General features: G+C 32.8%; 1 protein-coding gene across 1 annotated transcript; it reads left to right on the plus strand.

Moving 5' to 3' along the window:
- The first annotated feature begins 40,057 nt into the window (after positions 1 to 40,057).
- LOC112794435 (gibberellin 20-oxidase-like protein) lies at positions 40,058 to 42,101 on the plus strand. Its single transcript, XM_025836455.3, has 2 exons — positions 40,058 to 40,534; positions 41,314 to 42,101. Exons 1-2 carry the CDS (start codon positions 40,188 to 40,190, stop codon positions 41,993 to 41,995), a joined length of 1,029 nt encoding a protein of 342 aa, XP_025692240.1. The 5' UTR covers positions 40,058 to 40,187; the 3' UTR covers positions 41,996 to 42,101.
- Positions 42,102 to 72,089: the final 29,988 nt, after the last annotated feature.

Consider the following 72,089-nt stretch of genomic DNA (forward strand, 5'->3'; position numbering starts at 1 on the left):
AATCTCTAATATATTTTTTGACAAATACATATTTAATATTAGATAATCTTGCAAAAAAAAAACTAACATTAAATATGTATTTCTCAAAAAATATATTAGAGATTGAATTTTGATGTAATTTTTTGCAAGCACAATTAGCAAAATAAGATATTATTATTCTTAAAATTTGGTAATTTTTTGTTAAGTATATATTATTTTGTGATTTTTTAAAAGTATTATTGGTTATTAACAAAAACAATTATAAAAAAATTATATATTTAACAAAAAATTACCAATTTTTATGTATAATAATATATTATTTTTATAATCATGCTTGCAAAAAATTGCATCAAAATTCAATCTCTAAGGTATTTTTTGAAAATATATATTTACTGTTGGGTATTGTTGTTGTGTTTTTAAATTATTTGAAGGCATTTTTGTCGATAGTAAAATTCGAGTGTATTTTTGTCAGCGTTTGAATAATTCGGGGGCATTTTTGGTGGTTAACCCTCATTCTTAATATAAATTTTGAGTAAGTGTTTAACGTTCCGTATCTATGTTCTTGATATCTCGCTCATAATCATCTTATAGTGTAATGGTCTTTTCAGCTCAATCGAGTAGTGTATTACTTCGCAACGCATTGTTTCTAAAGATGTTATGGAGAGAGAAGCCGGTGAGAAACAAAATTTTTTCAATAGTTTATCTATATGTTGTCATCATATCCATTTTCAGTCACTCTGAATTTTAAAATAAAAACAGTGATGGTACAATATTGTTCAATTGTTGTTTTCAAAGTTTTAGTTAGTCAAAGTGATGTGACCTTTAGATGCTTCTCATTTACTTAAGTTAAGATACATGTGACTCATGACTGAATATCTATAACATTAAAACACATAGAATACAAACACACGAACTTTGACTTGATTTCTCTCCCTACAAAAAAAAAGTGTAAAATGGCATTAATATTCATTAATTAGGGAAGTTTATGTGATGGACTTAATCTATCTCTTTTTCAATGGCGGTTGCCCGTGATTCTGGTGGTTTCAAACTGTCCTATAATCATACTATTAAAAAGAGAAACGAAGTTCTAACTTCTCAGATATAAATTTCCATCCAAAGACGTGAAGTTTCATCGAGTTTGCTGTCGTAGAAATGCCATTTTTGCTCCTTCAAGCTTCTCCTCCTTCGTCAAGATTTTCTCCAGATCTGCGAGCTTATCCTCCTTCCTCGAGCTTCTGCTCTGCTAGCTTCTCTTTATCCATTAACGTGCCTTCTTTTCCTCGATCTGTTTTTCAGTTTGCATTTTAACTTCTCACTTCTAGATCTGTAACTAAATTCACATCCTCTTGTTTTAATTACTTCAATGATTCTTATATGCTAATTGTTTTAATTACATCCTCTCTCGATAATGTTTTCATTTTTGACTTTGTATTCACTCTTAATTATTGTTTCTAGCATTTCGTCTTTCATGAGGTTTTAATAATTGACTCGATGCTCTTTATTGCTTATTTCTTCCTAGTAATTTCATGGAAGTTCTATTTCAGTTCATTTCTTATTTAAGTGCTTTTATGCTTTCTCTCCCTCAATAACTGTCCACTTTGATATGTTAATCCACCAAAGTGGAATATGAATATCCCTATTTGGTTTCTAGTTATAGTTGTTACTATCTAGTATTTCTCACTTATATTTGTTTATTAGGAGATAGACTAACTAGATATATTGAGCCTGTGTTTATGTCTTAGCTTTTAAAGCACTGTGAATATTGATGCAAATTTAGTTGTATGCTTGGATAATTTTCTTTTTTTTATTCCCATAGCATTTAAGGTGTCTCAATTATTTTATTTTATTTTAGAAAAAAAAATAAATTCTATAAGTAGTACCTAATTTCATTTTTTTCTTGCAAAAATTCATCAGTGTGTTGCTCGACTTCCATGGATATACTTATCCCCTCCTGTTCCCCTTATATGAGTCTGTATTTTCTGATAAGAAATGTTGGAAAATCTCGTGAATTTTGGACTTCATTATACCTCGTGGTAGCAGAAAGCCTGACCTGGAGGCTGATGTGAGTGCTTCTATGTGCTTCTTTTTCCTTGCCTTTTTGTAACTTCAGTGAGAACCTGTTATTTAGCTTTGATTTATTAATTTATCAGCATAGGACATTAAACTTGCACTATATTTTTTGCTTTATCTGTGAATATAATTATCTGCTTTAATTGTTGGGTGGATACTATATTGACTTCTGCAGAAAAATCATGACGAGCAGTCTCCACCAAATGCAGAGGTCATGGACCAAGAATCCAGTGAATTCCGTCGGTTTGAGACATTGAGAAATGAGCTAATAGAACTTGAGAAATGCGCCAAAATAGTATTTATAAGTCCACAATGCTTAATTGCTCTGATAATTGTGGTTGCTAGATTAATTTCTATATTTTGAAATATGAACTGGTTTCTATTGTTTATCATAATAATGTAGGCTGAAAAATCTGACTTGAAAGAGAAACTTAAGGGTCTCCAACATGAGGTTCATGCTGCTGAGCTAGACTGGGAAAGGTTAAGCTTTAAATGTGATATTTCATATTTATGTTTTACTTGGACTTGAGAAACTTTTCTCCCTTATAATTTGTTATTGATCCCAGGTTAAAGAAGGAAGAGACTAAGTTAACGAACAGCATAAATTTCCAGCTAACTGTTATGATATTATTATTATTATTATTATTATTATTATTATTATTATTATTAATTGACTTAATTATTAGGATCTAACTATTTCATCACTTCTTTAATTTGGTTTTCGTTACCATGTTAACATGCTAATACATACTTTTTTTTCTTTAAACAGTAGAAATAGTCTCAAATTTCAATTATTAATAATACTTGTATAATTGTGTGTGTATATAATAATAATACAAGACAGTGGATATTGACTCATTTTTCTTATTTAGTTTTATTTTTCTTTCTTTTAGCTAAATTGACTTTCGGTTTATCTTGCTATTATAAGTTCATAAGCTCTAAAAGTTGATGCAGGGAACATGGACCAAAGTCTAGAAAATGCGTGGAAGGTGAAGCTTGATAACTTAATAAAGCTAATCACAAAATATTAATCTTATTATGATCATGTGATAATTTCTTAATAAAAGCATGGATAATACATAAGCCTACTTTATTTTATGCCAAACCACTAGTTAATTATAAGCATTACTCAGTGACCAACTTCTTTGACATAAAAGTCTCAAATATGATGATAAAAACTTTAAGATAATCATACGTCAGCTTTGATCTTTTTCTCTTTTAATTATCTTCTAATGCCTATGGTATTGATGCCAGGTTCTTTAAGAGTTTTTGAAACAAACCAAAGATTCTGATGCTCCGAGATGTAAGGTTTCAGATCTATAGCTTGTAGATCTAGGAGAATGGTTGGAGGATTTGAAGAGTAACAGTGAGAGAATTCAACCATGTTAGAGGAAATTTAAATTTATTCAAAACATAGTCCTATGAAGACTCTGTTAAAAAATCATGTTATGATATTTATAGTTAAAAAATATGTTATGTATGATATTTTGTATAGGAGTTATTACTTTTGATTTTCAATACTAAAAAATTATATATTATGTTTAATATTTTATTTATGAGTTATATAATATTTTGTTTATGGATTATAATTTCTTGTTATTGTGAAATTTAATAAAAAATTATTTGTTTAACGCGATAAAAACGATGATAAAAATTATCTTTTTAAACGATAAAAAATATAAATTTTACTCTGTAAAAAGGGCAACTTGTAACTATCATTTTAAACAACATGAAATTTCATTTTAACCTGGTAAAAATAGCAGTCAGGATAAAAATGGCAGTTCAAAAATACCGTTTTAACTAATCAAAATACCACTATTAGAATAAAAATAGTGATTCAAAAGTGCCGTTTTAACCAATCAAAATGTTATTTTAACCAACTAAAATATCTCTCTGTCTGGGTAAAAATGGCAGTTTATAAACACTGTTTTAACCCTAGAAATAATGGCAGTTTGAACCGCCATTTTAACTAACCAAAAAATACCATTTTATTTGAAAATAATTGAGCTTTGAACCACCATTTTAACCTATCTAAAAACCATCGTTTTAACCTAGATAATTGTGGCGGTTTCTTAAAAACTGTCGTAATAATTAGAATGGCACTCAGAATAACGGTGTTTCTTGGAGATGCTATTTTTGGTAATAATGGTGGTTCTAACCGCTGTAATTTTTAAAAAAACCACCATTTAAATCTATTTTTCTTCGTAGTGTCTTGATATTCTAATAACTTCTCTTTACATGAAAAGAAAATGATCCCTTATTGATAAACTCTTATGCAATGTATGAAATTGACCTTAATTTTTTTTAAGTATTTTTTTAATAGTACTTTGACTTTATACCGAAAGTTCTTATCCCAAAAGCTTGTCGATCACCTTCTCTTATCGAATGACCACTTTAATTATCTTGTCTTCAGGATCACATTCTCTTACCAAAGGATTATTTTCTCAAATTTTTAATGCACGGATATTAAAATGCTTAATGCGTATCTAACAAAGAGACATTATATCATAATATGCAATACTAACATCTATATTAAAAAATATTTAAGATATGACACATAAAAAATAGTATAAAACCTTTACCTCTAGTAAAATTTATAGAAATTTTATATATATTCCAATGTAAATAGACACAATTCATTAATAAAGAGAGATTTGTTTTATGGTTAGATTTTATATGTGTTTTGATGTAGGTATAAATCTTTAGTTAACAAATAAATTTCATATTTCTAAATACATGCATGAAATTAAGATTCGGAGAATTTTGTTAGAACTAATAGAGCATAAACTATTAATAAAAATAATATGAAGAATAAATAAATGATGAGTTATGATGGTCAAACCATCTTTTTCGATGAACTCAATATAAATACTGAGATTATTGCGAAAAAAACATAAATTTTATGCAAAATTTCTGAGTTCGTAATGGCTTCATTGTAGAAAGAAATTTTTCATATTCTTGGTTTTCGTAATTAGTATAGTTCAGATAGGATACCTTCTCAAACAATATACGAATGGAATTTGTGAATAGTTTAACATAGAGTTTAGAATTAGAATATGAAAATGAGAAAAATTAAAGGTTTCTTCTATAATAAAGTGAAAAAAAAAGTATATAAATGACAATAATAAAAAATTAAAAAAATAAGTCACCTAATATTTTTGTATAAAAAAAGAAAATAAAATAAAAAAAAGATTCAGATCATTTTTAGATATGTGTAAATTGTATTAAGAGAATTTAACTCTTCAATATTATCGAAATTTAGCAATTAGAGTGATAAGATCCTTAAGAAACTATTTAACAAAGTAAAAAGCAAGTGGTATCATAATAAAATATGAAAATTTCTATATCAAAAGTTTTGATCAAGTTTCTTAATATATATATATATATATATATATATATATATTTGATTCATATACTTTTATTTTGGAACGAATATATTTTAAAAATATGTACAAACAATTATTTGAGACCCGAAAAAGTACGAAACTTGATCAATCTATTATTCATTAATTTTTCAATCATATGACATTTCTTCAACACTATTATATTATATTATATATATATATATATATATATATATATATATATATATATATATATATATATATATATATATATATAGAAGATCAAATACACCCAGATACACTCCATCCATAGCAATAAGGTTTTCCCCCAAAATTTGAAATCATACATGGGCCAGATTTCTTTACATACCATTTACAAAACCCTAGACACCTTTCTTCATCTCTACCTTCTTTATATATATCAAACCAGTGACATGCGTTGTTCCATCGAAAACTGCAAAAAAATAATGTGTCCCCAAAAATCTAATTTTGAAGCTAAGTATATAGGTTTGATTAGGAAGGAGAACGACCGATCATCATCATGAGATTTGCGTAAACTGTGAGATCCAAATTCCCATCTAAAGAATTTGCAATTGTCACATATGTTCTTCCTTTAATGCATAGTGGTAGAAGCAACACAACTAGAGATAATAAGAGAATATTTCTACTAAGAACGTGTGACATTGAAACTTTGAGTAATTCTGTAATTTTTTTACATATTTTTTTCTTTCATTTTACATAACTATTTATAAAGGTGGAAAGACAAGTGGTCCAAAAATATGGAAGAAATTTATATGTTTCATGTTAATTATTTAGAATGTTTGTCATTGAAGTAAGAAATTAATTTATCCTATTTAGAATAAGAGTATGAAAGTGAAAAAAGATAAGGATTTTTTTTATAATAATAAAGTGGAGAAAGTATATGAATGACAATATTAAAAGATTAAAGAAATAGTTCACTTAATATTTTTGTATAAAAAAAAAAATAAAATAAAAAAAACTCAAATAATTGTTAAAAATATGCAAATTGTGTTAGAAGATATTTATTATTAAAATTTAGCAATTGGAGTGATCCATAAAAAACTATTTATTAACAAAGTAAGTTAGTGGTTTCATAATAAAATATGAAAATTTCTATATCAAAAGTTTGATCAAAGTTCCTTAAAAAAATTTATTTGATTCAGATACTTCTACTTATCTGTCTAGGGGTATATGCGAATCGGATCGGATATAGCCGAAAATTCGATTCGATCTGCACCATTTTTATCGGATCGAATCGGATATGATATCCCTATTTTTTAGTGTCGGATCCGATCCAATCCGCAAATGTGCAGATCGGATATCGGATATCGGATATATTCGCATAATTGAACCTTCTCTTTTTAATCATATTTCTATGTAAAAAATTTAATAAAAATATTTTTTACACTTTTAAACTTATTTATTCCTAAAATATTTGTAATCAAAGTTTTCCTAAATAACAAAAATAAAATAATACAATATATGAATAATAATTACTAACTAAAACATACAAACAAGTAAATATAATACCAAACATATATATATATATATTAATTATTATTATACGAATATGCAGATGTAGAGCAGATATCCGCAATCCGATCCGTAAAGGATGTGGATTGGATCTATCCGATCCGATCGATCATTCTGCGGATCGGATCGTATCCGCAATTTTCGGATCGAATGCGGATATTTACCGCAGATCTGCAAATACGATCCGATCCATGAACACCCTTATATAAGCTCAAATTTTTATTTTGGAAATAATATATTTTTAAAATATGTACAAACAATTTTTTAAGACCCGAAAAAGTATGAAACTTGATCAATCTATTATTCATTAATTTTTCAATCATATGATCATGTCTTCAACACTATTATAACACCCATATACACTCAGCTCCATCCATAGCAACGAGGGTTTCCCCCAAAATTTGAAATCATACATGGGCCAGATTGCTTTACATACCATTTGCAAAACCCTAGACACTTTTCTTCATCTCTACCTTGTTTATATATATCAAACCGGTGAAATGCATTGTTCCATCGAAAACTGCAAAAAAATAATGTGCCCCCAAAAAATCTAATTTTGAAGCTAAATATGTAGGTTTGATTAGGAACGAGAACGACCGCTCCAAGATCATCATCATGAGATTTGCAGTGAACAGTGAGATCTAAATTCCCATCTAAAGAATTTGCAATCGTCACATATGTTCTTCCTTTGATGCATTGTGGTAGCAGTAACACAACTAAAGATAATAAAAGAATATTTTTACTAAAAACGTGCGACATTGAAACTTTGAGTAATTCTGTAATTCTTTTACATATTTTTTTCTTTCATTTTTCATAACTATTTATAAAGGTGGAAAGTCAAGTGGTCAAAAAATATGGAAAAAATTTATATATTTTTTGTTAATTATTTAGTATTTTGTCATTATTGAAGTAAGAAATTAATTTTATCCTATTTTTTGATAGGACATTAATTTTTTCTATAATATTTTCTTAACTACTAATTTTTCACGGTTATCCAATTAAATTTAGATGTTTAAATAATTTATTTTATGTAACGAATTTAAAAATTATTTATTTTTGCCAAAATAATAAAATACATAATTAATTTTTTATATAATTTTTTTTAACTAACAATGCATGAAAATTAGATTTATAATTAGATATACATAAAAAAGCTTTGAAATATTTTTTTGTTGAGTTGCTTTTCTTCTTCCCATCAACTCAATTTTAGATAAAAATACTAAGTATATATTAAAATTAATTACCAAAATTAATTATTATATATTTATATAAATATATATATATTAATTTATTTTTATATATATTTTTATTCAATAATATTAAAAAATAAAAAAATTAAAATTTATTTTATTTAATAGTTATTAATTATTATAATAATTAATACTAAATAAAATAAATTATAACTATTTTTAACTAATTTATTTTAACTATCAAATATTTTCATACCAATACTTAGTAGTGACATAAGGATAAAAATATACTCCTAAAGCCTTTAATGCATTAATAATTTACCTTTGTTTAACAATTAATGCATAACGACAAAAGTATGCTCCAACGATAAATGAAGCAAGAGAATATAATAAAATAGCAATTCTACTAAAAATTTAAGTTTTTTGACAACTAACGAGATGAGCACAGGTAGCGAGTATCTGATTACTCATTCGAATCTAAACTAAACAAATTAAATTAGTTTTAGAATCAACGAATAATTAGGTTCAACCCGAACTAAATTAATGGATCTCTCTAGTAATTAATTCAAGTAACGGTTTTGGGTAGAGGTGTTCGCAGTACGGTTTGGATCGGTTTTGAGTAAAAAATTCATCCAATTCAAACACTAATTTTACTTACAGTGCGATTTGGATTGGATGACTTTAAAAGAAAAATCTGATCCGATCCTATCCAATTTCAAGCGGTTTAGATTGGATTGTGATGAGTTTGGAAAACTCTAAATTAATATTTGTATTTGTGATGACTAAAACATTATTAAAATAATTAAATACAAAATTATTGATTTGATTTTCATCAAATATATTTTGATTAATAATTTTGTGTTGCAGGTTTTAATATGGGCCGAAAATAAAAGGAAAATTGCAAGCCCAAGTGTTTCATGAATACATTCAGCATTGATGAAAAAATGTTTTGTTTGTTATGGCTGAATTATTGTTCTTATTATTGGGCCAGAATTCAAACTATCATAAGCCCAGTTCATCTTGCATGCTTGGTCCGAAATCCTAAGGCAATGGGGCACAACATTGTTTTATTAACAAAAGAAACCCATTCCCTTTGATCATGGTTGCATGCTCCAACGGATATCACTTTTATTCCTTGATGGAATTCAAATTTTATTAAATGGAGTTATTGCAGACCTTGGAACAATGAGAGAGAAATTGATTTGATGGGAATCATTATGATTAATCCTGCACGTTAAACAACCCAGGGAAGTAAAAGCAAGCTATTTCCATTTAATTTGTTTAATCACTTTGAATTGCTTCTCTCTCATCACTTTCTTCTTCTTTCTTCGGTCATTAACCAGGAAGCCATGGAAGCTACTTGGAGCTACCGAAAGGAAAGAAAAGCAAGCCTAAAGACCATCGAGTTGATGGCACGAAAAAGAAAAAGAAAAGTATGTAGTGGCTGAGATAATCACCAAATGTGGTAAGATTTGGTGAGGTAATCTCGGATCCTTCATACTCAAAAAGGAAGATGAAGATTCGGCCAGCAAGGGAGATTCTTGGAGGCATGGCTTGTCTTTGATTCTGCTCAACCACCACAGGAAGTAGCTAGAGTGGCGAAGTGATGGTTGAGGCAAAGATTGAAGCAGATGAAGTCATCATCATCATGAAGCATCAAGGGCCAGAAATCCATCTTGGAGAGGAAGCCAAGGATGGAGCGCTCGGATTGATGAAGAGTGATGACCAAGGAAGGACTAGAGGTATTTGCATGTTGGTTTTTGCATGAGTTACCTCTTCTCTCTTTGTGGCCGAACCGGTTTGTTTTGAAGGAAAATAAGCTAAGCTCGGGTGTTTGTGTTTCAACTGTGAAGGCTTCACTTCTCTATAAAAGGGGTGAACAATCATGGTTTGAAGCAAGGAGTAATATTTGAGAGTGCAAGGCACAGAAGTCTCAGAGCTACCTAAGCTAGCAGTTTTTCTTCTCCTTCAATGTATTCTGTTTAGTATTTTTCTGTTTAATTTTGTCATGTCTTGAGTCTCATGGAAAAAGACAAACAGTGAGGTTTGTAAAGAAAAAGCCATAGAGCGGAAAAAGGCAGAGAGTGCAAAATTAAAAGAAAAAGCCATAGATGTCTTAGAGTTCCTTTGTACATCTGTGTTGTGTTTCATGATTCTGTGGGAATCCCCTTGTAAGTTGGGTTAGCACTTTACAATTTGTAATCTGGATGATTATAGTGAAATTCCATCATTGTTGTGATGGAGACTGGATGTAAGCTGCACTGCACTTAGCAGCTGAACCAGGATATATCTGGGTGTAATCTTCTCTCTCTTCCTACTTCAATTCTATTTTTTTTACTGTTCAGATGAAAAATAAAAAATGTCTCGTGTCAAGTGACGAGACAAAATAAAAATGTCTCGTGGCTAGGGACGAGCTAAAAACAGAAAAGTTTCCTCTTAGTCCAGCAAGTGTTAACAAGCAGAAAAAGGGGCTAAGATTCAACCCCCCTTCTCTTAGCCACTGAAACCATCAATTGGTATCAGAGCTTGGTCTCAAAGAGATCAAGCTTTGCAGCTTGGAGTAAAGATCCTCATGGCGGAAAATAGTGGCACAAATGTGGTGTCTTACAATCTGACTGAAGGTCAATCAAGCAACAGACCTCCCCTTTTCAATGGGAAAAACTATACCTATTGGAAGGAGAGGATGAAGATCTTTGTACAGGTAGTAGATTACAGAATTTGGAAGATTATCCTTGAAGGGCCTCAATTTCCAACTACCACAAGTGCTGAAGGGGTAGTCTCTCTCAAACCCGAAGCAAGATGGGCCGAGGAAGATAGAAAGAAGGTAGAGTTAAATGCCAAGGCAGTAAACCTGCTTAACTGTGCTATCAGCTTTGAGGAGTACCGACGAGTATCACGATGCACAATGGCAAAGGATATCTGGGACAAGCTACAAATCCCTCATGAAGGAACCACTATTGTAAAGAAGACTCGAACAGATATGTTGAACAGAGAATATGAAATGTTTACAATGAAGGAAGGAGAGTCCATTGATGAACTGTTCGAACGGTTCAACACTATCATTATTGGCTTAGATGCTCTGGGAATTACACATTCTGATTCTGTGCTTATGAGAAGAGTGCTGAGATGTCTCACTAAAGAGTGGGAAACAAAAGCCTTAATTATTTCTGAAAGCAGTAATCTTGATTCCATGACACTTGATGATTTGAGAGGAAATCTTCTTGCTTTTGAAAACACTTATTTGAAAAAAGACTCAAAAAAGAAAGGAATTGCTTTTTCTTCTGTGACTAATCCTCTGGATGATGAATCCAGTGATAACTCTTCTGAAAATGAGTTTGTGTTGTTTGCAAAAAAAATTCAGGAAAATGATGAAACTCAAAGGCAAAGGCAGCAGTTCAAGGAGGATGAAGAAAGATCTTAGCAAAGTAATCTGTTACAATTGCAAGGAAATGGGACATTTTAAATCTGATTGTCCCAAGTTAAAGAAGGAAGAAAAGCCGAAAAAAGGAAAGAAGAAGGGACTGATGGCTTCATGGGAAGATTTGGAAAATGACTCAGATGATGATGAAGAAGAATCTGAAACTAAGTCACAACCTTGTCTCATGGCAAATGAGGTAGATCAGGTATCCTTTCAAAACCCTGATACTGAAGACCTTCATCTTATGATAGATCACCTTTCTGAAAAAATAAGATGTTTTCTAACTGAGAATCAAGATCTTGAACAACAAAATTTCATTCTTAAAGCTGAAAATGATTTCCTCAAAGAAAAACTAAGAGAGGCCGAAACTGCTTGTGATCTTGTGGAAGAGAATAAGCAGTTAAAAGCCCAAGTTAGAAGCTGTGAAAGTGACCATTCTGTCCTTGCATATGTGAATTGTTTTAAGCAAAATGAAGAGTTGCTCAAAAAGGTTAAAAGACTTAAGGAAGACTTAGCTAAGTTCACCCAAAGTTCTGAAAATTTGAACCAAATCTTGGCTAGTCAAAAACCTCTTTATGATAAAGCTGGGTTGGAATTTTATAAATTTGAAAAATCACATTTTGAAAACATTGCTTCATCTTCAAATGATGTAAAGTATCAAGACCCAACTTACTTTAACAAAACAGCAACTCCAAGATTTTGTAGACTATGTAACCGAAGTGGTCATTTTCCAGTTCAATGTTTCTTTGGTGAAAGAATGATTGGTGACAAAGTTTACAAAGTTATTTTTGATTACAATGATTTGGGACATAAGAGATGGTTTAACGTGAAAGGATCCAAGAAAATTTAGATACCTAAGGTCACTTGAGCTTATTTTGTAGGTATGCCTAGCATCCAAGAAGAAAGAAAATATGTGGTACATGGATACCGGATGCTCTAGGCATATGACCGGAAAGACAACCTTCTTCATAAAGCTTGATGAATATGATGGAGGATTTGTCACATTCGGTGATGATGCAAAAGGAAAAATAGTGGCTGTTGGGAAAGTGGGTAAAAATCTCTCATCTTGTATAAATGATGTCCTTCTTGTACATGGCTTGAAACATAACTTGCTTAGTGTTAGTCAATTGTGTGATTTGGGTTTTGAAGTTATTTTTAAGAAGCTTGTTTGCTCAGTAGTTTGTGAAAAAACTGGGGATGTTCTATTTGAAGCTAAAAGATGCAATAATGTGTATGGATTAACTCTTGAGGATTTAAAGGAACAAAATGTAACATGCTTCGCCTCTCTTGAATCTGAAAAATGGCTTTGGCATAGAAAGTTGGGTCATGCTAGCATGTACCAAATTTCTAAGCTAGTCAAAAGGAATTTGGTTAGAGGAATTCCAAACATCAAGTTTGATAAGGATCTTACTTGTGATGCTTGCCAATTGGGCAAACAAGTAAAATCCTCTTTTAAATTAAAAGATGGAATTTCAACCAAAAGGCCATTGGAGATGTTATATATTGATCTTTTTGGTCCTACTAGAACTCAAAGTTTAGGAGGTAAACACTATGGTCTTGTAGTGGTTGATGATTACTCTAGATTTGGTTGGGTACTTTTCCTTGCTCATAAAAATGATGCATTTTATGCCTTCTCTACCCTTTGTAAGAAAATTCAAAATGAAAAGGATTTGAAAATTGCCCATTTGAGAAGTGATCACGGAAGAGAATTTGAAAATCAAGACTTTGAAAAATTCTGTGATGACTTAGGGATTTCTCATAATTTTTCATGCCCTAGAACCCCCCAACAAAATGGGGTGGTTGAAAGAAGGAACCGAAGCCTTCAAAAAATGACTAGGGCCATGCTATGTGAGAACGAAATTCCCAAATTTTTATGGGCTGAAGCTGTGAATACAGCATGTTACATTTTGAATAGAACAATCATTAGAAAAGGGTTAAAGAAAACTCCTTATGAGCTATGGAAAGGAACCCCTCCAAATCTTAAGTACTTCCATATTTTTGGATGCAAATGCTTTGTTCTTAACAATAAGGAAAATCTTGGAAAATTTGATCCAAAATCTTATGAAGGAATATTTGTTGGATATTCCAACACAAGCAAGGCCTATAGAGTTTATCTCAAAGAATATAGAACCATAGCGGAATCCATACATGTTACTTTTTGTGATTCTAACTTAATTCCCAGTACTGTAAAGGATAATGATTCAGATTGTGAAGAAGATGGAACAAATAAAGAAAATCCCAAATCTGTGCAAAATGAAGAATCTGTCAGCCCAGTTTTGTCTCGTTAGATCGAAAGAGAAACTTCCATTTTATCTCCTGAGCAGACACGAGAAACTGAAACAGTGAGACCACCAGAAGATCATCAAAGCTCAACATCTGTCCGAAAGCCTAGAGAATGGAAGTCCATGAGGGGTTATCCTCATGACTTCATCATTGGTGATCCCTCTCAAGGTGTAACCACAAGATCCTCCACCAAAAGGCAAACCGAACCTAGCAACTTTGCTCTCTTGTCACAAATGGAGCCCAACAATGTCAAACAAGCTCTTGAAGATCCATCATGGGTCAAGGCCATGCAAGAGGAACTTGCTCAATTTGACAAGAATAAGGTTTGGACTTTAGTACCTCATCCGGATGGTAAGAAGGTAACGGGTACTAAGTGGGTATTCAAAAATAAACTTGGTGAGGATGGACAAGTTGTTCGTAACAAGGCTAGATTAGTGGCCCAAGGTTACGATCAAGAAGAGGGAATTGATTTTGATGAGTCTTTTACTCCGGTAGCTAGAATGGAAGCAATTAGGTTGCTTCTTGCCTATGCTGCCCATAAGGGTTTCAAAATGTTTCAAATGGATGTTAAATGTGCTTTCCTTAATGGCTTTATTGATAGAGAAGTATATGTGGCTCAACCCCCCGGTTTTGAGCATAAAGATTTTTCTAATCATGTTTTTAAACTTTCAAAGGCTCTTTATGGCCTTAGGCAAGCTCCAAGAGCTTGGTATGAAAGGCTTAGTGCCTTCCTATTAGAAAATCATTTTCAAAGGGGAACCACCGACACTACTTTGTTCATTAAAGCTTCTAATGATGACATCCTTCTTGTTCAAGTTTATGTGGATGATATTGTGTTTGGATCAGCCAATGAGTCCTTGTGTGAAGAGTTTGGAAAACTCATGACTAGCGAGTTTGAAATGAGTTTAATGGGAGAGCTAACCTTCTTTCTTAGCCTCCAAATTAAACAAACTCCTAGTGGTACCTTTATTCACCAAGGCAAGTATGCAAAAGAATTGATAAAGAAATTTGGCTTAGAAAATTCCAAACTAATGGGAACACCAATACACCCTAACACTAAACTTGAAAAGGATGATGATGGCCTAGATGTGGATGAGACACGGTATAGAGGAATGATTGGTTCATTAATGTATCTCACATCCTCTAGACCGGATATTGTTCAAAGTGTGGGTGTATGTTCAAGATTTCAATCTCACCCAAAAGAATCCCATTTATCGGCCGTTAAACGCATCATTAGATATATTAAGGGAACATGTGATTATGGCTTGTGGTATCCAAAATCTGATGATTTTTGTGCAGTAGGGTTTTGTGATGCAGATTATGCGGGAGATCGAGTGGATAGAAGGAGCACCTCGGGCATGTGTTGCTTCCTTGGAAGCTCACTCAACATGTGGTCAAGCAAGAAACAAGCCACAATGGCTCTATCCACAACTGAAGCTGAATATATATCTGCATCTACTTGTTGTTCACCATTAATTTGGTTAAAAACTCAATTGGAAGATTACAAATTAAAAATCAATAGCATACCCTTATTTTGTGATAACATGAGTGCAATAAATATTTTCAAAAATCCTGTTCTGCACTCAAGAACAAAGCACATTGAAATCAAATATCATTTTATTAGAGAATATGTGCAAAAGGGTACTATTGATATTCAATTTGTAAAATCTGAAGAACAACTTGCTGATATTTTTACAAAACCCCACTGTTAAGATAGATTCTGTTTGTTAAGGAAAAGCTTGGGAATGATTGATTTAAATCATGTTGAAAATTTGTGAATTTTTTATTCTGTTCAATTTTATCTCGCAGGAATAGACGAGATAAAAATAAAATGAAGGAAGAGCTATGCTTAAGGGGGAGACTGCGCAGAAACAAATTCCAATGGGCCCCACAAAATCCCTTTGACCCATCTCTGACTGTTTTGTTAATTATTCATTTTTTGAAAACCAAATCTCAGAGTTGTCCTATCATATCTAGTTGAAAGAGGGATAATGTCAAATCAAATCCTTCTTTTTCAACTAATCCCTTGATTCAAGGAACCTTCTTTTCAAATCCTTGGGAAACCGCTCTGGTTAATAACCGCGCATGATGACTATTAACCACCCCCATCATCTCTCTCCAATCAACATTTATTGCTTCCTTAACCTCCCTCCACTCTCCACCTTCGGCACCCTTCTTCTTCCACCCTCATTATCTCTCTCCCCATAATGAAAAAGAAAACTGCATCAAGAAAGAGTGGAAGAATCAATCTCTCTCAAAAACCGTTCTCTCCACAAACACACACACATATTCACATTCACTCTACATCTTCTTCCTCTCCTTCTCAATCTACCAAACAAACACCCACCATGAGAAAGAAGAGTGCTCACAAGAGTTCTGGCCGTGGCAAAAACAAGGAGCCCAGTGTTGAAGAAGAATCGTCTCAAACCTCACCCGTTCATTCTCCACCGCCGCGATCACCAAAGAAGGCTACACCACACACATCAGGAAGAAGTTCTCAGAAGCCCAAAGGTTTCGTGTTGCATGAAACTAGGGAACTGGCAAATCTTGAGTCACTGGAATTCAAAAACAAATTTCATAAGCCACACTCTCACTATGATCCATCCAAATTCTTGACTTGTGCATTCTATGAATTTCATCAAGAAGTTTTGGAAAAGAGGCATATCTGTCCCTCATACTTGGTGAATCTTGATCAACTGTCAGCCAAAGGAATTATTTTGCAACCTCTGTTTGACAACATCAAATGGTCTCCACTGCTCCACACTCATAAAATGGTATATCCAAAATTGGTTAGGCAATTTTATGCGAATCTCAGACTGATTGATGGTAGTCTTCATTCTTATGTGAAACGTGTGCATATCGCTCTGAATACTGAAACCATCAGTGCTGCTCTTGGTTACACGGACGAGGGACCGAGGGTATACATAAGTGACAAATGGGGTGATCATATTGGGCTTACTTACAAACAAGTTCTCTCTCATATCTGTGCAAACATGTCTGGATTAGATGGCACTGTTCCTACTCACAAAGCTCTTGGACCAACCAACTCATTGCTGCATCGCATCACTACCCACATTTTAACTCCACAAAGTGGCTCTCACAATAGGGTAACTGTATCTGATTCTTTAATAATTTTTGCCCTTGTTACTTCTTCTCCTATTTCATTTGCTTATCTGATGATTAGACATATGTGGGACTCTGTAAGAAGTACCAAAAAGGCTAATTTACCTTATGGAATGTTTTTCACGTGTATTTTTGAGTACTATAAGGCAAATTTAACAAATGAGACTGTGGAGAACAAATTTTCTATGATCAAAGGCGGTGGTGCTGTAAAAGGAACAAAGAGTAAGAAATCAATGCCAATGGACAGTGACCTTGAAAGCCAGTTTGAATCCTCCAAAGCAGCCGAGTCAACAAGGGAAATCCTCACCGAATTCTCTAATATGTCTACACTCATGATTTAATTCCATAGGGCTGCTCGAAAGCTAGCCTATGAAAATGAACGTGCTTGGGGAGATGTAAAGAGAGAGTGGGTATGATGCTGGAAAACTTGGAAAAGGATCTGGGAGCTGGCAGTGAAGAAGATGTTGCGGACTCTGATTTCAATTTGTCTGATGATTAATGACTGTTTTCTTTTATTTGATATTGGCTCTATTAGGCTCAATCTGTTTTTTGTATGAGCATAACTTGAAACTCCCTGCTCTGTGATACTTTGATACACTCTTGTTATTTTTTTTTTGTTATGGATATTTTGTTGTGTTTCTCATATTTTGTGCAGGTGCCCCCATGATGACAAAAGGGGGAGGAAAATCAGTTTCCAAAATTGAAATTGGAAACAAAGAAAAACAGGGGATGAGAACAGGTTGTTTCCAAAATTGAAATTGGAAACAAAGAAAAACAGAGGATGAGAACAAATTGGAAACAAAGAAAAACAGAGGATGAGAACAGGTTGGAAACAAAGAAAAACAGGGGATGAGAACAAGGACGAAATTTTCAAATTGAAAATTCATGATCACCTTTGTTCGAAAAATGCATGTTGGTTGCTGCTAAAATTGCATTGCTTAAACTGCATTTAGTTTATCATGATTAGTTAATTCTCATTTGGCATCTGGTTTATAATAATGCTTGATTTATTTTGATGCCTGGCTGTTGATTCATCATTGATAAACTTGTTGGATTGAAAATGTATTTTTGGCAGTTCCTTTAAATTGTATAAAATATCAAAAACTGCCTTATTTTGCTCTACAAATATTTTCCTTCATGTTGTTTTGCTCTGATATATTAAACAGAAAAATGTTTGGATATTTTTTATGTTTGTAAACATTGAGCAGAAAATCAAACTTGTGATAGCAAATGAGTTTTGTATATCATTCTAATCTGCTCATAAATCAAGCATTCAACATTTCAAAATTAATATGTTGAATAACATTGTTACTTGTAGCTTGATTTGAATGTCACAGGTTTAGTGCTTCCTTTGGTGAAATAGCATACATCAAGGGGGAGCCATGTGATAATCTGAAAGGGGGAGAAATTCAATCTTCAAAGGGAGTACTCGTACTCAAATCTTTCAAATTTCTTTCCATTTCAATTTTAATAATGTTTGTCATCAAGGGGGAGATTGATGAGTTTGGAAAACTCTAAATTAATATTTGTATTTGTGATGACAAAAACATTATTAAAATAATTAAATACAAAATTATTGATTTGATTTTCATCAAATATATTTTGATTAATAATCTTGTGTTGCAGGTTTTAATATGGGCCGAAAATAAAAGGAAAATTGCAAGCCCAAGTGTTTCATGAATACATTCAGCATTGATGAAAAAATGTTTTGTTTCTTATGGCTGAATTATTGTTCTTATTATTGGGCCAGAATTCAAACTATCATAAGCACAATTCATCTTGCATGCTTGGTCCGAAATCCTAAGGCAATGGGGCACAACATTGTTTTATTAACAAAAGAAACCCATTCCCTTTGATCATGGTTGCATGCTCCAACGGATATCACTTTTATTCCTTGATGGAATTCAAATTTTATTAAATGAAGTTATTGCAGACCTTGGAACAATGAGAGAGAAATTGATTTGATGGGAATCATTATGATTAATGCTGCACGTTAAACAACCCAGGGAAGTAAAAGCAAGCTATTTCCATTTAATTTGTTTAATCTCTTTGAATTGCTTCTCTCTCATCTCTTTCTTCTTCTTTCTTCGGTCATTAACCAGGAAGCCATGGAAGCTACTTGGAGCTACCGAAAGGAAAGAAAAGCAAGCATAAAGACCATCGAGTTGATGGCACGAAAAAGAAAAAGAAAAGTATGTAGTGGCTGAGATAATCACCAAATGTGGTAAGATTTGGTGAGGTAATCTCGGATCCTTTATACTCAAAAAGGAAGATGAAGATTCGGCCAGCAAGGGAGATTCTTGGAGGCATGGCTTGTCTTTGATTCTTCTCAACCACCACAGGAAGTAGCTAGAGTGGCGAAGTGATGGTTGAGGCAGAGATTGAAGCAGATGAAGTCATCATCATCATGAAGCATCAAGGGCCAGAAATCTATCTTGGAGAGGAAGCCAAGGATGGAGTGCTCGGATTGATGAAGAGTGATGACCAAGGAAGGACTAGAGGTATTTGCATGTTGGTTTTTGCATGAGTTAACTCTTCTCTCTTTGTGGCCGAACCGGTTTGTTTTGAAGGAAAAGAAGCTAAGCTCGGGTGTTTGTGTTTCAACTGTGAAGGCTTCACTTCTCTATAAAAGGGGTGAACAGTCATGGTTTGAAGCAAGGAGTAAGATTTGAGAGTGCAAGGCACAGAAGTCTCAGAGCTACCTAAGCTAGCAATTTTTCTTCTCCTTCAATGTATTCTGTTTAGTATTTTTCTGTTTAATTTTGTCATGTCTTGAGTCTCATGGAAAAAGACAAACAGTGAGGTTTGTAAAGAAAAAGCCATAGAGCGGAAAAAAGCAGAGAGTGCAAAATTAAAAGAAAAAGCCATAGATGTCTTAGAGTTCCTTTGTACATATGTGTTGTGTTTCATGATTCTGTGGGAATCTCCTTGTAAGTTGGGTTAGCACTTTACAATTTGTAATCTGGATGATTATAGTGAAATTCCATCATTGTTGTGATGGAGACTGGATGTAAGCTGCACTGCACTTAGCAGCTGAACCAGGATATATCTGGGTGTAATCTTCTCTCTCTTCCTACTTCAATTCTGTTTTTTTTACTGTTCAGATGAAAAATCAAAAATGTCTCGTGTCAAGTGATGAGACAAAATAAAAATGTCTCGTGGTTAGGGACGAGCTAAAAACAGAAAAGTTTCCTCTTAGTCCAGCAAGTGTTAACAAGAAGAAAAAGGGGCTAAGATTCAACCCCCCTTCTCTTAGCCACTGAAACCATCAGATTGAATTTGCGGTTTTTTAAACTAAAAAAATTAAATACATAACAAGTCGCAACATCAAATTTTAAATAATCAACAATGACGTAACAAGTCTCAACAATATTTTAAAAAGCCAACAATAACATAACAATAGAAAAAAATTATAGGTTAGTTAAATAAATAAATAAATAATATTTTGAACATAAAATATTTATTAAATAATAATAATACATGAATAATATAAAAATGTATAACAAATTGAATATGTTATAAGTATAATTGTAAATATAATAATAAAATAATAATATTATAGCACATTGTGCGGCTTGGATTGGATTGGATCGGTTATGAAAAGTAGATCCGAAATCCGATCCGATCCAACAGTTTGCAAAAAATAGAATCCAATCAAATCCGAATTAGTGCGGTTTTAATCGGTTTTTGGTTTGGATTGGATTGGATGAGCAGTTTAATTTGGATCGGTTTAGATTTGAACACCCATAGTTTTGGGGGTGCGAAATCCGAACCAACCCGTAAATCTGATCATATATTAATTAAATAAAAATTTAATACATATATATATATATATGCCTTTTAACGAACGATTATGGAGTGAAGATTTTGAAAGATTATTTCTTTGAAGGATTATTTCTATTACATTTTTGTATTTAACTTTTAATGTGTTTGGTGTTTAACATGTTTGGATTTTAATGTCTAATATGTTTGTATTTTAATGTGTTTAGTTTTTTTATATATTTGGTATTTAACATGTTTAGAATATTTCTATTAATTTTATATGTTTATTGTACTTACAGAATTTTTAAGAGAAATATTTTTTTTATAAATTTCTATTTCATTGGGTACCCAATTATCCGAACCGAACTAATCAGTTCTTAATCGGTTTAGTTTGGTTTGGATACATACACAGAAAAACGTAAATCCGAACCAAACCAAACTAACTACAATTCAATTGGTTCGGTTCTATTTTCACCCTAAATCCGAACTAACCCGACCCGTGCTCACCCCTAACAACTAAATCTAATTAAATTGACTCAAATTCAACAAAATTCATCACTCACACAATTGGTGTGTAAATTCACGCACTTTTTTTTTCTTTGTGTCTTTTTATTTTCTTTCTCATGTGTTATTGCAGTTTTTTTTTCTTTGTTTAATTTTTCATATCTTTTTTTCATTTTATTCCTCTTAAAAGAGAGTAAAACAAAAAGGAAGAGAGAGAATTTTGAATTGTGTACAAATTATCATGAAAATAGTACCAAAATTTTTTAATAATAACACAAAAATTACTTAATTTGACGTAAACAATTTGCTACAAAAACACAGAGATATTTTTTTTAATGTTGTATTTTTTTCCTTCTTATTCCTTCTTATTCTTCTTTCTTTTTTCTTTTGTTGTTCTTAGTTCTCCTTTTAGAAGTATTTTTCATATTAGACTTAAATAAATATGTATGTACTATATTGCAATCTTCTTTAGTTGAATGAATGTAGATTTACATTTTTTGGGTTGAATTTTTGTCAAAAATAAAATAGCATCAAAATTTATTATATAATGCAGCAAAATTAAGCAGAACAAGTGTGAAAATTTGAAAGAGAATGAATAGTGTCATTTATGTAGAAAAAGAAGACGACATATCTAATATATAAAACAACACATAAACTTCTAAAGAATAACACCAAAATGTCTTCACTCAAACACTAAAATATCTTCACTAAAAACTGAAATGTCTTCATTTTGACACCAAAATTTTTAACTAAATGATGTGATATAGCTAAAAATTTAGTTTATAAAAAAATTGAGTTGTAGATTCACAAATTTTAATAGAAAAACAGAATAAGTGAAAAAAATTATAAATAATACATTGAGATTAAGTAGAACAAGTACCAAAATTTAAAAGTGAATCAACAGTGTCATTTACGTATAAAAAAAATGACATATCTGAGATATAAAATAATATATAAATTTTTAAAGAATAATACCAAAATATCTTCACTCTAACCTAAAATTTATAACTAAATAGTGTGATAGAACTAAAAATTTATTTCATAAAAATTTGAGTTAGAGGTTCACAAATTTTGATGAAAAAAATAAGTACAAAAATCAGTAGATAACCTAGTGAAAGTAAGTAAAATAAATGTAAAAATTAGAAAGAAAGTGAATAATAATGTTATTTACATATAAGAAGAAAGTGACAATAGTAATAATAATAATAAAGAAAAGTATATAGAATCAAGAGGTTATCAGCCAAAAACTAAACAAAATCACGTTAATTTATATTTCATTCTTAATTAATTTAATTTTTTTAATTTAAAAACTGCTCCTAGAATCACGGCGCAAAATCAAGCCCGTTTCTTCACATCTCACATTCAAAGTCTTTTGAGTGTTATGCTAATACAATAAAATTTAAAAAATATATAAAAGAACATCTATTTAATATGAAAAAAAATATTCTGATACTTAATAGAAAAAATATCTTAATACCTAGCATAAACATCATCTACGTAAAAATTTTAAATTCATCCATAAATATTTGATTGGTACCGTTTTAGTTCCCTAGCATTATTGAAAATGGTGGCGATGGTGATAATAATAGCTACAATAATAAAATAGTGTACTCTTTTTTTATACAACTAAGAACAATACTTTTCATTAAAAGGGTTAGAATTAATGCAAAACCAAATAATCAATAAGATTATCGAAAATATTTGAGAACAAAAAAATTAACTAAAATTATTATATATATAAAATAAAATTTAAATTTATAATATTTATTACAATCAAATGAATTAATTACTCAATTAATCCAACTTGATTTAAAGTTTCATGCGATATATTTCGAAATGGGAAATAGTACATAAAATCCTATATATATATATATATATATGATGCCTTCTGTGGTACCTATTATTTTATTGTACCTATGGTGATTATAAGAAAGTTTACCAATTAATTGTGGATATTTGGTAACTGGTTTTTTTTTTTTTCAGTGTATCACTAAAAGTGTTGCTTTAAAGAGAAAGTGTTACCCTTAATCGTTAACTTGGCTCTGATACCAATTTTTTAATTTCGATTTTTCTTTTAATTTCTTTTTCGAAATTTCTATTAGCTCTTCATATTTTTCTTTAAAAGTATTGACCATTTCTACCAGTTTTGATTTATAACTTTTCAATCTTGTTTTAGTTTATAATATTCCTTTTTGCATGGATTATTGTATATAAAATCTTTTATCTGTTTATCTTTTTCTTTAATATAACTTCTCAAATCCTCAATAACTTCTTTTATTTCTACACTTTCTCCTGTTTCTAGATATCTGTTTAATTTTTCAATTTCATTCTCCATTTTTTTTAACAGCTTTAATTCTTTTAGGTCATAATATGGTTTTCCAGGCATTTATAACTTTTTTAAGTTCAATTCCAACTTGTTTATATTTATTCTTATTTCTATCCTTCTTATTATAAGATCATTAATTTTAATCTGAAGATTGTTTAATTCTCTTTTATACTCCTTTATTTTACCTTTTAATTTTCTCGTCCTATTTCTTTTAATTTTATTTTCTGGTTTTTCTATCTTTTTATGCTTCATTATTTATTTTAAAATTTCTACAAACTCTATCATTGATTCATCACTATTTTCTAGAGATTCTATTAATTTCTCTAGCTCTTCAACTTCTCTTTTCAACTTGTCATAGATTATTTTTAGGGCTTTGAATGCTCTTTGATTTATTTTAGAAAACTGTAAATAATTTAACCGATTTTTTCTTTCAAATAGCTCTTGTTTCTTGTCTTGATAAGTTACATATATTTCTTCTTTATTTACTGTCATAATTTAGTGTTTAGGGTTTCATTTAATTTTTCGACCTTTTTTGTTAGTTCTTTTATTTCAGAATTTTCTTCTTTGATTTTTAACTTAGATAAACTTAAAGGGCTATTAATTTTAGATTCTCTTATTTGAAAATTCGATGAAACTAATTTTCCTTATGGTTCTTTTAATAATGGAACTGGGTTTTCAATAGCTTTATATTTTGGTATTTCTGTTTTTACAATTTTCTGAAATAATTCATCAACATAAATTCTTTCTCTGTTTTTAAATATTATACTATGATGGCTATTTGTTAAAGCATAATTTATTGCATATGTAATTGAAAATGGTTCATCATCTTGTTCCATTAGATTCTTTCTGTGAAATTTATAAGCTAAGCTTATAGATCTTCCAAGATTTTCAGTTGATAAAGGTATAGCGTATCCAAGATGGGCATTGAATTTAACATTTACGTTTGCCAAGTTTCCATGAACAATTCCAATTATTTGATCTATTGGGTCATCAGTAATTCTTTTATCACAGATTGCTAAGCTTATTGGTGAATTAATTCCTTTCATATATGTAGATTTGATTAAGACTTGTATAGTACTAATATGGATCCATCCAATTTTAGATCTTTTTTGTTGATCCTTAATTTTCTCAATCTGTTTACTCAATTCCTCATCATTTATCAAAGCTATTTCAAGTTCTCCATTGGCGGATTTTAATTTTATAGGGGCTTCAAGTTGAATTTTTCCATAGTATATTATATTTTTTCTATTAAAAACTTCTTTTAAAAGATTTTGTTTATTAAAATTTTCATTTGATTTGAGATTTAATTCTGTTTTTAGAACGGCCTATTTTTCATTATCTAATAAAGCAAATAATCTATAATAATCAGATTCTTCCGTTAATTCTAAACTTTCTAAATAATTCATAACTAAGAGATTAGGATAAAGGCGTACCTTTCTGGAGAAAAACTTCCTTTATTTAGAATATTTTACATAAGATATTTTTATCTCCAGAGGGGAGATTATAGATACTAACTCCAGAGGGGAGTTTAGAATTGGTTTTTCCTAAGGGAATTCTTCTTCAGACTACAGAATCGCCTCGGCAGCTTCCTCTTTGCTTTCCTAGCATATGAGTACTCTTAGCCTCCTGCTTTCTATTGTCTGATGCCTTCTACAATTGCCTAAGCAATCTATTTATAATAGTTGGGTCTGATGGACAATTCCCATCCTTACCCTTCTTATGACGTCATTGCTTACGTCATTGTTTATTATCTTGCACCAGCTACATCGTTGGTGCTCTATGACCTAAGCGCTTACGTTACTATGCAATAATGTTGAGAGATACTTCAGATGTGCTGTCCTCCTCTTTCATCATGTGACCTTCAGATGCGTTGTTTTCTTCCTTTATCATGTGGGTTGATTCCGTTTCATTATTGCTTTCTTCAGATAACTCTGAGACACATAGCTGGCACTTGTAGTCTTCTCTGTCTTTAATCAAATAGCAGAGATTCCTCTTTATCCTTTCGGGGAGCTTTTCTAAGAGTCCAGATAAGTTGTAGAATGATGATTCAAATTCCACTAAGAGTCTCATCTCTCTTTCTTCAATTTCATTCTTTTTACTGGACACAAGCAAAGTATTTCTGCTTTTATAATTGATTCTTGTGCGAGATTCCCTTGTTATCTTTTGAGTTATTTCGAAGACCCTTGCTAGTGTGCTGGCTAGTCTTCCTTCATGACTGTAGATTGTTAAATCCTGAACTTGATCAATTGGTTGAAAATTTCCTGGGAAGACGGACATGAAGATTACTTGATGTGCTGGAACCAAGCATTCTTCTTCTTCATTAAAAATAGGTTGACTATTCGTAAATTTTAGGGATATATCCCTTGGATTTACGTTGTCAATCATATTTTTAAATCTCTTTACTGCATCAATGAATCCTGTAGGAAACTCACTAATAATTTTCAAATCATTAAAAATTAAAATTGTATCAATTAATCCATACTGGAAAAATTGATAGGTGTCCAATGGGGAAGCATCTGGAAATATAACCAGCTTTGTTAGCTGTTCTTTGACAATAGAATAATATCCCCAAATTGCCCTTCTTTCTTCAGTCCAATTCAGGACTATGTTAAGGGTTTCTCTGAGATTTGATCTACAGACCCTTTTCTTTTCCTTGATTTCAGCCCTTGTAGGAATGTTTCTTATTATCCCTGTTCTCTGGGTTTGAATTGGAGCTTTATCTGCTCTTTTTAGGATTTGCTCTGGATGAAGAGCTTCATATTCCCTGAAGGATTCCTTTGCTTCTTCCAGTGTTAAAAACCCTCCTTTATGAATTATCTTTGATTGATGTGTAAATGGTGCTGCTTTTTCCCACGCATCATATACTCCTTTCATGGGGCCATTATAAATCACATAATATTTTTTGTCTTGTGTGGATTTTTTAATAATTTCAGCAATTGTTTTATTTTCTGAAATTTTTTCTTCACCTGGTTTGTCCACCATGCTTAGCTGGCTGAACTCTGATGGTTTTGCTTATTGTGTTGATTTCATTGCTTCAATGGCCTTCTTGAGGGATTGGATTTGTGTCCTTATTTGCTGGCAATGCTTGCATTTTTCGAGTTCTTGCTCATATTTTTGAATTTCTTAATCTAATGCGTTGTAGATGAACTCCATTCTCTTGTTAATGTATCTGCAATAACATTTTTGGCACCCTTAATATATTCTATTTTTATTGGATATTGTAACAAAAATAATTGCCATTTTACCAATCGCCCATGATTATAATCAACTTTTAAATTATATCGTATGAAACCTGTTAGGTAACTTGAATCTGTCCTTAATGTAAATTCTCTGGGTAGTAAATCAATTTTCTATTTCATAAGAGATTTAATTGCTGCTAGAGTTTCCTTTTCATGAGTGGTATATCTCTGTTCTGTTGGAGTAAAAGTCCCTGAAATATACCTGCAAAGTAATTCCTTTTGGGAATATTTAGAATCTAGTGATTCTTTTTCTTGTTCCAAACTTTTTATAGCTTTCTTAGCTTTTAGACATCCTGACCAGGTTATGTCTGAAGCATCTGTTTCTACTATTAAGTAGTCATTTTCTTCTGGAATATAGAGTTCTGGAAGCTTTTCACATAACTCTTTAATTCTTTGAATTTGCATACTGTCTTTTTCATCCCATTTCCATTCTTTTTTAGTACTTATTTTTGGAAATAAGCTTTTAGTGTATTCTGTTATATTCTTTAAAAATCCTTGATCAGAAATATAATTTATACACCCTAAAAATCTTTGTAATTATTTTCTATCTTCTATTTTATTAGGAAATAAATTTACCTTTTCTAGGACGTTTGGCTGAAGTTTTAGCTTTCCTTGAGTGGATAAAATTAATCCAAGAAACTCTATTTCTTGTTTTGCTATTCTTGCTTTCTTTTTGCTAAGAACTAATCCTTTTTCTTTACATCTTTCTAAAACTATTAATTATTTTTGAAGATGATCTTCTTTATCCTGTTTTGTAAAAATTAGTATATCATCAATGTACACTAAAACAAATTCATTTAACTCTTTTAGATTTTCTTCCATAAATCTTTGATAAATACCTGGGGCTTGTTTTAATCCGAATGGCAATACATTCCATTCATAGAGCAACACACTTGTTGATTCTTTTGTTGGGCAAGTAAAAGCAGTTAATTTCTTTGTTTCTTCGTCTAAACGAAGTTGCCAATATCCCGATTTTGCATCAAGAGATGAAAACCAAGTTGCTCCTTTGATTTTTTCTAAAATAGAATCTTTTCTTGGAAGTTTATGAGCATCTCCAATAGTTGCTTCATTCATTTTCTTATAGTTAATAATCATTCTTGGTTTTCCTCTTTTAATTTCATTATTGTTTTCGACATAAAAGGCTGGAGCCACATGAGGACTTTTGCTTAATCTTATAATTCCTTTTTCCAAAAGATCTCTACATTCTAATGAAAACTCTTCTCTATCTCTTGCGGAATAAGGGATTTTATTTGGAACATTTATTTCTTTTGTAGGATCTTTTAATTTAATACTTACTAATTCGTTATTTGTATTTTTAATATCTAAAGGATTTTCAGCACAAACTTTATCCAAAAGTTCTTCTATCTTTATTTCAAGATTATTTTTTGGGATATTTATCTGAAAGTATAAATTTAAAATAACATGTTTCTAATATAGAAAGTATTTTAAATTTTAAGATCTTATCTATAGTAGTAGTTGGTATTTTTATACGTTTTATTTTTGATTTATTGAAGAATCGTATGGAGCTTTTAGAACTATATATGTTAATTCTTGAATGAATGGATGATATAACTTTAAAAAGTTATTTCCTATGATAAAATCCATTCCAGAATCTAACATATATATTGATGGGACAATGAACCTATAATTTTGAATAAAAATTTCAACCATCTCTGCTTTTTGGTCAATTTTATGTATTGATTTGTCAGCTATTCTAACTCTTAATGGTTTCTTTAATTTTTTCCAATCAAGTTTTATATTTGAACTAGCAAAGCATTGTGTTGCTCCAGAATCTATGAAAGCATTTATAAACTTTTCTGTTATTTTTATAGTAATAAATGTGGCATTATTACTCAGTCTCTGAGTCTGTTTCCGAGACATACTCAAAAATATAGTCTAAGTTATCATCAGATTCCTCTAATGGTTCCATTAAACAGGACTTAGCAATTTCTATTTGCTTAGTAAGATCCTTTTTATCCTTCTTTTTCGGGCATTCATTTGCATAGTATCCTTATTCTTGGCAATACCAACACTTACAATTTTCTTTTTTATTCGGGCAATAGTCATTTTACTGTCTTTTACTTTTATCGTTATTTCTTTTTCTAAAATACCTCTTTTTTCTCTAGTTTGGATAGTATTTTCTTTTTCTAAATTGATGTTTTCTTTTTCTTTGAAAATTTTTATTAAGACCATATTTTTGGGGTATCTCTTCATTATCCTGACAACAAATTCTAATTATATTCGCAAATCTTTTTTGAGTTGCTTCTTGCATACAATGTTCTTTTATTTCCTCTCTTATTGCAGAGGTTGCTCCACCAAAATTATTTTCAATTGTCCCTCTATTTATCTCTCTTATAAATCTTCCCATTATAAATTCATTAGCAAGATATGGAAGTTTTATTATATACATACTAAGATAATGATTTTTATCTTCTTCTTTTAATTTTTAATAATGTATTCTATATTCGCATATATAAGATTCCACATTACATAGATCATATATCTGAATATTAGTTAAATGATTTTTTGCTTCTTGATATTCTTTATTATAGACTTCTTGTTTATGATCTATAATATTTTTTCCAAAAAATTCTTTATATAGAATCATCATTATATATAATATCTTATCATAAGCTGTTGCTCTTGTTGCTAATTCTTCTATTATTTGGTTTTCTATTGATGTCATATAATCTCTTATAGTTCCTTTAGTATGAAACCCTATGTAGTTCCAAATATCTCTTCCAGACAATTCACTAAGCTTTGGATTAGTAAAAGCTTCTAATAAAAAGGAATTCAACCAATTTTCAAAAATTTCTTTTTCATTCTTTTTGCAGTCTAAGTCAAGCATTCTTTCTCCTTCCATTTCCTGGATTTTAGGGACATATTTTGATGGTATTTTTGTATATTTTGAATCTTTATTTATGAACCCTTTTTTAAAAGCATAATTATCAAAACATGTTTCCCATTTAAATTGAGATTGATTATCCTTAGATGTTCCAGCTTCATTTTTAACTTGTATTGGAATTGCTGGTTCTTCGTCACTTGAATAATCTAAGATATGTTCTTCATTTTCTATATTTTCAGAATTTACTAATTCTTCTTCTATTTGAAATTCCTGTTCCATAATATTATTTTCTTGAGCCATTTTTAATTGTTTAAAAAGCATTGTAACTTCTTCTAATTTTTCTTCAATATTCATAATTTTAGTGGTGGTTTTACTTTTAAATCTGTTATGTTAATTATGTTTTAAAATTTTTCTTCCTTGGAATTCTCTTTTTCCTTATTTCTTTAAAATTTTATGGATGTTAATATTTTTTCAAGTATATCTACTATAGAGTTTAATTGTGGGTTAAAAGTATGATATAGATGTGGGGAATCATTTCCATGGTAACATTTTTTAGAAATTCCGTGTGAAAAATAAGTTTTTTTCAGGTTTTTGAAGTCCTCCAATAAAACTTATAGTAAAATAAAGATTTTGAGAAAAATCATTTTGTATTGATTTTAAGAATTCGGTGTCATTACAGTTGACATTAGTTAAAATCATTAATTTTTGATCTATTAATTTTGATAACTTAATTATTTCTTCTCTTAAATCTTCTAATTTACTTTTTTCCATTAGGTGACGCTTTTCTTTGTGAAGAGTTACACTTTTAAATTAAAAGTGTAACTCTAGCTACCACTAGTTACCATAGTCATAGTCACTAGAGACTTGGCTTTTATATATATATATATATATATATATATATATATATATATATATATATATATATATATATATAGTGTGTGTGTGTGTGGACAAAATGATGTGTTCGAAGAGCATTTTTTTTAATTTTAATTTTATTTATTGCAATATCCATAAAGCCTTTGCTGGCCACCACACAATAGACACTAATTATTATCTTTCTCATAGTATCCACCCATAAAGTAATTTGTTTAATTAATATTCCACCTCAGATACTACTACTTCCACCACTTTCCAGTTATAATTCGAATGATCCTAAATGGGTTTAATTTGGTCATAACCACTTAACAAAAATATTATTTATATATTAAAATTAGTTATTAAAATTAATTATTAATATATTTTTATATAAATATATATAATTTAATTTATTTTTAATATATATTTATATTTTAATATATATTTTATATTAATTAATTTTAATAATTAATTTTAGTGTATATATAACATGGTTGTTACTTAATTGTTAACCATAAATCAGAGTATTGTAATGAGTGATGACTATGGACATATAAGAGTAATCAAAATAAAGCACGTTGGAGATGTATGAGCAAATTTGTTGGCAAATTTTTCGGACACAATTGTTGCTACGCAATGATAATCATAATATATTATTCCTAAAAGCCTATTTTACACAATTCCGAAGGTCAACCCTGTAATGTTCCCAAAATCATTTTGTCCCTTCAGTTTACAGTTTTAGCATCAAATAACATTTTTTTTAGGTGGGAACTCACCTGTAGACGATTGCAGGTAAAGTTGTTTCTGGATCATTGACACGTGTTATTGTATGGTTTAAAAAAATTGATTTATTTTATATAAATGGTTTATTTAAAAAAATCGGTTTGAATAGATCAAATAACTACTTTTAAAATAATTTAAATTCTTTCTGTGTGTTATTCCTAAATTCCTAACAGATGAATTTGATATATTCTTTTTCTTCATTCATATTGATCAATTTTTCTTTAAATTTATCTGAAATTTTTTTTATTTAATTTTTGTCAAATATATGTATACAAATTGTTTAAAAAAGTAAAATTTAGTATTCTGAAAAAGAAACAAAATTTACGGTTTTTTTATAGGAATGACATAAATGATATCATCTGTCCTTTTTTTGTGTCTCTATTTCTATTTTCTTGATAAGTTTTGTTTTGTTTCCCATAACTTACATTTTCAGTTGCTTTTAAATTAAGGTGTAAACAGATTTTAAATTAAGCTGAAAAATATGTTCAATTGTAAATTTATCGTTAAATTAAATTTTATGGTACTCAATCGATTAACATTTATTTTACTAATAAACTATTTTCATGCAAATTATTGTTGATTTTTCAATATTATTCTATAAATAAATTATTTTTTTAAGATAATAAGACTATAATTTACTTGTCTAGAAATTATGATTTCACTGTGATGCACATTTTTGTGTTTTCACTTATCAACTAGAATTTATTTTTTAATGAAATTAGAATTTATTTTCAATAAAACAAAAGTATCTAATCAAAATATTAATTTGGTCTCCTTAAATAATTGAACATAATATTATTAATTTTGTCTACAACAAAAAATTTTAATAATTTTTTTCAAAATAAAATTGATTCAAAAATAGAGAAAAAAAAAGAATAACTAATGAAAATATTTATTTTGACATTTCCATCAAGAATAGGATAGCCATAGAAAAAATTCAACCAAATAAAAAGGACCTAACTCATACAATTAAACTACCATCATATCATCACAATAAACTATAACATCACCAACTAAAGAGACATATAACAAATATGAAAGAGATCATGCCAAAATTTTAACAATGCTCATGCTATCAACTAGTCTACGTTATACCATAATTACATTTTTGTCTTCCATCACATGAAATTGCCATGAATTATCTTGGTATTTATGATCCTGAACATCAAAATGGTGTGATGACATAAATATGTACGTATTTATTAAATAATTTTCATCAAAATGGTGTGATGACATAAATATGTACGTATTTATTAAATAATTTTCATCATTCACAGAGGAATGAATAAAAACATAAATTAAGAAATACATTTGAAATAATAAATTTGATTAAGAAATATAATAAAAGGAACATACCTAATTGAAAGTTTCATATTAGTTCTGAAAAAAAGATTGAAAGAGAACGAATTTTACGTGCGAAACAAAGAAGAAGGGAATAAAAGTAACTGCTTGGTCCAATTCAAATCGGTTTTTTTAAATAAACCATTTATATAAAATAAACCGATTTTTTTAAACCATATAATAACATGTGTCAGCCATCTAGAAGCAACTTCACCTGCAGTCGACTGCAGGTGAGTTTCTGCCTTTTTTTTAAGGGCTTGGAATAGTTGTTCTGTCTCGAACTACAAAGTTAAATTAAAAATATAATTATTTATATTTATTTTTTTATTGGTTTATTTTTTTAAAATAATTTTATAATAATATAACATGATATTAAATTTTTATGTTGAAAAGGTCTAAATTTGATACTTTATGAACTAACAAAAAAAGAAAAACTTATATAAAAGATCAAATAATCTAAAAAGAGATTTTTATTTAAAATAAAATATTAAAAATATAATCATTTATATTATCTATTTTTATCAACTCAAGTTTTAAAAAAAATAATTTTATGACAAACTGTATTTAGTTTTAATAATAGAATAAGATAAGATATAACAATAAAATATAAATGACAGAAATATAAAAATTAATATTTTATATTTTATTTAATAATAAATTAAATATAAAAGAATAAATTATAAAAATTTCAGTTTATATTTGTTCTCTTCCACACAAAAAAAATTAAGTTGAAAAATATAATTATAAAAAATTAATTAATAGAGAGAATAAAAAAATAAAAAATAAGTTATATTTATTAGAGTTAAATACGATTTTGTTTCTTAAGGTAGAGACTGAAAATTTTTTTCATTTTTAACTTTTTTTTGTTTATAAAATCGTCCCTAAAGTTTAACTTAGTTTCAAAATCGTCCTTCAAACTCAAATGCCCTTCACTTTCTTATCCAAAATCAACTAGAAGCAGAACCAGATACAACAATAATGAAACAATGTAATAAACATTAAAAAAAATAGAAGCAAAAGAACAACAACAACGAAAGAAATAGAAGCAGAAGCAACCAGAAGCATCAACAAATCCACAAATAAAAAAATTCAACAATATAATTAACAGAAAAAACAGAAAAATTAGAACCCTAAGAAGCACAGCGGCGAAGCACAGGACGAGTGACCGACGAGGAGGACAAGGAGCAGTGACGACCGACGAAGAGCAGCGATGACCGGCGACCGAGCGAGGAGAAGGAGCAGAAATAGCAAGCGGCGCGCAACATCCACCCTCGCAGAGCTGCTGGCGTTGACGTCAAGCGAGGAAGAGGAACAGCGAGATCTAGCGATGAGGAGCAACAGTGGCAAATTCCCTTCCCCCTCTTCTTTCCTGCAACCCCCAGCGTGATTTTCTTCCCCCTTTCTCTTTAACCCGTTTTTCTTTTTTTATTTTTTTTTAGTTAGAGATAATTTGGTAATAAAAATTAAAATTTTGGTAAAAATGACAATTTTAAAATTAAGTTAAATTTTAGGGACAATTTTAAAAGAAAAAATGATTAGAAACGAAAAAATTTTTAATTCCTACTTTAAAAACCAAAATCGTACTTAACTTTATTTATTATTATTATTATTTCTGTATTTTTTATCAAAAATAATACAAAAGACATTAATTAATATTTTAGAACATAATATTTATATTCATATTTCATTTTTCAGACATAATTTTATATTTATATATCTTTATCTTAATATTCCATACAAACGTAGTGTACGTAGAACAAGTACTCAATTCTTTTATTCATTATTTATGGTTAGCTATCGAAATAATCTCTAAAAAATTTTAGTATTGAGAAAAAAAAGTGAAAATACAAGTCGAAGAAAAACTTCATATCTAATCATGAATAAATTGTTAAAAAACATTTTAAAAGAAGAAAAAACAAAAACTCCTAAAACAAATATAGCATGTTAAAATAGCTTAATCACAAACATTATGTAAAGAAATTATTACTCCTTAAGTTCATTACTTAATCTCTTAATCAAAAGAGAAAGTATAGGAAGTCAATGAAAATCAATAGAAGTTTAGGGAGTATTAAAGATATAACCATTAGTATTATTTTTTTTATTAGCTGAAATTTTTGGGATGAGTGGTATCATAATATGGTATTAGAGCTCTAAATTCGAAAGGTCAAGAGTTCGATCTTTAGTAAACTCTAAAATCAATTTTAAGTTTTTGGGACGAGTAATTTCATGACCTGAGATGTTTATTATCCCTAGTATTTAGATGGTTATTCTGGATAGTAGGTGATGTTCATTTTATAACTCAATAACCTATTATACACATTGTACACTTAGACCATTGACTCTCTAACAGTACTCTAATAAAAAAGCTGATTATTGGAATCATATCTTAAATCAGCATACAATATTGTACAACCACATAAAATGGTGTCACCTTATGTATGTATGTAGTTTAAAACAATTAAACAATACATTTCCATTAGCCATTTAGAATACAGATAAAGGCTAAACAATAATATATATTAGGGGCCACGAAGTGTATGAACTTTTAATACAACCACATAAAATGGTGTCACCTTATGTATGTATGTAGTTTAAAACAATTAAACAATACATTTCCATTAGCCATTTAGAATACAGATAAAGGCTAAACAATAATATATATTGAGTGAAATACCAACCCGGCCCCTGTACATTTTCAAGAATGACAACGCGACCCCTCAAAATAAAATTGATCCAGTTCGGTCCCTGTCCCCGATTTCCGTCACACAGGGCGGTCCCCATGCGTTTTTCTCCGGCGAGGCTTGACGGAAAACGCTGAGCTGGCTCGTTCGGTGCTTGACATGTCATAAGAGGTGGATGACGTGTTCAATCAGTGCTGAGCTGGAGAAATTGAAATGGACAGGGGCTAATTTGTCCTTCCCAGTCACCATATAAACGACGTCGTTTTAGTGGGAAGCAACGTTTTAGTGCGAGGTGTGGAACGCGAAGATCGTAGAGTATCGGGGAAAGCCCATCTTAACGATGTGTGAAGACTTGAGATGCTATTTAATGAGAAAAATGGCAATACGTAAGAAGAAGCTTGAGAGTTATAGTGGTCAATTGGCACCAGTACAGCAGAAGAAACTGGAGGAGTTTGTGAAACCTAAAGCTAACAAGTGGAGAGCCATTTGGGCTGGAGACAATGACAGGGTGCTCTTCGAGGTTCACAGAGGGGCAAGCAAGGTTGGAGTTAACCTTCAACAAAGGACCTGCACTTGTAATGTTTGGCAACTTACTGGTAAGGTTGTTTATGAAATCATCTTATATTAGTTATTGTATCTTATGGAATTTTATAAATTTATGTTGTGTTGTTGTGTTGGTGCTGTGATATTGGCATACTTGTTGTTTATGAATGAATCATTATTTGAATTATTGTATCATAACATCTTGTGGATTGCATGTCTGGATTGTGCCTCTTGTTAGGTATGCCTTGTTGTCACGCTGTTGCAGCAATGTATAAGATTGGTCTGAAGCCAGAGGAGCATGTGCATAAATGGCTCACTATGCAATCAATCAGAGCAACATATATGCATTGTATCAAACCAGTTAATTCAGAGGAGTATTGGACCCCATGTGATGCTCCAAGAATGGAACCACCCAACATCAAGAGACCAGCTCATCGCCCCAAGATGAAGAGGAAGGTAGATCCTGTAGAACCTGAGATGCATGCCACTAAAGCCAAAAAAACCTTTGAAGTGACATGCAGCAAGTGTGGACAGCTTGGGCATTACTACAAGACCTGTAAGAATGACCCAAAGGACCCAAACTGGCAGCCATTGACCAAGAAGGAGAGAAGAGCTGGTAAGGGGAAGGGGTTGCAGATTGTACCCTTTGACACAAACCAGAACAGAGTCCAGGTAATTAGGGTTCGATTTGGTACACAGTAGTAGTTCTTAAGGGTTTAAGTGTCTCATTTAAAATTTGTGGAGGGTTTATTTGTCTCATGTAAATATTGTGAGGGATTTATGTGTCTCACTATTGGTTGTTTATATGATTAGGATGTAGGAACTAATGTCAATCTGAACAATCCTAGTGTTCAACCTCCCCCACCTATGGATCCACAGGTTATATCTTTTACCATGCTATTTATCCCTATTGTTGTAAAATGACAAATTACACTCTCGTTGCACTAACATGTTTATACTCCTCTGCTAGACAAAGGCAAAGAAGTATAAGAAGAAACTTCCAAAGACAATGCATAACAAGGGTACTTCTGGCCAACAAGAACAGGGAGAAGAAATTCCCCTTTCACAAAATGCACCCCAGGCAGATGAGGTATAGTGATTGGTTAATGTTGTTTTAAACTTTTTGTTTATTTTATTCTCATTAAATTTTTTTAACAGGTTGCAGGAGAGGCTATGAACCTGAATCAACCACCCCCTCAATCCTGCTCCACCCCTAACCTCAGTTATGCCCAAAGAAGAAAGCACCCTGTGGTTAGGCCCCCAACCGCTCCTATCTCGGCTCCACCTTCATTTGGACAACCTACTCCACCATCAGTTCAAGCAGCATCAGGTCTTAGACCATGTGTTCCAACCGGTCAGGCTGTGAACCCGAGGACAACAACTGCTAATGTTCTCTTTCAACAGAGTGCTCCTTCTGCTGAGACCATGGCTGCAGCAAGTTCCGGGACTGCAGCAAGGCTTTTCAAGTTCATTCCTACTCCTGGGTTTATACCTCCAAGGAAGACTTGATATCTGATATGTTGCTGTTGACATAGCTGATAAGAATGACTCCTTTTGTTATTAGTCTAAGTGTCAGTGTTTAGAAATCTAGGAAATATTTTGGAAGCTTCTAAGTGTTTGTATGCATGTTTAAGTCATTTTGAAACTCTATTAGACTGATGTATAAGATGTTTAAGTCAGTTTAAAACTTGATAAATTTAGGAAACATTTTGGTTTAAGGCTACATATTGGCCTTCTTTTTGGTGTTAGAGGGCTATAAGTTGTCCCTTTCTCATGCTGAACAAAGACATGTTTGGTTATTCTGTGTTAATATTTTATATAAGACATCTTCTGGGTTTGTTTATCCAACATTTTCCAGTAAGAAATCTGTATGACTATATGCTGCCAGAATTCATCAAAGTAGTAATAAACCCTTTTTCTTGCATCAAATCATAATCTCATCTGAAATAACTTATGATGTAAACAACTTACACTTGTAAGAAACAACACACACTATGAACCTAGTGTCACAGAAGGTTCTTGCTACTCATATGCCTCAAAAAAATTTGGAGATCACAATTCCAAATACAAAAGCAATAACAAAAGCTTTAACACTACCGCCGCTAGAACCACTATTGGCATTACAATTTTTAGCTTCCAATTCTAACCCACTAACTCTTGCTTCTAGTTCCCTCAGTTTTCCAGCATCAACACCAGCAGCATCACGAATCTGACTCTGATCTCGCGTCCAACCCTCTATATCAGGAGAATTTCTGGAAAACTCTTCAAATGATGCAACATAATCATCCAACCATGCAAAAAATTTACAATGCGGTTTTGTGCTCTGTACAATATACCCACAGCTCATAAGATGTCACATCTGAGTTAAAATCAACAAAACTTAAATTAAATTTCAGATTACCTTGAAGTGTGGACATCCAAAAAATAACCGATTAGGGTTCAGTTATGTTGAAGAGAGAAACAAAATAGCATGCGCCCCACACCAGCATCGTGGAGCAATGAACTTCTTCTTCTTCGGCGCAGCAACACTTCCTGCAGATACACTTAGAGGACTTCTGCCATCATCTTTAAAAAATTGTCTTCCACTCCCATCTATGGAACTTGACACTGGTTCGTTGCTGCTGCTCATGGCTCTGTTAGGATGTCGAGGCTGGGAGAAGGGTTTTTATGGAAACCCACCTTCTGAAAAGCACAAAAAACGTTGCTTCCCACTAAAACGACGTCGTTTATATGGTGACTGGGAAGGACAAATTAGCCCCTGTCCATTTCAATTTCTCCAGCTCAGCACTGATTGAACACGTCATCCACCTCTTATGATATGTCAAGCACCGAACGAGCCAGCTCAGCGTTTTCCGTCAAGCCTCGCCGGAGAAAAACGCATGGGGACCGCCCTGTGTGACGGAAATCGGGGACAGGAACCGAACTGGATCAATTTTATTTTGAGGGGTCGCGTTGTCATTCTTAAAAATGGACAGGGGCCGGGTTAGTACTTCACTCGTATATATTAGGGGCCACGAAGTGTATGAACTTTTAAAGTGACAGAATTTGCAAGTGATGATGCTCCCTTTTATCAATAGCCTTTTTAAAATGGTAGGCACACCTGATTATAGTCACAGTCATAGACTCATCATTGTGCATATATAATCATTCAGTTTACACCCCAATTACTATTTAATATTATAATAGAATATAAAATTTTACATTCCAATTGAGTGGTTGTCATGATTCTTAATATTATAACTAATAGTTCATGATACACATTATGTAGTGTAATTCTTTTTTCTTTTGGTATGTAATAATTATTTATATATTTTTATTTAATCATTTAAAATCTTTTGGAATAACTATTCTCGTCAATACATTTTTTATTATGGAAAATTTGTGTTCCACAATTCTAATAAAGAAAGATATAAATTAAACTAACTCACTATAATATCTAATCTGTCTCCAAAAAATATATTATTTTAATAAAATTACTCAAAATATTTGACAAAATTAACCCACTCATTTTTTATAATTTTATCGAATTAATCTAATGTTTAATGGTATACATAGAGTAAATTACATCTCTCGAGGTTAAAATCGTTACAAACAACAACAACAAAGTCTTGTCCCACTAAGTGAGGTCGGCTACATAAATCAAACAATGTGCTATTGTACTCTGTCATGTATCATGTCTAAAGAGACCGTTTACATGTAGATTTCGTTTGACTACCTCATAGATGATCTTCTTAGGTCTTCTTCTGCCTTTCACCCCTTATCCATCTTCCATCTTATCTACCCTCCTGACTGGGTGTTCTGTTGGTTTTCTTCTCACATGTCCAAACCACCTAAGATGCGATTCAACCATCTTTTTTACAATAGGTGCTATTCCAAGTCTCTCCCTTATATCTTCGTTTCTTATTTTATCCAATCGCATATGACCACTCATCCATCTCAACATCTTCATCTCTGTCACACTCAACTTAAAATCGTTAATGTTAAATTTTTTTATATTAAAACATAGTAGCTTATTCTTTATTATCTATATCTTTAATGACACATTTCTCCAATTAATTGACAATAAAATTAGAAACTAAAAAATTAAAACTTTATAAGAAGATTAGTTGAGTGATAAAAATGTTTAATAATAATAATAATAATAATAATAATAATAATAATAATAATAATAATAATATATAAACCTAACTTCTGTATACATTCATGAGTCTTGTGCTTTATTTAGCTTCTTCTTCTTCTTCATCTCTGAAGTAAGATTATTATTTAGCCAAATCTTAATAATTTTTTCACAGGTGATGATGAACAAACTAAATTTGATTGACAATTAAAGAGATAGTAGCAAGAATAATGTCTATGTATGTTGAAATTCCTATCTTAGACATATCACAACCTTTGCAACCTTCTTCACTATCCTCTCTCACCAAAGCAGCCAAAGAGTGGGGATTCTTCCACATCATCAACCATGGAATCTCCAAAGATTTTTGCATCCAACTCCAATCACTATCCAAACAATTCTTCAGCCTCCCTTATGATACAAAACTCAAGCTTGGCCCTTTTTCATCTCTCAAATCTTACACTCCTCATTTCATTGCATCTCCTTTCTTTGAGAGCCTCAGAGTTAATGGACCTAACTTCTATCTTTCAGCTAAGACTTCTGAAGATCTACTCTTTCATAAACAAGATTCCAAATTAAGGTAATAATAAAGTATCTGCAAATTAACCTTTTTTGTCCCATCACTATACTATGTTTATCTATATTCAGCATGCTTAATTACTTGAATTACTAATAATCCTTTCTTGATTTCATTTTAAATTCTCTGTTTTAATTATTTATATAGCTCATATTTTCACGATTTTAGGAATAAATTAAAATAGTGAATGACAAAAAAAATATATTTTCATCATTTCCTAAATATAAAATCTTAAAAATAAGAAATATATATATATATATATATATATATAAATTAAAATAATAGCGAAAATCAAATAGAACTCACCACTACTTGCCTAGAACCATTCTTAGGAAGTAAATTTTTCTTGTTAATGTAAGTTAGCATAGATAGATGAGAGTCTATGTCTTTTAACCATCTCTTTTGAGTTTGATTTTTTTTTTGAAAAATAGAAATGAAGTTTATTTGTTTAGGAAGGTCGTCCACTTTATATCTCTGTAATATTTAAGGAGTTAATCATTGGACTTTCAATCTGATAAATGTCCTGGTATAATCTTAAAAAAAGGATGTATGTTGTTTTTTTTTTTAAATTTTCAAAATTAAAGTAGTGATTTTATGACTTAATATTTAAAATGATTTAAAAAAGTTGAGAACTATTTTTTATATTTTTATTTTATAAAATTCATACAAATATGTGAAAAAGTGTTTTTTCTCAAAACTTTCTCCACATATTTTCTTTTTTCGAACTAAAACAAATATTAATGCAACTTAATATTATTAGTCTCGTGTTATTTTCTATGTAGTGAAATGCTGCAAGAATATGGTAATAAGATGGAAGAATTGTCAAAGAAAATCCTAAGGGCAGTGTTGATGAGTTTAGGGGAAGGCATTGAGAAGAAGTTTCTTGAATCTGAATTCAGCAAGTGCCATGGTTACTTGAGAATAAACAATTATTCATCATCACAAGTAGAAAATAATAATATTATTATGGAAGATGATGATGATGAATTATTAGTTGAGGGTCTTGGAATGCACACTGACATGAGTTGCATAACAATCCTATACCAAGATGAAATTGGAGGGCTTCAAGTGAAATCGAAAAATAATAATAATAAGGAAGGAGAAGGAAGAGGAAAATGGATAGACATAAAACCCTCAGAAGGAACCCTAGTTGTGAACATTGGAGACATGTTACAAGCTTGGAGCAATGATAAATTAAGATCTTCAGAGCATAGAGTTGTTTTGAGGAAGCCATCAATAGTGAAGAAGAATAATAGTAGGTTTTCATTGGCATTTTTTTGGTGCTTTGAGGATGAAAAGATTATTTTGGCTCCTGATGAAGTTGTTGGTGACGGGAACAAGAGATTTTACAAGCCATTTTTGTGCTTGGATTATTTGAAGTTTAGAGAGAATAATGTGAGAGGAAAGTTTGAAAAGGTTGGTTATACCGTCAAGGATTTTGCTGGGATTAAAGCACAGCTTTGATGAATAATTATGGATTTTTTTTAGAAAAAAAAAAGAAATCTATTATATTCATTCTTAGCTTAGCTAGCTTGTTGATTATATTGAATGAAGCCCCTCTTGTGTTTAATTATATTTTACATGATCATGTTTGATTAGAGTATATATGTAAATTAATATATGATTAGGAGTTTATATATATTACTTGCTTCTTGATAATGTTGTTATTCGGATTTGACAATTGTTAGTTATAGTCTTAGCAGGTTTTAGCTGTGTTGTAACTTAAATGGGATAATGATAAGTTGTAGTTATGTTTTAACTTATTGTAATGTCTCCCAAAAAATATGATAGTTAAAATGCAAATACACGACGATATATTAAATAATTTAGTTAAATATATAAATAATTTAATAATTTTTAATTATTATTTTTAAGATAAAATATATTTTTTATTTTTAAAAATATTAAAATATTTTTAAATTTTATTTTGTTTATATTTTATCTCAAAAATTTTTTATTTACATTAAATATATTCTTAACAATTAAATTTTTAAGAATTTTAAGATTAATCCAGTAATAATATTTAACAATTAAGAGCGAGTTACATGTGTTAAAAACTTAAAATTTGTGAAATTGTTTAACCGGTTCTAAACTTTTTGAAAATTTATTTTTTAAAAATATTTTTTATGTAAATAAAAAATTTTTAAGCTAAAATTAAAATAAAATAAAATTTAAAAAATTATTTTAAAATTTTTAATAAATTTAAAAAAAATATATTTCATCCTTATTTTTATATAAAAAAACATCTTTATATAAATAATTTTTTGTAAGAGACACTCAACAAAATTTAATCTTCTTTTAATTTGTTTTTTATCAACTCTATATATATATATATATATATATATATATATATATATATATATATATATATATAATTCAATAGGTAATATTGTATTATATCTCTGTATATATTATTGCGTGTGCAACATGATTTTTTTTTTCTTTCCTTTTTTACAAATTATTAATATTAGATAGGCATGCTTGCAGCGGTCAACGGTAGTGCAAGAGAATTTACGGTGGTGGAAAGGTCAGAGAAAATAAAAGAAAAAATAATACAATATAAATATCTCTAAAAAATGTGGTCTCTAAATAGTATTTATAAGTGTGTGAGACATCTTTTATCTATTTAGTTTTTAGAATTGAGTTTTTAAAGTGGAGTTATAATTTTATTCGATTTAATAATATTGTTAGGTCTTTGTAAATGTTCACGTTCCAAATGATCATTATTATGCATAAAGGAAATATATTACAAATTATATATAGTCTCTAAATGGTTTATAAATGCAAAGCATTTCTCACCTCTTGAATTAATTTTTAAAATGGAATTAGAACCACTCAATCTCAATTTTAATAAAAAAATTTAAAAAATAAAATAAAATAAGAACAAAATTAAAAGTATAATTTCATATAGTCTTTTATTAAATTTATCATTATTAAACACCAATTAATTAAGGACCATTAAGGCCCAAATATACAATAATCGGGTCCGTTATTGAAGACAATACCAATAACAAGATCACAGCACACTAGCATTTATCTTTATTCCAATCATAGCATAATTCTGTCTCCCTATTTAAAAATAGAGAACTCTTAACACATGGTCCTTTTTGTGTTATATTCCAGTAAAGGGTTATTAATTTTCCATCCCTTTTATCATCATATATATCAAACCAATGGCATGCACCTTTCCAGCGAAATTTACAAAAGAATAGTGTTGTGGGTTTAATAAAAAACTTTAGGCTAAAATTAGGTTTAAAGCTGAATCTATAAGTGTCATCATGTCGGAGGAGGTGTTTTCCTAGATCATTATCTTTGGATTTGCAATGAAGGAATAGTTTCAATTTCCCATGTAATCTATTTGTGATGTCAACATATTTTTCGTCTCCTTTGATGCCTAATGGCATTATGATCATCATCATCATCATAAGAAGCAACAATAGTTGGGGAATTACATTTTTCAAGACAAAAGTAGCCATTGTTTAATTTTTGTTATTATTATTATTGCTTCTTGGATTATTCTTTCAATTGTTTTTACATATATAGTAAGCTGAAAGTGAAACAAATTAAAGAACAAAGTTACATTAATAATTAAGGAGAAGGGTTACAAACTCTTTCCATATACTATTTGTTTGTTACAAATCATAAATGCAAATATACAGAGGAAAACGTTTTTTTTTTTCAGAAAAATCATTTTTTAACCAACAAAACAATAAATAAGTAGCTAGATATAAGAGTTAAGAATTTGAACTATTAGTGTAAAATGATAAAAGAAAAATTTTAAGAAAAAGAGGAATATTGACTAATTGTTAGTTAAAAAATGGTTTTCAATTTATTTTTTGTTTGAGAAGATATTCTGAAGTGTTATCTTGGCTAGTGAAGGTAATTGGGCCCAAAGTGAGCGAATATAGAAACAAGAACTTAACCAACTTGGGTTGGTGCAGCCGAGGCCTGGGTTAGATGGTCACTTTGTGTGCCTCCCATAGAGCTGAGTTGTGTGAGTGTGTAATGCATTGGTGTATAAATGTAATGTATAGGATTGGGGGTTGTCCAATTCACTTGACTAAAAAAAAAAACCAACTTGGATTGGTCGAATTCTGTCTTGTGCATGCAGCAACTCATTGTCCAGTGATAAACCCTTAAATAAAATTCAGATTCGCGACAAATTAGTCTTTAACCTGTCGGATTGAACGATACCGTAAAAAAAAAATATCAAGAACTTAGTTTTAGACCTAAGCGCTACGAGATAGAACTCAATTCATATGAACTAAATCATTTTTTTTTTCGGACGTTATATGAACTTAATCATTAAGTTTGTCTAAATCTTTATTACATTGGGCCTTTTACAGTTAGATCTCATTACGAATATAAAGACAAAATTTGAATACAAAGTGTATTTTGTATTTTCATTTAAAGAAACGTATTCTTTTATTATGAAGTTCTATCATTTAAAAACAAAATTGTACACCTAAATTGATATTTTATTTTGAAAAATTATCAAAAAATTTGAACCATTTTATTAATTATTTTTAAATTCTAAAAATATAAAGTTTTGCTTTTTCAATTTTTTATGTTTTAAAAATAAAAAATATTTTTAAATTTTACTTATCTGAAGATTAAAAAGACAATTAAGATAATGATTTTGGCACTTAATCTATATAACTATTAATTAATTATTTTGGCATCTCTCTTATCTTCTCTACCCTTAAATTAAAATTTGTGTCAAATAACATTAATTTATCGATGCACAACCATCACTATCATTATTTGTTTAGTTATTATATTTTAGGATGACAATGGGTAGGATATGGTAGGATTTAGAGTCAATTCTAACTATATGGTTAAAATTTTTATATAAACTCAATCCTATCTTATCAATGGGTTGAGAATATCTCAATTCTAATCATACCCATTTTTAATCACAGGTACCCGATTCTATCCGCGAGTTACAAAAAAGATACAATATTATTATATAACTTGATGATAATTTAAAATAAAACTGATTTTATGTAAAAGAAAAAGTATTAAATTATCAATTAATGATCTTCTTTTAGTGGCTCAGAATCTTTTACATTTAGTGAGTGATCTTTCGTTCGACATCCATTTAAAACATATTTTCATAAAAATATATAACATATATATGTGTAGGATGTAGGTTAGTCGAGTAGAATTGAGACTCAACGTACATCCTACCTGACCCACACATACAAGAACCCTACTCGCATCCTACTCAGATAAGGTGCATGTTACCACTATACTCTAATTGTAACAGCCCAAACCAACCCTACTCGCATCCTACTCAGATAAGGTGCATGTTACCACCATACTCTAATTGTAACAACCCAAACCATCCGCTAGCACGATATTGTCTGTTTTGCCACACAAGACCTCACGGTTTTACTTTTGACGATAGGGATGATAGCTGAAGCCCCCTATACTCACTCGTCAAAATGCATCATGCTAGGGAGAGGTATCCACAGCCTTATAAGGCATGCTTCGTTCTCCTCCCCAACCGATGTGGGACTTTACAATATTTTTGTCCTTTCAATACAACAAATCAATTTTTAAAATCTTATTTTCCAAAATACGTTGTACTGGACATACTAGAGCCGATACTGCTAATTTAAGCGCCAGTACGCATTTTTAGAGAAACTTTTCGAAAAAGATACATTTTCCAATTCAGAAAAATTCATTGAAATCAAATTTCACCTTTATATTTTCAAATTAAAACTTCTAATTTTTGAATCTATTCCAGGCACTAAAATAATTTTATTAAAATGGTTTTACGTGAAAAACTCCAGTTCTTACATTCTCCCCTCCTAATAAAATTTTTGCCCTCGAAAATTCGAACCGTGTGATATATCCTCCTTCATCTTACCGTGTCAGTGTTCCCTCTCGCCTTTCGCTACGTCACTCTGATTATCGTCATTAAGAATCCAAAATTTTTGTAACATTTTCCCAAAACCTTCAAAACAAGTTTATTCTAAACCAGTTCATTGTTAAAGCTTTTTCAAAAGAGTCAAAAATCATTTACTCGAAAGTCGATTACTTTAAGTCACGATTTTCTTAAATAAAAACCTTTCAATTTGAATCATTTTCGATAAGATAAATTGGAAACCAAATTCGCAAATAAACAAAATCAGAGAACTCACTTTTCTTTTAAACCATATCATTTAAACCAAGAGCCCCGACTTACTTTCAAAACTAAATCATTTAAACCAAAGTTTCAAACCAAATTTGAAAATCATTCTAAGCTTTAAAACTTTTTCAACATGTTCAAGAGGACCAGTTCGTGGAGTTTGCGGCACACCGGTTGATGGGTGCGGCTCAGCACTGGTGGCAGCAGAAGTTCATTGAAAAATCTTCAAATTGATATAAAGTTTGTAAAATTTGGATTTTCGTAGAGGAAGTTATGATCATTCAAAGTTTGGTGTCAAAATCTGAATTCTGCAATGTTGCAGAATTTTATGATTTCTGGTTTGTGTGTGCATGCACACCCCGTGAATTTTTTAAACCTGTGCGCACGCACACACGGGGATATGGCTACTGATGAGAGCGCTAGCACGCTCTGTGCGCGCACATAACCAACGAAGTTCTACAAGCTCTGCGCACGCACAGCCCTGTGCGCACGCACAGGTTGGAAAGGGCATTCTGTTGAGGGCGCTAGCACGCCTTGTGCGAGCGAACAGAATTGTAAAATTTTGCACTTGTGTGTACATACACTTCTATGCGTATGCACACTTTTTAAAATCTCCTTGGGCGTGCGCACGCCCTGTGCACATGCACATGCCCTGTTTTTCAACCAAAATCTTATTTTTAACTGTTTCACCTTCCTAACAAGCTTGTAAACTTCTGTGACACCTATTTAAGACACTTTGGCTTATTTTCGGGTACCAAAACAACGGAAAGGTCCTAGGAGATTTAAGTTGGGTTTTACTTTAAAAGTTAGAGAACAGAGGTTTAGATTTCTGATGTATTGATGATGAGTTTGGTTGAGAAAGAAGGAAGAGTAGTGAACTTGGTGATTACTGACAACGAATTGAGCTAATGAACTAATGAGTTCGGAATGGAAAGTTATGAATTGATGATGATTGTGATGAGTTGAGAACTTGGAAATGAATTATTATGGTTAATGGAATGAGTATGAGCGGAAATATGCTATGAGGAGTGGCCTCTGAGATTGAATATGTGATTATGATAGGCATTGTTCTCCGTCGGAGGGGCTGTGGCAGTCTCCCACCTTTGTTCGGATGTGAGGCTTGAAGTTGGGCTTCTTACTCATATTTTTCGCTCAAGAGGAAGGTAGTAGGGCACTCTCCCTCGGAATGTTTCCCTCTGAAAGGAGAAGGTGGTAGGGCACTCATCCCTCGGAATTATTCTTCCTGAGCATGGGTTTTTCTCTGGCTGCAAGGTGGTAGTGCACTAACCCACGGAATCATGGTTCATCCAGAGGAAGGTGGTAGGGCACTCTCCCTCGGAATGTTTCCCTCTGAAAGGAGAAGGTGGTAGGGCACTCATCCCTCATAATTATTCCTCCTGAGTATGCACAACAGATAGACTAATCCGGGAGTTGCCGACTGGATTTTGAGTCGGGCTTGGCACTATAACTGACATGTGATATCACAACCAATAGGATAGACATTCATCATATGCATCTTCTATATGTTTGCTTGCTTTGATTACTTGAGTTTGCCTAATTGTATAATATGCCTGGTGCACAAAATTGTGATCACACTTTTCACAACTTCGCACAACTAACCAACAAGTGCACTGGATCGTCCAAGTAATAAACCTTACGCGAGTAAGGGTCGATCCCACGGAGATTGTCGGCTTGAAGCAAGCTATGGTCATCTTGTAAATCTCAGTCAGGCAGATTCAAATGGTTATGAGGTTTTAATAATTAACAGATAAATAAAACATAAAATAAAATAGAGATACTTATGTAATTCATTGGTGGGAATTTTAGATAAGCATTTGGAGATGCTTTGTTGCTTCTGAACCTCTGCTTCTCTATTACTTCCATCCAATCATGCGCACTCCCTTCCATGGCAAGCTGTAAGTTGGTGGATCACCGTTGTCAATGGCTACCATCCGTCCTCTCAGTGAAAATGGTCTGGCTACGGTTCTCACTGCAAGGCTAATCATCTGTCGGTTCTCACTTGTGTCGGAATAAGATCCATTGATCCTTTTGCGCACTGTCACTGCGCCCAACAGTCGCGAGTTTGAAGCTCGTCACAGTCATTCCCTTTTAGATCCTACTCAAAATACCACAGACAAGGTTTAGACTTTCCGGATCTCAGAAATGCTGCCAATTGTTTCTAGCCTATACCACAAAGGTTCTTATCTCACTGATTTGAATGCTCTGTTGTCAGGAGATGCTAGTTAAACGCATGGATCAAAGACCCAAGAGAATATACTCCAGCTGGCATCCAATGACTATGTTGAACATCATGTAGACCGCTTGTGGTTGTCAGGCACGCGGATCTTGGCTAAGCGAGTACTGAAGATAGTGGGTGATTGTCACGGATCACCCCTTTAGTCTGACTTAACTGAATTAAGTACGAGAGTATATCTTAGAGAAGAAGTAGGCATGAATTGAAAGAAAAACAATAGTACTTGCATTAATTCATGAGGAACAGCAGAGCTCCTCACCTTAATCTATGAGGTGTAGAAACTCCACCGTTAAAAATACATAAGAGAAAAAGGTCTAGGCATGGCCGAATGGCCAGCCTCCCAAATGGCATAAGAATTCGAAAACAGGGGAAGAAGACCCCCATACAATAGTAAAAAGTGCTATTTATACTAAACTAGTAAACTAGGTTTACAGAATATGAGTAGATAGTGCAGAAATCTATTTCTGGGGCCCACTTGGTGTGTGCTTAGGTTGAACTTTGAAGATTTCACGTGTATAGGCCATCCTTGGAGTTAAACGCCAGCTTTGGTGCCAGTTTGGGCGTTTAACTCCAGCTTTGGTGCCAGTTCTGGCGTTTTACTCCAGAAAAGGGTCTCTATTGGGTGTTTAAACGCCAGTTTGGGCCATCAAATCTCGGGAAAAGTATGGACTATTATACATTGCTGGAAAGCCCAAAATGTCTACTTTCCGACGCAATTAAGAGCGCGCCAATTGGGCTTTTGTAGCTCCAGAAAATCCACTTTGAGTGCAGGGAGGTCAGAATCCAACAGCATCTGCAGTCCTTTCTCAGCCTCTGAATCAGATTTTTGCTCAGGTCCCTCAATTTCAGCCAGAAAATACCTAAAATCATAGAAAAATACAAAAACTCATAGTAAAGTCCAGAAATGTGATTTTTGCATAAAAACTAATAAAAATATACTAAAAAGTAACTAAAACACACTAAAAACTACCTAAAAACAATGCCAAAAAGCGTATAAATTATCCGCTCATCACAACACCAAACTTAAATTGTTTCTTGTCCCCAAGCAAATAAAAATAAAATAAGATAAAAAGAAGAGAATATAAAATAAATTCCAAAACATCAATGAAGCTTAGTTCCAATTAGATAAGCGGGACTAGTAGCTTTTTGCTTTTGAACAGTTTTGGCATCTCACTTTATCCTTTGAAGTTTAGAATGATTGGCATCCATAGGAACTCAGAATTCAGATAGTGTTATTGATTCTCCTAGTTCAGTATGTTGATTCTTGAATACAACAATTTATGAGTCTTGGCCGTGACCCTAAGCATCTTGTTTTCCAATATTACCACCGGATACATAAATGCCATAGACACATAACTGGGTGAACCTTTTCAGATTATGACTAAGCTTTGCTAGAGTCCCCAGTTTGAGGTGTCCAGAGTTCTTAAGCACACTCTTTTGCTTTGGATCACGACTTTAACCACTCAATCTCAAGCTTTTCACTTGGACCTTCATGACACAAGCACATGGTTAGGGACAGCTTGATTTAGCCGCTTAGGCCAGTATTTTATTCCTTTGGGCCCTCCTACCCGCTGATGCTCAAAGCCTTGGATCCTCTTCACCCTTACCTTTTAGTTTAAAGGGTTACTGGCTTTTTCTTTTTCTTTCTTTTTTTCGCCTATTTTTTTCGCAAGCTTTGTATTTTTCACTGCTTTTTCTTGCTTCAAGAATCAATTTTATGATTTTTCAGATTATCAATAACATTTTCTTTTTTCATTATTCTTTCAAGAACCAACAATTTTAACATTCATAAACTTCAATTATAAAAAATATGCACTGTTCAAGCATTCATTCATAAAATAAAAAGTATTGCCACCACATCAAAATAATTAAACTAATTTCAAGATAGAATTCGAAATTCATGTACTTCTTGTTCTTTTGCAAATAGAAACATTTTTCTTTTAAGAAAGGTGAAGGATTCATGGAACACTCATAGCTTTAAGACATAGACACTAGACACTAATGATCATGTAATAAAGACACAAATATAGACAAAACATAAAGCATAAAAATTGAAAAACAGAAAAAAAAGAACAAGAAAATTAAAGAATAAGTCCACCTTAGTGATGGCGGCTAGCTCTTCCTCTTGAAGACCCTATGGAGTGCTTTAACTCCTCAATATCTCTTTCTTGCTTTTGTTGTTCCTCCCTCATGGCCCTTTGGTCCTCTCTAATTTCATGGAGGATAATGGAGTGCTCTTGGTGCTCCATCCTTAGTTGCTCCATATTGGAACTCAAATCTCTTAAAGAGGTGTTGAGTTGTTCCTAATAGTTGTGTGGAGAAAAATGCATCCCTTGAGGCATCTCAGGGATTTCTTGATGAGGGACTTCCTCATGCTTTTGTTGAGGTTCATGAGCGGGCTCTCTTGTTTGCTCCATCCTTTTTTTAGTGATGGGCTTGTGAGATGAATCTCTCCATCTCCCATGACTTGGAGGTGGAAGCAACTGCCTTCCTTTCCTCTTTCTAGAGATTTCTCCGGCCTTAGGTGCCATTAATGGTTATGGAAAGACAAAAAGCAGAGCTTTTTCCCACACCAAACTTAAAAGGTTTGCTTGTCCTCGAGCAAAAAAAGAAAGAAAGGAGGAGAAGAAGAAGAAATAGAGGAGATGGAGGTGGAGGAGTGGTTTGGCCAAGGGGGGTTGGGAGTGTTTGTGATGTGTGAAAATAAAGGAGTAATGAGGGGTTTATATAGGGTAAGAGGGAGAGGAAATCCGTGTGATAGGGGTTGGGTTTGGGAGGGAAGGGCATTATGGAAAGGTGTGAAGATGAGTGAGAATGAGTTGGGGTAGGTAGGGATCCTGTGGGGTCTACAGATCCTGAGGTGTCAAGGATTTCTCATCCCTGCACCTTTCTGGCATTTAAACGCCCTCTGTATGGCATTTTTGGCATTGAACGCCAGGCTGCTACCCATTTCTGGTGTTAAATTCTAGTCTGGCTGCCTGTTCTGGCGTTTAACGCCCAGAATGCTGCTAGACTGGGTGTTAAACGCCCATTCTACTACCTTTACTGGTGTTTAACGCCAGCCAGACGCCAGACTCCCTTTTCTGGCATTAAACGCTAGTCTATGTGCCATTTCTGGCGTTTAACGCCCAGAATGGTGCCAAACTGGGCGTTAAACGCCCACTTTGCTAGCCTTACTGCCGTTTGAATGCCAGTAAGCTCATCCTCCAAGGTATGCTATTTTTTATGCTGTTTTTTATTCTTGTTTTAATTCTGCAGCTATTTTTGTGACTTCACATGATCATCAACCTAAAGAAGACATAGACTAACACTAGAAAATAGAATGAAAAAGTAATTAATATAGATAAATAAAATTGGGTTGCCTCCCAAATAGCGCTTCTTTAATCTCAGAGCATGGTTGTGGCCTCCCAACACCAAACTTAGAAGTTGAGTGTGGGGGCTCTGTCTGACTCTGTATTGAGAGAAGCTTTTCATGCTTCTTCTCCATGTTTATAGAAGAAGATCCTTAAGTCTTAAACACAAGGTAGTCCTCATTCAATTGAAGGACTAACTCTCCTCTGTCTACATCAATCACAGCCCTTGCTGTTGCTAGGAAGGGTCTTCCAAGGATGATGGATTTATCCTCATCCTTCCCAGTGTCTAGGATTATGAAGTCAGTAGGGATGTAAAGGCCTTCAACTTTCACTAAGACATCCTCTACAAGTCCATAAGCCTGTTTTATTGATTTATCTGCCATCTCTAGTGAGATTCTGGCAACTTGTACCTCAAAGATCCCTAGTTTCTCCATTACAGAGAGTGGCATGAGGTTGATACCTGACCCCAGGTCACACAGAGCCTTTTCAAAGGTCATGGTGCCTAATATGGTGCAAGGTATTAAGAACTTTCTGGGATTGGGTTTCTTCTAAGGTAATGTCTGCTGAATCCAGGTATTCAGTTCATTGATGAGCAATGGAGGTTCATCCTCCCAAGTCTCATTACCAAATAACTTGGCATTCAACTTCATGATTGCTCATTGATACTGAGCAACTTGCTCTTCAACAGTGTCTTCGTCCTCTTCAGAGGAAGAATACTCATCAGAGCTCATGAATGGCAAAAGTAAGTTCAATGGAATCTCTATGGTCTCTGTATGAGCCTCAGATTCCTTTGGTTCCTCAATAGGGAACTCCTTATTAGTCAGTGGACGTCCCTTGAGGTCTTCCTCACTGGGAATCACTGCCTTGTCACTCTCTCCAGGTTCGGCCATTTTGGTTATAGTTATGTCCTTGCACTCTGTTTTGGGATTCTCTTCTGTATTGCTTGGGAGAGTACTAGGAGGAATTTCAGTAACTCTTTTACTCAGCTGACCCACTTGTGCCTCCAAATTTCTGATGGAGAACCTTGTTTCATTCATGAAATTGAGAGTGGTCTTAGATAGATTAGAGACTATGTTTGCTAAGCTAGAGATGCTCTGCTCAGAATTCTCTGTCTGTTGCTGAGAAGATGATGGAAAAAGCTTGCTATTGCTAAACCTATTTTTCCCACCATTATTGTTGTTGAAGCCTTGTTGAGGCTTCTGTTGATCCTTCCATGAGAAATTTGGATGATTCCTCCATGAAGGATTATAGGTGTTTCCATAGGATTCTCCCATGCAATTCACCTCTTCTATTGTAGGATTCTCAGGGTCATAAGCTTCTCCTTCAGAGGAGGCTTCTTTAGCACTGCCAGATGCAACTTGCAATCCAGTCAGATTTTGAGAAATCAAATTTGACTTGCTGAGTCAATATTTTGTTCTGAGCCAATATGGCATTTAGAGTATCAATCTCAAGAACTCCTTTCTTTTGAGTCGTCCCATTATTCACAGGATTTCTTTCAGAAGTGTACATGAACTGGTTATTTGCAACCATCTCAATGAGTTCCTGGGCTTCTGCAGGTGTTTTCAGATGAAGGGATCCACCAGTAAAATGGTCTAATGACATTTTGGACATTTCAGACAGACCATCGTAGAATATACATATGATGCTCCATTCTGGAAACATGTCAGAAGGACACTTTTTGGTTAATTGCTTGTATATTTCCCAAGCCTCATAGAGAGATTCACCTTCCTTCTGTCTGAAGGTTTGGACTTCCACTCTAAGCTTGCTCATCTTTTGAGGTGGAAAGAATTTGGTCAAGAAAGTAGTGACCAACTTATCCCAAGAGTTCAGGCTTTTTCTAGGTTGTGAATCCAACCATATCCTAGCTCTGTCTCTTACAGCAAAGGGGAAAAGCATAAGTCTGTAGACCTCGGGATCAACCCCATTGGTCTTAACAGTATCACAGATCTGCAAGAATTTAGCTAAGAACTGATGAGGATCTTTCGATGGAAGTCCATGAAAACTTGCAATTCTGCTACATTAGAGAAACTAATTGAGACTTAAGCTCAAAGTTGTTAGCTCCAATGGCAGGAATTGAGATGCTTCTTCCATAGAAGTTGGAAGTTGGCGCAGTATAGTCACCAAGCATCTTCCTTGCATCTTTAGCAATGTTGTTGGGTTCAGCTGCCATGTCTACTTCTTTTTTGAAATTTTCTGTAAGGTCCTCTCCGGAGTGTTGTGCTTTAGCTTCTCTTAGCTTCCTTTTCAGAGTCCTTTCAGGTTCAGGATCAGCTTCAACAAGAATGTTTTTATCCCTGTTTCTGCTCATATGAAAAAGAAGAGAACAAAGGGAGTAGTGAAATCCTCTATGTCACAGTATAGAGATTCCTTAAGGTGTCAGAGGAAAAGAGGAATAGAAGGATGAGGTAGAGAGAGAATGAGAAGAATTCAAACACAGAGAAAGGGAGAGGGTTCAAATTATAAGTAGAAGAGAAGTGTTAGCAAATAAATAGAAAGAGATGAGAGAGTGAATATTCGAAAATTAAAACTAAAAAGATTTAAAAAAAGATTTTAAAACTAAAATGATTTTTAATTAAATAATTGTTTTAGTTTTAATTAAAAAGATTTTTGAAAAAGTGGTTAGTGATTTTCGAAAATTGGAAGTGGAAAGTGGTTAGATGGTTTTGAAAAAGATAAGAAATAGTAATTAGTTGAAAAAGATTTGAAAATAATTTTGAAAAGATAAGAAGTTAGAAAAAATTTTGAAATCAAAATTTAAAAAGATATGATTGAAAAGGATTTGATTTTTTTAAAAAGATATGATTGAAAAAATATGATTGAAAAAGATTTGATTTTTAAAATTTATGACTTGACTAACAAGAAATTAAAAGATATGATTCTAAAATTCAAAGGTTGAACCTTTCTTAACAAGAAAGTAACAAACTTGAAATTTTTGAATCAAAATTTTAATTGTTAGCAAGGATTTTTTAAAATGTGGAAAGATAAGATTTAAAAATCATGAGTTAAAACATGAAAAAATTGAAAAAATTTGAATTGGAAATGAAATTACCTCCCTTGTGTCATCCTGGCGTTAAACGCCTAAAATGATATCCATTCTGGCATTTAACGCCCATGTGGCTGCCTCTTTGGGCGTTTAACGCCCAGCCAGATACCTTGGCTGACGTTAAACGCCAGGAATCCTTCCTTACTGGGCATTTTTCCAAACGCCCAGAATGCTGCCCATTCTGGCGTTTAACGCCCAGAATGATAGCTTTACTAGCGTTAAATGCCCAGAATGATAGCCATTATGGTGTTTAACGCCCAAAGTGCCTCTTTACTGGCATTTTGACGCCAGTGAGTTTTTTTCTCTGTGATTCTTCTGCTTTATGTTCTGAATCTTCATTTTTCTGTATTATTTACTTGAAAAGATATATATTTTTTATTTTTGAAAATTTTTAATGAAGAGAGAGAAAAACAACAAAATGAAATAAACATAAAAATGCAAGATCAAAATCAGTAATGCATGCAAGGACACTTTGAATGTCAAAATGAACACCAAGAACACTTTGAAGATCATGATGAATATCAAGGACATATTTTTAAAAATTTTTAAGAAAAGAAAGACATGCAAGACACCAAACTAGAAATTTTGAATGTTCAAACACTATGATTTTGAAAATGCATAAGAAAAACAACATAAAATACAAAACAGGAAAATCTTAAGATCAGACAAACGAAATCATAAAGAACCACTCAAAAATCACAGAAGATCACAATGCATGAATTTTTTCAAAAACTTAGGAAAATTAAAAACATGCGATTGACACCAAACTTAGAATTTGACACTAGACTCAAATAAGAAACACAAAATATTTTTTTGGTTTTTATGATTTTATTAATTTTTTTGTATTTTTTGAAAATAAAAACAAAAAGCTTAAACATAAAATAAAATTACCCAATCTAAGAAACAAGATGAACCGTCAGTTGTCCAAACTCGAACAATCCCCGGCGACGGCGCCAAAAACTTGGTGCACGAAATTGTGATCACACTTTTCACAACTTCGCACAACTAACCAACAAGTGTACTGGGTCGTCCAAGTAATAAACATTATGCGAGTAAGGGTCGATCCCACGGAGATTATCGGCTTGAAGCAAGCTATGGTCATCTTGTAAATATTAGTCAGGTGGATTCAAATGGTTATGAGGTTTTGATAATTAACAGATAAATAAAACATAAAATAAAATAGAGATACTTATGTAATTCATTGGTGGAAATTTCAGATAAGTGTTTGGCCAGCCTCCCAAATGGCATAAGAATTCGAAAATAAGGGAAGAAGACCCCCATACAATAGTAAAAAGTGCTATTTATACTAAACTAGTAAACTAGGTTTACAGAAAATAAATGAGTAGATAGTGCAGAAATCTACTTCTGGGGCCCACTTGGTGTGTGCTTGGGCTGAGCTTTGAAGTTTTCACATGCATAGGTCATCCTTGGAGTTAAACACCAGCTTTGGTGCCAGTTTGGGCATTTAACTCCAGCTTTGGTGCCAGTTCTGGCATTTTACTCCATAAAAGGGTCTCTGGTAGGCGTTTGAACGTCAGTTTGGGCCATCAAATCTCAGACAAAGTATGTACTATTATACATTGATGGAAAGCCCAAGATGTCTACCTTCCGACGCAATTGAGACTGCATCAATTGGGCTTTTGTAGCTCCAGAAAATCTACTTCGAGTGCAGCGAGGTCAGAATCCAACAGCATTTGCAGTCCTTTCTCAGCCTCTGAATCAAATTTTTGCTCAGGTCCCTCAATTTCAGCAAAAAAATACCTGAAATCACAAAAAAACACACAAACTCATAGTAAAGTCTAGAAATGTGATTTTTACATAAAAACTAATAAAAATATACTAAAAAGTAACTAAAACACACTAAAAATTACCTAAAAATAATGTCAAAAAGCGTATAAATTATCCGCTCATTAATACCTACTTGTTTCTTGAATTACTTGTTATATATGAATACTATCTGTGTTTTACTTGCTTGAATTATCTATGTTTGTCTGGTGCTGATGAGGTTAGGTAGGTGGTGGCGATGGGATCGCACGGAGGGTTGGTTGGTGAAGGCTGTGGGACAGCGGTGACTAGTTTTAGTTAGAAATTCCCTAAGTTTAGATAACCCGATTTATGGCTTAAGTTCTTTATTTATTTATTTATTTATTTTATTCTATGCTTGACTATCTGTTTGGTATGAAGCTCTAAGATTGCCTCTAGTGTCCCGGGATTTTACATCTTACATTACTGGGTACTATTACCATACTGAGAACCTCCAGTTCTCATTTCATACGTTGTTGTTTTTCAGATGCAGGTCGTAACCCACCTCAGTGAGTTGCTTTATGGTAGCAGAGTGGAGGATCTTATTCTATTTTGTTTTTAGTAGGGTTATTTTGTTTATATCTCTCACTTTTGTATCTTACTTTGGCCTAGAGGCTTACTTTGAGAGAAAAACTTGTATAAGCTATTTTAACATTCATATTTCTGTATGGTCTGTTTATTGCTAGCCGGCTTAAACTCCACGAGCTGTGGTTAGATCTTTATACTATTATACTCTTCTATTTTGTTATATTACATCTATATCTTGTGCGTTAAGTTTGTAGCTTCATGAGTACGTTTTGCGCTTTTCAAATCCTGTTTTTGAGTTATATCCTTCATCGGGCTTCTAGAATATATTATTTCTTCTATATATTATATGTATGAGCTTAGAACTGTCGTAACCCTTAATTAACCTTTGCTTTACGATGCGAGGTAAGGCTTAGGGTAATTAGGGTGTTACATTTAGTGGTATCCGGTTCTCAGTATGGTAACAGTATCCAGTAATGTAAGATGTAAGACTCCGGGACTCTAGACACAATCCTAGAGCTTCATACCAAACAAATATTCAAGCTTAGAATAAAATAAATAAATAAAGAACTTAAACCAAAGATTACATAACAACAAATGCTTTCTTTTATATGGAAATATATTATTTGTCGATTCAGCATACCTCGGCACATTATCATAGATAATGGTCCCCAGTTTGCCGACCATAAGTTCACATCCTTTTTGCAGGACTTAAAAATTAAACAACATTTTTCATTAGTAGAGCACCCACAGACAAGCGGGTTAGCAGAGGCTGCAAATAAAGTAATACTACATGATCTAAGAAAGAAACTGGATGATGCAAAGGCCTCTGAGCCGAACTTATCATAGAGATCATATGGGGATACAATACCACCATTCACTCAACCACAAAGAAAACACCCTTCCGGCTAGTCTACGGTTCAGACGCAATGATACCCGTGGAGATCTCTCAATCCTCACTGCGCACTGAAATGGCCGACCATACCACAAAAGACACAGCTCGACAATCCGAACTCGATCTCCTAGAAGAAGTCAGATCGTCCACAATAATCAAACAATTAGCCATGCAACAGCACATACCTCGAAGATATAACCAAAGACTTCACCCAAAGTATTTCCAAGTAAACGACCTTGTGCTCAGAAAAACAGAACAAGCTAAAAGACCCTCAACACATGGCAAACTAGCAGCTAATTGGGAAGGCCCTTACCGAATCATAGAAGTCATCGCCAATGGAGCTTACCGATTACAGACCTTAGATGGTAAAGATCTGCCTAACACTTGAAATGTATCATCTTTAAAGTTATACTATAGTTAAAAACCAGGGACAAGCGAGTACTCTTTTTCTTACTACCAAAATTTTTCCCACAATGGATTTTGCTTGGAGAGCTTTTAACGAGGCTAGTCTACCTAGGCCTTTGAAATCAAAGGTTCTCCAATAAATAAATTTCTTATTTCATCAAGTACATATTTTTGTATTTCAAACTTCTCATTTATTTGTAACCTATTTATACCGTCGATCTATAATCTGAATCCGATCATTTAGATACTATCAGTTAAACAAATATCAGATCCTACCGCCAATCCGACCCCGATCATTCGAAAACTAACAGTCAAACAAATAGCCGGTCTTAATCCAAAACTGATCATTCAGAATCTATCAGTCAAACAAATATCCAAACTTACTGCGAATTTGACTATTCGAAATTATTCAGTCAAACAGATTACCGATCAAACTCGGGAACCGACTATTCAAAATTTATCATAATTATAGCCGACCATCAAACCCAATCCAATTACACCAAATATCATCTATCATATAAACACAAACTCGGCCTACTCGGCCTTTATTGAACATTATAACTAACATATCTTTCTCAGATAGGACCATTAAATCACCATTAAGGTGACACAAAACAGTCATACAATATGGTATATTTTATCCATATCAAAACAACTTGCTTTCACAAAAAGCACTTATAAAAATTGGCTCCAAGCCACAATCACAACTAGGCAACATTCACCTATCATAAAATATATTTTCTAGAAAATCAACATGTGCAAAACAGCACAAAGCCAAAGAAAGAAATATATTCAGTACAAGTTGGTTTGCTAGTGCATGGATTAAGCATTTAGTATAATTTAATCTCAATTTTTAGTTGTGCATAATATTTTGTATATCAACTAATATTATGTGTACATTAAAATCAACCATTAATATAAAATACATATTAAAATATAAATACATATTAAAAATAAATTAAAACATACTTAGTACACAAATATATTAATTACTGATTTTATATTTTAATATATAAATAATATTTTTAATTCGATTGAACCGATCAATTCGATTCGATTTTTAAAATTACAAGTGTAATTACCCGTGCCATACCATGCACGTGATAAGATCGAATAAAATATCAAAATGATAATTAAATAAAAACTAAAATAGTATTATAAAATTTATAAAAAACCATAAGAAATAAAGCAACCTCTAATAAATTTTTCATTAAAAATTTAAATTGTAAACAAATTAAAAAATTGGTATCAGGGTCAAATTAATAATTTTAAGAATATAACTCATTTAATCTATGTCACATGATAAAGATCTAACATATAATAATCTATTCAATGACCAAATTTCAAAATTCTTGCTGCATCACTTCAAGGAGTCGTTGGAATCGTAATCTTCTTTTGTGTTCCAATCTACGACCAAATTTTCGTCCACATTGCTAGAAAATTCACCGGCCAACGTTTTGGTATAACGTTTTGTCAAAGAATCGGAGCCGACCTTGTTCTATCCGTACTAAACACGGTGTCTCGAGCTTCGTAGAGACCAAATGAATTGGAGTCTGTATTCAACATAATCTTATAGAGAATCCCAAAGCTTATGTCCCAATAAGTATATGATGGATTCTGCCACAGTATGTTATTAGTGGTATGTCAGATGCGTTAACAGTGATAGAATTTTAAGAATAGTACTACAATCAGATGTCGGAGGGAGTGAGAAGTTTGGGAGCGGCGACATTCTCCATTGTTTTTGGACTCGAAAGTTTTATTAACAATGGGATTATAATTATTGTGGTTGCAATCAGCTCAAGATTTGGGGATAAATGGTTATAAAATAATCTGAATCAGGCTCATCTTCATCATTTTTAATGGGTTCTTGCTGGGTTAAGTGTTATCAACCTATGTGTTTATGTGTACATTGCTAATACTTTTGTGTATAAACAAGTGCACAAAGTTAATAATAATAATAATAATAATAATAATAATAATAATAATAATAATAATAATGGGGTGTAGCAGCAAAGAAAGAAATATATTCGGTGTAAGTTGGTTTGCTAGTGCATGGATTTTCAGTATTAATGAAGTTATATATACCTTAAGCATTTAGTATATTTTAATCTCAATTTTTAGTTGTGCATAATATTTTGTATATCAACTATATTATTGTACATTAAAATTAACCATTAATATAAAATACATATTAAAATATAAATACATATTAAAAATACATTAAAACATACCTAGTATACAAATATATTAATTACTGATTTTATATTTTAATATATAAATAATGTTTTTATTTATATATATAAACTGGTCAAAAAACTAATTTTCGATTAATTCGATTGAACCGACCAGTTCGATTCAATTTTTAAAATTACAAGTGTAATTACCCGTGCCATACACGTTTCACACACGTGATAAGATCGAATAAAATATCAAAATGATAATTAAATAAAAACAGAAAAATAGTGTTATAAAATTTATAAAAAACAATAATAAATAAAGCAAACCTCTAATAAAATTTTCATTAAAAATTTAAATTGTAAACAAATTAAAAAATTGGTATCAGAGTCAAATTAATAATTTTAAGAATATAATTCATTTAATCTATGTCACGTGTCAAAAATCTAATATATAATAATCTCTTCAACGACCAAATTTCAAAATCCCTGCCGCATCACTTTAAGGAGTCGTTTGAATCGTAATCTTCTTTTGTGTTCCAATCTACGACCAAGTTTTCGTCCCCATTGCTAGAAAATTCACTGGTCAACGTTCCGGCATAACGTTTTGTCAAAGAATCGGAGCCGACCTTGTTCTGTTCGTACTAAACATGGTTTTCTCGGGTTTTATAGAGACCAAAAGAATTGGAGTCTGTATTCAACATAATCTTATGGAGAATCCCAAAACTTATGTACCAATAAATATATGGTGGCTTCTGCCACAGTATGTTATTAGTGGTACGTCGAATGCGTTAACAGTGATAGGATTTTAATAATTGTACTACAATCAGATGCCGGAGGGAATGAGAAGTTCGGGAGCGGTGGCACTCTCCGTTGTTTCTGGACTCGGAAGTTTTGTTAACAATGAGATTATAGCTGTTGTAGTTGCAATTAGCTCAAAATTTTGGGGTAAATGGTTGCAAAACAATTTGAATAAGGTTGTCTTCATCACTTTTATTGGGTTCTTGTTGGGTTAAGTGCTATCAATCTATGTGTTTATGTGTACATTACTAATAATTTTGTGTATAAACAAGTGCACATAGTTAATAATAATAATAATAATAATAATAATAATAATAATAATAATAATAATAATAATAATAATAATGGGATGTAGCAGCAAAGAAAGAAATATATTCATTGTAAGTTGGTTTGCTAGGGCATGAATTTTCAGTATTAATGAAGTTATATATACATTAAGCATTTAGTATAATTTAATCTCAATTTTTAGTTATGCATAATATTTTGTATATCAACTATATTATGTGTACATTAAAATCAACCATTAATATAAAATACATATTAAAATATAACTATATATTAAAAATAAATTAAAACATACCTAGTACATAAATATATTAATTACTGATTTTATATTTTAATATATAAATAATATTTTTATTTATATATATATAAACTGGTAAAAAAACTAATTTTCAATTAATTCGATTGAACCGACCAATTCGATTTGATTTTTTAAAATTACAAATGTAATTATCCGTGCCATGCACGTGATAAGATCGAATAAAATATCAAAATGATAATTAAATAAAAACAGAAAAATTGTATTATAAAATTTATAAAAAACGATAATAAATAAAGCAAACCTCTAATAAAATTTTCATTAAAAATTTAAATTGTAAACAAATTAAAAAATTGGTATCAGGGTCAAATTAATAATTTTAAGAATATAACTCATTTAATCTATGTCACGTGTCAGAAATCTAATATATAATAATCTATTAGCTTAGAAGAGAAAATAGTATAAGTATAATAAAGATATTTTTATAAAATAAACTTAGAAGAAAATATAGTGCATTCATTTTGGCGGAAAAATGGATTCATGAGGAATCGACACCTCACTTTTATTAGCTGGGGGAAAACCCAGTTTTAGTATATTATAAGTAGATGCTCACAAGTCCCAAGTGAACTGTAACACCCTAACTATCAAAAGTCACGCTTCCGGCTGCACCACTCTGATAGCTCGGATATTACAACGACTCTTATACTATTTAATACCAAAATATGAGCCTGTTTAAAACTTAAACCGAATTTTTCAAAAAACATACACATATACTTACAATATAAGTTACAATACTCATCGGAAATACATATACATATACATATACATACATATTAATTTACAAGCATCTCAAATCAAGATACTATCCCTCTTACAAGACTTGCAAAGCTAAAGGCGAGGGAAACATAAATCCTAAAACAATACAGAAAAGCCATCTAACAGAAAAGAAATAATATCTTCTGAACTTCGTCATCTGTAACCTGAAAAGAGAAGACCTGTAAGGGAGTGAGAACATCATCCTCGAAAGGGTTCTCACTATAGGGTTGCAGAATTACTATAACAAGATACGCGAGATAAAATCGTTACAGTGACTAATAACCGCCTTATGTATATTTTTAAAAACAAAGGTCTACTATAAAAAGTATCTGAAATCTTTTCTGAAAGAGGAAACTGTTCATTTCTTAAAAATTCAAAAGCCTTTCAAAAGGTTTATCTATGTTGGACCAAATTAGTTTTTCATACTTTTCCCAAACCAAAAATTTCAACCGGACATGGCCTTCGGCCCACCTCATGATCAACCACGGCTCTAGGCCCAATCAACTCAAACAACAACCAATCACCACAGTCCAACAGAGTCTCAGTCGCAAACACAAATAGGAAAGTTCAAGCACAAACAAGCAGTTACTGCAAGTAGAACAATTAGTAGATAATCACAAGTAATCACAAAGGCAAACCGAGTACAATATGCACACCCAAACAATGTCACATAAATGCATATAATGAATGCCTGTTCTAATGGCTGATGATATCATCTGTCAGTAATAAAGCCAACCCGACAAGTCCTGGTAGCTAACCATTGGACTGTCCCTCTGTCGTGTATCCCCAACTCGAGTTATTCACAATCATAAATCATAATTCATATCCAACACCCTCACTGGTGTATATTCATGGGGACAAGCTCATCCGAAACTTTCACAGTGTCTGGCCACACTTACGACATAGGGTCAGCAGAGTATCGAGTCTCAACCTGGACCACGTGGTGGCTAGCCACTGCTTTCACAAAGAAAAACTCGTATCTCAGATAATTGCAATTGCAACAATCACTTTATCATCTCAAAGTCATTCATATTCATACTCAGCCATCCGGCCCATAACATATTTCACAATCAGCCATAATTCATTATCATATACAACCATTTCGGCTCATAACATATTTCACAATCAGCCATAATTCATTATCATATACAGCCATTCCAGCTCATAACATAAAAGCACCCCCACCATCCAACATCATCAAACTCATGAAATCATCATTCAAGCCATAAATCACTTTTTCTCAATTCAATTTACTTTGAAATCGAAAATCAATTCTTTCCAGCCTTGGCTTTAAAATCCCTATTTCACAAATCTTTTCAGGCTCATAGCCACTTTTCCTCAAATGTAACTTTCTGTTTTCTAAAACAAAGTCACCCTCAGCATCATATTTCCAAAATTCCAAAGCCAGGCCAAATTAAAATCTCCTTTGAAGGATTCAAAATCATTCATCCTAATATAGGATTTGATAAAAAAATTTCTCAGCCGAGTCTCAAGACTTTAGGGAAGGACAACCTATCTCAATTTCTTAAAAATTCATTAAAATTCTTAAAATCATAGATCCTTAGTTTAAGCAAATAAAAATAGAGTTTACTATAAAATCGGATCATATAAAGTCACAAGTCCCAACCCAATCCAAAGTCAATTCACTTGAAATAGAACCGATTCATTTAAATTAAAACCACTCTTAGGTTCCTCCTTAAAAACCAATTCTCTAACTTCTTCCAAAATCCCACAAATGCAATTATTCAGTCAAAGTCCAATTTCCTTTAAAATCACTAAAAGTTCCTCTGAACGAAATCTTTAAGTCTAACCAAAAGCAAAAGTCCTTTTTATATTAAAATTAATATTAGAACATAATACTTTCCTTCAGTGACTCAAATAGTAAAATAATTCATTTCTAAATAAGTCGAACTCAAGACATATAGTTTACTTAAATAGGTTAAGCTCGAAAACATAAATATTTTCTTAATAAATCAAATAATACAATTTCTCAAATCCAAACCTTTCTAAATAACTTTTCAAACAAAATCTAGGATTTTTATAGAAATTTCGGCAGCACTTTCCCTAAAACTTGGACTTTGCCACCCGGTTCGGGTCCCAACTAAACCGTTCCACAATCCTTTTCAACGGTCCAAATCCAAAATCAGTTCAAAAGCAAGCTAAATCCAATAGTCACCTCATTTTCATATCTCAAGGAAACCATTTCAAAATCAAATCATTATCAACCGATTAAACTCATTTCTAAAACTTTAAAGAAACAGTTCAGCAATAATTCATTTATCAAAACCAAATAATAATCTAATCAAAACATATAATCATATCCATCCAAAGTAGCCAAACAATACATAAGACTGGTACAATCACTAAAAGTATATAATTCTCACACCAGTATCTATTTATAACAATTCCAAATATAAAATAGCTTTTTAGAAAAGCCCCTACCTCCGCAAAATCATAACCCAAACGCGTCATAGGAACTTTCTCTCTCAACCCGAAAACACCAACAACCGCAACCTCAGCTCCAAGCCACTTTCACGGTAACCACAGCAACACTAATCGTGATATATAACAACCAAAACTCAATCTTATAACAATTAACACCGTAAAACCTCAGCGTAAGATAACAAAATAGTAACTAAAGGGCTTTCGAAATGAAGGCGCTTACCAAAACTAAGAAAGAACGGCTTAATCAAGCAGCGGTAGCCCTCGGCGGTGGTTCCGGCAACAATCGTGCTACACCCGATGACCAGAACGGCAGCAATCAGAACTCGAACCTATGTTACTAAACCTCAGAGTCTTTAACCAAGCATAACAAAATAGTGACTAAAAGGGATTTCCGAAACATACTTACTTACCCAAATAACACAATGAGACAGCTGCGATTCCGAACTGACCTGGCAACAGCTCCGGTAGCGGCCAGAAGCTCCGGTGGGTCAACTATAATAACCACCCAGCATCTAAACCTTCTCGAAATCCAAAAAAGACAGAAACCTCAATTATAACCCTTACCAGTAGAGTTTTCTGGTGACGACAGCGGGGTTTTGGTATCTCTGATCGATGGCAGCGATGCTGTTAGATTTCGGTACCCGTTCCCTTCCCATAGCAGCCACAGTGGTGGTTCTGGGCAGCATCCGGCAAGTCCTCCTCCTTCAGCGGTGACGCAGGTGGCTTCCCTTCCCATCACAGCATCCTTTGTGCGTCGTTTCCCTCGGTTCTCTCTCTCCCAGACGCGTCTTCTTCCCCAGCAGCGGCGAAACCACACCTCCTCTCCAGTCTAAGATGCGAGCTCTATCTCGTTGCCACCCTCCATGCTTGATGGCGACTACCATGGCTCCCTTCAAAGCAGCGACAGCGGCGACCTCATGGCAGTAGAGCGCGATGGATCTGGCAGCACAGGCGGCGTCTTTGATGGCGAGCTCAACGGCAATGGACCCACTGTGCTATTAGGATATCTGATTGATATAACTCGCAAAAACATTCATGAGCATGCATTTGGGACTTTGAAGCACTAGACTTCCGATACTAAGACTGATAAACTTGATATCGATTATTTGGTGTGTATAGGAACCAGATGGCTCCTCGTGGATGCAGGCGAGGCCGTGGGAGAGGACGTTCCGGTACTCATGGGCCGAAAACTAACCCGAATGAACCCGTGAACTTCATGGCTGCATTGCAAAACATGGCTGCTGCTATGCAGGCCACTGCTGAAGCACTCGGACAGCAGATGAACAACCATAATCATGAGGGAAATGGTTGAAACAGGACTCAAGGTCTGATGACGTTGGCGACCTTCTTAAAATTTAATTTGCCAAAGTTCAAGGGAACCACCAAATCGACTGAAGCCGATACTTGGTTTTAGGCTATGGAGCGAGCACTGCAAGCGCAGTTAGTGCCGCAGCAGTGTGATGACCCTATCACCTGGGATGCCTTCCAGGAGAAATTCTACAAGAAGTACTTTTCGAATTCTGCCAGGACGGCCAAGGAATTAGAGTTATTACAGCTAAAGCAGGGAACTATGTCTGTATCTGAGTATACAGACAAGTTTGAGGAGTTGTTCAGGTTCTCCCGCATGTGTCAAGGAGCTCCGGGAGACTTTGAGGAGTGAAAGTGTATCAAATATGAAGGAGGGCTCCGAAGCGACATCTACAGTTCAGTAGGGCCTACGGAGATTAGGACTTTCTCTGAGTTGGTAAACAAGAGCAGAGTTATTGAATAGTGTGTGAAGAAGGTAGCTACAGAGAAAGGAAGCCAGAGAGGATCATTCCCGCAGAACTGAGGGAAGAGCTTTGCTCCTAGAGGTCCGCCTTTCAAGCGGGGAGACTTTGTACCACAGAGGGCTCAAGGTCAGAATAACTTCAGAAGGCCTAACAACAACAAGGTCTCAGGAAGAAGATTTGGGAAGCAGCCTCATAATGAGCAGGCGTGTGCTAGACTGGATGGGGATTGTGTTACTCATGTGGCAAGTCAGGGCATAAAGCCTCAAATTGTCCAGAGAAGCAAAGGCAGGGTGCTGGGAGGACACAGCAGCCTGGTCGGGTGTTCACTGCCTCCACTATGGGTGCCGAGGGGTCCAAGACACTTATCTGAGGTAACTGTGAAATGGCTGGTCAAATTTTAAATACCTTATTTGATTTTGGAGCATCGCATTCATTCATTGCATTTGAAAAGGTTCATGAGTTAGGATTGAAGATTGTGGTTTTGACCTACGATCTGAAAGTGTATAATGGCACCCATGAAGCCATGGTGACTAGGTTAGGATGTCCGCATGTTTCTTTTAGGGTTAAAGGACGTGATTTTGTTCATGATTTGATCTGCTTGCCGATGATCGGTCTTAATCTTATCTTGGAATTGGACTGGTTGTCTAAGAATCATGTATTGTTGAACTGTTTTGAGAAATCGTTGCATTTCATGCCAGAAGGATCGGAAGGGCCGATTGTGGTGAATGGTTGTTACTTGAACTATGTGGTAGTAAATTGCTCGGGGCAGGAATGCCAAGGTGTTATGCTATTAGCTGCGAGTGTGTCGGGTGAGGAACAAAGTTTGGAACAAGTCCCAGTTGTTTGTGAGTTTCCTGAAGTGTTTCCTAATGACATTGAGGAATTTTCTCCTAGCTGAAAGGTTGAATTTGCAATTGAGTTGGTACCAGGAACAGGGCCAAAATCGATTGCCCCTTACAAAATGATATCTCCAATCCCTGATGAATCATTTTCTTTAAATTTCTTCAATTTAGATCTTTCTGATTTCACTTCAATTTAAATTGTTCATTGCTGTTTTGATTCCCTGCACCCATTTTCCTTTATAATTCATGCAATTTAAATTTCGCTGCAATTTAGATTCTGCAATTTTACTTTCTTGCACTCTAAGATTCAATCATTTATATTTCTTGCAATTTAAGATTCAGCTCTTTTAGTTTCTTGCTCTTTAAGTTTCAGTAATTTACTTTTCTTGCCACTTAACTTTCTGCCAATTTACTTTCAGCAATCTACATTCTCAGCAATTTACATTCTGTCAAGTTAATTTCACCAAAAATCTCTCAATATTTTGCTTAACTAGACTAATCACCTCACTAAAGTTTCTTGATCCATCAATCCTCGTGGGATCGACCTCACTCTCATGAGTTTTACTACTTGATGCGACCGGTATACTTGCCAGAAGTTTGTGCGGACACAATTTTTTGCCATCAAGTTTTTTGTGCCATTGCCGGGGATTGATTTAGATTGACAATGATTAAGTAGGTGATAATCTAGATTAAGCATTTTCTTAGTTTTTGTTAAGCCTACTAACTATTTGAGATTTTGTCTCTGCTAACTGTAACTTTACTAGTTCGTTGTTGTCTTCATTGATGACATACTGATTTATTCCAAGACTGAAGAAGAGCATGCAGAACACCTGAGAACCATGTTGCAGATACTAAAGGAAGGAAAACTTTATGCGAAACTGTCTAAGTGTGAATTTTGGAAGGACGAAGTAAAGTTTCTCGGCCATGTAGTAAGTAAACAGGGGATAGCCGTAGACCCTTCTAAGGTGGAAGCAATGATAGATTGGGGGCGACCGACCTCAGTTACTGAGATAAGGAGTTTTCTGGGCAGGCTACTATTAGAGATTCATTAAAGGCTTCTCGCAGATAGCATTGCCATTAACCAAGTTAACCCGCAAGGACATGCCATTCGTTTGGACTTCTTAGTGTGAGGAAAGCTTTCAAGCATTGAAGCAAAATTTGACTGCCGCGCCTGTGTTGGTGTTACCCGAGCCGAGTGAACCATTTGAGGTGTTTTGTGATGCCTCACTAAAGGGTCTGGGGTGCATGCTGATGCAGCACTGGAATGTGGTAGCGTATGCCTCACGACGGTTGAGATCTCATGAAGTTAATTACCCAATGCACAACCTGAAACCTGTTGTGGTTGTGTTTGCACTAAAGGTGTGGAGGCATTACCTCTATGGGGTTAAATTCTGAGTTTTCTCTGATCATAAGAGCTTGAAATATCTCTTTGATCAGAAATATCTTAATATGCGATAGAGGAGGTGGATGGAGTTACTGCCGTTTGAGCTTAAGTACAGCTTACATCCTCTAACAGATAGTCAATCTAAAAGGACAATCCAAACCTTAGGAGATATGTTGAGGGCTTGTGTTTTGGATCAACCGGCGAGCTGGGATCGGTATATACTGCTAGTGGAGTTTGCGTACAATAATAGCTACCATGCGAGCATCGGAATGGCTCCGTATGAGGCTCTGTATGAGAAAAAGTGCCAATCTTCGCTATGCTGGTACGAAGCTGGGGAGAAAAGTTTATTGGGGCTTGAGATGATAGTTGAGACTACTGAACAAGTTAAGAAAATTAGAGATAAGATGCTCACTACTCAGAGTCGTCAGAAGAGTTACACCGATCAGAGGCGGAAGCCCTTAGAGTTTGAGGAAGGAGACCATGCTTTCCTTAAGGTTACTCCGACAACAGGAGTAGGTAGAGCGATTAAGACAAAGAAACTGAATCTCTGATACATCGGTCCATTCCCAATTCTCGAGAGGGTTGGATCGGTGACGTACCAAATGGCTCTACCGCCTCACTTTTCGAACATGCACGATGTATTTCACGTGTCGCAGCTTTGGAAGTACACTCCTGATGCTAGCCATGTGCTAGAACTGGAATCGGTCCAGTTAAAGGAAGATTTGACTCTGCCAGTGACTCCGTCAGGATTGCTGATGCGAGTGTTAAGAAGTTACACGGAAAAGACGTTTCATTAGTGAAAGTGCTATCGAGTCGAGTTGGTGTTGAGGAGCATACTTGGGAACTTGAGTTAGAGATGCGAGCAGACTACCCACACCTATTCTCAGGTAACCGAAATCAAATTTTGTGGGCAAAATTTCCAATTAGGTGGGTAGAATGTAAAACCCGGTTAATTAATAATTAATTAACCCGTAAATTAAAATATATTCTAGAAAATGAGAAATGAGGTTTTTATGGTTTAATGTGATAGAGAAAATTAAAACGGGAATTTTGACACCAATTTTAAAGAAATCAGCCCAAGATTGGGTCAAATGGGCCAAACCAAACCAACCGGACCTGTATTGGGCCCTTGGTTCAACCCAATGCCCAACTTAATGAAGGGCACAGCCCTTCTCTCCACACTCTAAACACACACACGCTGAAAACACTTGGGGGATGAAGGAAGAACACTCTTCCAAGGGCATAATCCTAGCTTGATCTTTGAATCCCAATAACTTTTGATTCGGAGTTCTGATTGACGCACTGTTTGCAGCCACGCGACCATGGCGTTGAGCTCTACAAAACCCATACAAAGATTCTTAAGGTAAGCCACGTTTTCTTCTTATAATTCTCAGCCCTTAGTTTCAAAAATTTTGGGTGAAAAGTGTTGAGATTTTTTAGTTTGGATGTTATAGGCTCAAATTAACTTGAAGGAGAAGCTTCTTCTTGCCTCTTTTGATCATTGGGCTTGGTAAGTACCTCAAACCCTAGTGAAAATTCTAAATTAAAGCATTTGGGTATTGAGTTATTGTGTTGGGTGTGATATTGTGGCTTAAGCATTGTATATATGGGTCTTGGAGCTTGATTGGTAGTTTTGGAAAGTTTTGGAGTGGAGCTCCAAGCTTGAAAATCTGTTGGTGAAATTTTGGAGACCTTTGGAGTTGAATTTGAGAGTGTTCTGGGTTAAACGGGATGTCATCTACTTTTAGAATTTATAAAGAAAAGATTTAAAAAATTAAAAGGCAATAATAAACCCTGAGATGAAATCATTTTGGCAAGAACATAAAATGCATTTCCTCCAATTTTTTATTTTCGGTAGTCATACAGTTCAGATCCTCTTCCAAGTAATCAGTATTGGACTGAAAATAACAATACAAATTGGATCATTCATTAGTTCTGATTAAGAAAGATATACAAACAGCCATAACTTGCAGCTACGATGATGCAGTGGATACCGAAAAGTTCTCCTAATCAAATTCTAAAGTTTACATGTCTACTCACTGAATCGATTTTGAGTTGAGTTTTACTATTTAAGTTTACCTAAGTTCCACAATTAGAAACCACAAATAAAGATCTATTTTGCATATTCTAATTATCAAAAACCAGTTCTTCTAGGTTATTGATATTAGATTAAATTACTAAACTAACATCTTCTTTTAAAGGAATCATGGACAATCCCAATAAAAAAAGATTGCTTACATCTCAAGGCATTGTTCTTACCCGAGCAATTCACACACAAATCATCTATCCATACTGCAAATTAACGTAACCTCAACCGAGTGATCAGCGAGTGGTCAAGTCACTGCCTAAACCAAACGCCTCCATCTGTG

This window comes from Arachis hypogaea, chromosome 4 (genome assembly GCF_003086295.3).
Source record: "Arachis hypogaea cultivar Tifrunner chromosome 4, arahy.Tifrunner.gnm2.J5K5, whole genome shotgun sequence".
Lineage (NCBI taxonomy): Eukaryota > Viridiplantae > Streptophyta > Magnoliopsida > Fabales > Fabaceae > Arachis > Arachis hypogaea.

Bases quoted from the DNA above. Each gene is read 5' to 3' on its own strand.
- LOC112794435 (XM_025836455.3), top strand. From the start codon at position 40,188: ATGTCTATGTATGTTGAAATTCCTATCTTAGACATATCACAACCTTTG. The intron at 40,535-41,313 runs GTAATAATAAAG...TTTTCTATGTAG, and splicing joins AAACAAGATTCCAAATTAAG to TGAAATGCTGCAAGAATATG.